General features: G+C 34.2%; 1 protein-coding gene across 1 annotated transcript; it reads left to right on the top strand.

Moving 5' to 3' along the window:
• Window positions 1–53,183: 53,183 nt before the first annotated feature.
• On the top strand, window positions 53,184–69,238 carry LOC129882394 (AMP deaminase). The gene is made up of 20 exons (XM_055956667.1): window positions 53,184–53,696; window positions 59,645–59,802; window positions 60,055–60,223; window positions 61,291–61,469; window positions 61,612–61,663; window positions 61,782–61,909; window positions 61,986–62,165; window positions 62,250–62,317; window positions 62,411–62,553; window positions 62,949–63,010; window positions 63,737–63,850; window positions 64,374–64,514; window positions 64,994–65,146; window positions 66,807–66,860; window positions 66,943–67,053; window positions 67,263–67,436; window positions 67,514–67,594; window positions 68,229–68,327; window positions 68,682–68,807; window positions 68,888–69,238. Exons 1-19 carry the CDS (start codon window positions 53,315–53,317, stop codon window positions 68,748–68,750), a joined length of 2,517 nt encoding a protein of 838 aa, XP_055812642.1. The 5' UTR covers window positions 53,184–53,314; the 3' UTR covers window positions 68,751–68,807; window positions 68,888–69,238.
• The last annotated feature ends 2,851 nt before the right edge of the window (window positions 69,239–72,089 follow it).

The following is a 72,089-nucleotide window of genomic DNA, read 5'->3' as shown; positions in this document are numbered from 1 at the left end:
ATTGGATTCCGATGACTCTCTTAGATCAATTTGCACATTCCAGAGATGATGAAACTGACAGAATCTCGTTCTAAGACCCGTAGCTCTGATTGATCCTAAAAACCACTTTCCACCTCTTAACTCTATAAAACTCAAGAATTTGCCAATTCACTAATTATTAAGATTTTAACATATTCAACCACACAAATAGAACAAATAACACTTGAGCACTAATGATAGGGATAAAATGATAATTTTGTGCAATTTTTTTTAAATGATCCTCAAGGTCATTACAACATCCACCACTAAAAATGATATTCGTCCTCGAACAAAATATAAAATAAGGTACCTAGAGTCTCAAAAAGCTGAGGGTACCGGGCTTGCATATCATACTTTAACTCCCAATTTGCCTCCTCAACAGGCCAATGTCGCCACTGCACCTTGATCAAAGCGATCTCCTTAGTCCCGAGCCTACGAAGCTGCCTGTCAAGGATAGCTACCGGCTCCTCCTCATAAGTCAAATCCGGACCCAACTCTACTATATCATAAGAAATCACTTAGGACATATCCGGTATATACTTGTGAAGCATGGAGACATTAAACACCGGATGGATAACTGACAGTCTAGAGGGTAAGTCAAACTCATAAACCACCCCACCCACTCTTCTTAAAATCTCAAACGGGACAACGAAACTCAGCTAAGCTTGCCCTTCGTCCCAAACCTCATCACACCCTTCATGGGCAATATTTTAAGAGACACACAATCACTTACCACGAACTCTTAGAGACGAACCCTCCTGTTAGCATAGCTCTTCTAACAACTCTAGGCTGTCAATAGCCGACCCTGAATCAAATGTACCTATTGCATAGCAACCCTGAGTAAGCTAGTATCCAAGACATCAATCGCAACTGAATCAAACCATCCAATAGGTGATAGACATCTACGACCATACAATGCCTCAAATGGTGCCATATAAATGCTGGAGTGATAACTATTATTATAGGCAAACTCCGCTAAGGCTAAGTGTTGGTTCCATCGAGCATCAAAATTAATCATACAGGCTCTAAGCATATCCTTCAACACCTGAATAGTATGTTCGGACTGGCAATTGGTCTAGGGATGAAATGTTGAACTCATCTCTTGCCGCGTACTCAAACCATGCTAAAATGCCTCCCAAAAGTGAGAGAGAATACTAAACCCCAATCCGATACAATAGAGATAGGCAACCCATGCAATCTAATAATCTCTAATAAATATAGATCCTAGCTAATTGCTCTGCATTGTAGCTAGTCTTCTCTGGAAGTATATGGGCTGATTGGGTCAATCGGCCCACAATCACCCAAACAGAGTCATACTTACCCAATGCCATGGGTAATCCAGACACAAAGGCCATAGTAATAAGCTCCCAATTCCACTCGGGAATGGGCATCCTTTGCATAGGACCACTCAGTTTTTTATGCTCATACTTCATGAGTTGGCAATTTAGATGCATGGCCACAAAATCAATGATGTCCCTCTTCATGACACACCAATAATAGTGTTGTTTCAAGTCATGAAATATCTTTGCCACTCCTAGGTGAATCGAGTACTTGGAACAGTAAGCCTCCTCCAATATCATACGTACCCAATAATCCTCAAAACTCTCTCAAGATCAAGAGAGGCTGATTTTGCTTCACCACTCAACACTTTGTCTTGAATAGACCTTAATTTGTCATCCTCAAATTGGTGTATGCGAATCTGGTCCATCAAAGTAGACCTAGCCACAAAGGCAAAAATGTTATGATGTCTAGAAATATCAAATCAGATCAACTGCCTAGACAATGTCTGAACCTTCAATGTCAAAGGCCTCTCATTCGCCTTAAGAAAGGGCAAACTACCCATACTAGATGCTTTGCGACAAAGGCATCCGTTATCACATTAGCTTTGCCCAGATGATAAAGAATGGTGATGTCATAGTCTTTCAATAACTTTAACCATATATGTTGTCTCATGTTTAGATTTGGTTGAGAAAAGATATACTTAAGGCTACGGTGGTCAGTAAAGACCTCACAGTACACCATAAAGATAGTCCATCCACAACTTCAGAATGAATACCACCGTCGCCAGCTCCAGGTCATGGGTAGGATAGTTCTTCTTATGTACCTTCAACTGCCGAGAAGCATATGCTATAACTTTGCCCATTTGCATCAATACACTACCCAAGCAAACTCCTAAAGCATCACAAAACACAATAAAGGCCATACCTTCCTCGGGTAAGGCTAAAATAGGCGCTAAAGTCAAATGTCACTATCTTTTGAGTTAGTCTAGTCAATAGAGCTACAATAAAAAAGAAGCCCTAAACAAACCGACGATAATAGCCTGCCAACCCAATAAAGCTCTGAATCTCGGAAGCCAAAGTAGCCCTAACCCAATCACAAACCGCTGCAACCTTGGCTGGATCGACCATAATACCATTCTTTGTCACCACATGACCCAAGAATGTCATGGACTCGAGCTAAAACTCACATTTGGCCAAAATACCTAGTTCACCAACTCCATAAAAGCAGTCGGACATTAGTCAACCTGAAAAACATAACCACATACTCATAATGCCCATAACGAGTCCTGAATGAAGTCTTTGGGATATCAGGTTCCCCAACTCTCAACTGATGATAATCCAATCTCAAATCAATTTTAGAAAATAAAGATGCACCTTGAAGTTGGTAAAATAAATCATTGATGTGAGGAAAAGGGTACTTTTTCTTGCTGGTGACTTTATTCAGCTATCGATAGTTAATACATATCCTCATGGTACCATATTTCTTCTTTATAAATAAGACCAGTGCACCCCACAATGATACACTTGGCCGAATAAACCCCTTTTTCAACAAATCTTTCAATTGTTCTATCAACTCCTTCAGCTCTACCGGAGCCATCGGATAATGAGAAAAAGAGATGGGCTTGGTGCCCAGCTCAAAATCAATCACAAAATTAATATCACATTCAGGAGGAACACCCAAAAATTCTTTGGGAAATACATCCATAAACTCTATCACCACCCTTGTAGTCTCTAAAAAAGATGTCTTTGTAGTGAGATCACGTACATGAGCCAAATAAGATAAACAACCCTTATCCATCAAACGACCAGCACGAATATAAGATATCACCCCTATAGGATACGAACTCGGATTACCCTTCCATACCAAGCTAGGCAAACTGGGATAAGTTAAGATCACGGTCTACGCATAACAATCTAATATAGCATGATAAGGAGATAGTCAGTCCATACCCAATATAACATCAAAATCAAGCATATCTAATAAAACCAAGTCTACACGGGTATCTCTACCAAACAATACCACCAAATAAACTCGATATACCAAATCTACCACTAAGGACTCACACACCGAGGTAGAAATAATAATAGGCACAGTAAGAGGCTCACATAATAATCCTTACCCACGTACAAATAGGTCGACACATAAGAATAAGTAGACCCCAAATCAAATAATATTGAAGTAGGGTGCTGGCAAATCAGAATAATACATGTAATAACTACATCAGCAAATCTACCTGGTATAGCATAGCACAGCTGATAGTCACCTCTGGCCTATGAACCACCACGAGCGCCACCTCTGGATCCATCACTGGCACCCTTGGTGCCACCTCTAGTTCCCTATGTAATACCTTGAACGACTGGAGCGAGAGTAGAATGAACAACGGTGTCCTGGGCTATTTAGTAGAAGGATCACGTCTAAGGCAATCTTGGGACTTATGCCTAAACTCATCACACAAAAAGCAGTCTCGAGGTCCTGAACTCCGTGGAGGATAACCAGAAGTGTCAATAAGGCCTCTAGAGCCTGAAAAACCACTATAACTAGCCTGACATGATCTAGATCCACATGTACCATTTGAGCCCTAAATAGATGTCTGGACTGGTAAGCCCTGATAACTATGGGTACCTAAACTCGAATACTACTTTCTCCTAAAGGAATGACCACCAAACTGACCCTGCCGATGGATCCTCTTGGCCCCACCCTATATTGCATTTGAATGCTCTCTATCATCCTAATGTGGTCAATAACACTCTGAAAGGTACCACCAGATAGTACAAGGGAAGTTTTAGCCTCCTAAAGAAAACTCGTGAATGCCTTCACCAGCTCTCAGATCTGCTAAAACTCAATGAGAATATTAGACATGGCATATCGAGACAACTCATGAAGTGAACCTCATACTTGGATACAGATAGGGAGCACTGCTCTAATATGTCAAACTCATCTCTACGCTGATCACAAAATCTATAAGTCACAAACCTCTCAAGAAACACCTCTGAAAACTACTCCCAACTCATCACAGGGGAACCAATAGACCTATGAGAAATAATCGATCTCCACCACTCCTTGGCCACTAATGTAAATTGATATGAAGTGTAAGCTACTTCATATACCTCAAGAATACCCAGGTTGAATAACCTATCCTGGCACTCAGTCAGAAAATCATAAGCCTTCTCCCCAGCCATACCATCAAATTTATGGGGTGCCAACCAATAGATCTCTTAAAGCTCCTCTACTCAGCTATCGACATATCAACACTAGCAGAAACTAGCACAGCTGTAAATCTCAGGAGTATGATAGAAGGCAAAGAAGACGAACCTAGAGTCTGGAATCTAACACTAGGCCTCTAAACTAGTGGCATAGTACCAATTGCGATAGGAGATCCTGAAGTACCTAGGAGGACACCAGGATTCGTAGCACCATCCAATCTAGCCAATAGTCTAATCAATAACTCCTGAAGTATCGGAGCACTATCAAGGAACGCATGCTCCTCATAATCATCCTTGTGCTCATACACCATGTCAAGTGATGGATCTATAGCTTGACCCTGTGCAGGTGTCACTCCCCTCACTTGGCTTCTTATCCTGACTCTACCGTATCCTCTGTCTTGCCCGCGAACTAGGGCTCGAGCAGTAGGTACAGCCTCACCCTCGAAAACTCCGACTCTAGTTCTTACAATCTATGCAGAATAAATAGATTAGCTTTATACAATACTTGATATGAACAACTCGCACAAAAGGAATTAAAAGAAGGATTTATCCTAACAAGTAGGGGTGTACATAGATCGGGTTGGTTTGGATTTTTTATAAATCAAACCAAACCATTTGTGTCGGGTTATTAAATCTATAAACCAAACCAAACCAATAAAAGTCGGGTTTTTCAATATCAATTTTTCTCGGGTTTTTCGGGTTTTTTCGGGTTTCTCGGGTTTTTTCGGGTTTTTTGGATTTTTCATAGTATCTAATAAAAAGCATAGAGCAATGCTTCTTAAAAAGAGTTTTAGTACAAAATATCAACATATAAGATGGACGCAGAACACTGTTTGAAATTTTAACTTTATAAGATGGGCTTTTTTGTATATTATTTAGATGAGCTTCTCAAGTCCAAATATAAATGTAAGAAAGAAAACAAAAATTATAAAAAAAAATTAAAAAACATTTATAAATTACATTTTAATAAATATTTTTATGTATAACATAATTTAAAAGTAGTATATCTATAATCGGGTCGGTTTGGGTTCGGTTTGACTTTTTTTAGTTAAAACCAAACCAACCCTATAATGGTCGGATTTTTTTTTCAAACACCAAACCAAGTCAAACCAAACCACTAGTCGGGTTTTTTTTCGGTTTGGTTCGGTTTGTCGGTTTGGTGCGGTTTATCGGTTTGCCCTGTACAGCCCTACTAACAAGTATCTTATAGCCTATCGAAGATAAGTCTGAACGTCAACATACCGATCCACAAGACTCTACTAGACACTCTAATCTTTAACTTATGGACCGATGAACCTAGCACTCTGATACTAATTTGTCACAACCCAAAAACCGAGGTCATGATGTCACACATCTCAAAACTCATCCTGATGTGTAAATCGAAAAGTAAAACTAAATGAGACTCCCAAAGAGAAGTCAGGCCACAAATAATATAAAATAAAGGACAACAACAAAATTATCCCAAAACTTGTTGTCATAAGTTTTAAGAGCATCTAAATACAAAGCTGAGTCTGAGTATATAGCTTAACAATGCAATGCAATGCATTATAATGATGCAATAATATGATGGTGTGGTGGGATCAAGGCTGTCAGACAACCTGTCGTATATACTTGTCGAGTTGTGCTACCAAGCAGGACCAATGGGGTCTCGCAGACCATATAACTCGTCACAACCTTAACGTATCAACTACCTATCCACCCATCTCATGGATAAGGACTCATGATACTAATATCTTATCTACTTGCCACCTATTCGTGGTTAAGGACACAAAAGATGTCACATTTTCTTTCTCAAAAGAATTTCCACAGTTCTCAACTTCCCAATGATTAATGATGATATGAATCAGGATAAATGCACTCACAACATATAAGATGTGGATATAATAGTCAACTCAACATGTGGTATAAGGTTTAAATTTCTCAAAACTTTACCTAAACATGATATTCACATTTAATAGACATTAATGGGAAGGAAATGCCTCAAATTAAGTGTTCACCCACTTTCTACAATATTTTAATACTCGGGTATGCTAAAAAACCCTAACTCAACCTCTCATGCGGGCATCTTAAGTCAAATAACCATTTCACATCTCTAATTCCGATAAGTCATGGATTACACAGTCTCAATAACAGATAAAATATCATATAAGGCCCCTACATGGGTAATACAGCACATATAAGCCCCCACACGGGCATCATATTATAAATTATCAGTCTCAAACTACACTACAACCCCATCTCAAAGTCTATAACATAGAATTTGACTAATCAACCCAACTAAGCCCCAAGAGGGATAGTCAAACCTACCTCGATAACCGAGACCACACTCAAACACCTCTACGAGATGATCAACTCTCAAATTTAATGCTCATAATGATAACCCACTATCAAGAATAAAACATACGTATCATAAGGAGTCCATTGACACCCATATTAATAGGTTTTAGAACTAGGGGTAAAGAAGTCCAAAAATTGATTAGTTTCGATAAGGGGTCAAATCTAGAATTTTATTGCAGAATCACGTTCTACTAGTAATAAGAAACTCATAGTTGAAAACCCCATAAAAATAGAGTACGAAATAAGTTAGAAATCACCAATTTCCTCAAATTAGGATTAGGGAAGAAACAAGAAGTTTTGGAGTTTGAAACTAAATTTTAGAAGTTAAAATCATCAAATAATTAATGAAAAAAGGAAGGTTTTAGGTTAAAAATCACTTACCCAATGATTTTATTTGAAAACCTCTTCTCAAAATTGTCCCAATAAGCTTAAGAACTCAAAAATGGTGAAAATGGGGTTTCTTCCGAAGTTGAACACTGTTCGGCACAAATTGTGCATCTCCTCGCGAGCGATAAGAACACCAGAAAGAAAAGACCATCGTGATCACGAACCCTCCTCTCGCGATCGCGAAGACATATGGCCTGACACATCACGATCATGTGGCCAAAGGTCATGATCGCAATGAACAAGGGAGAGCTACACCAAAACAAAAAACAACAATTGAAACACAATCCAAAATGCTCTCAGTTGGACCCTCGGAAATCATTTGGAGCCCAGTAAAAAAGCCGAATATGCTACTCTACTGAATTCGACATTTCAGACTCAATAAAAATATCTGATTTTTGAAAAAAAGTTGTTTTGACCAAAATATCCTCCTGGACCACTTGTTGGCCTAAACTCAAATTTTGGCATAAAAACTCAAAACGATGATTAAGGTCTCGGGGCTCTAAGTCAATGTTCAACTAGACCAAACTCGATGTTTTAGACGCAATAGAACTGACAGAATTCTCATCGACGTTCGAATCTCAAAACATTGACCGAAGTCAAACTTAACTCATTTAAAACTAATTTTTCAACTTGACCTCAAATTCGCATATCAACCCCAACTCTGATTCTAATGACTCCCTTAGATCAATTTTCACATTCCAGAACTGATGGAATTGAGGGAATCCCATTCTGAGATCGTAGCTCAGATTGGTCCCAAAAACCACTTTTCACCTCTTAACTCTATAAAACTTAAGAATTTGCCCAATTCACTACCTATTAAGATTTTAACATATTCAACCACACAAAGGAAATAAATAACACTCGGGGGCACTAATGATAGGGGTAAAATAGTAATTTTGTGCAAATTTTTGAAAATGACCCTCAAGGTCATTACAATATGATCTGCTTGTGTTCTTGACTTGATGATTACGTCTCGACGTACACTTCAATTTCCTTGAGCATCATGTCATGAAATATAGTGGTCATAGCCCTCATGTAAGTTTCCCCAGCATTTTTAAGGCCGAATAGCATGACCCTGTATTAATAGGTCCCCTATGGAGTGGTGAAAGTAGTTTTCTCTACGTTTTCTTTGTCCATCAGAATGTGGTGATAGCTAACATAACAGACCACAAAAGATTGAATTTCGTGTTTGGCACAATTATAATCTAGAACATGAATATTGGGTAAGGGAAAGTTGTCTTTAGGACTAGCTTTGTTCAAATGCCGATAATCAACATAAACAGAGTCTTCCCATCCTCTTTCGGCATAGGAACAACACTTGCCAGCCAAGTAGTGTAACGAATGGCTTGGATTACATTTGCCCTTAAATTTTTTTCCTCCTTGATTTTTTCACTCACGTCAAGTTTAAATTTTCTCTTTTTCTGTTAAACAGGTGGAAAATCAGGGTGAGTGGTGAACTACAAAATCGGAACTCAAGCCCGGCATGTCATCATAGGACCAAGCAAACACGTCTTTGTACTCAAACAAAAGTTGAATTAGAACATCCCTAATTTCCTGCTCGGCATGAACACTTATCTTTGTTTCTTTGACTTCTTCAATAGTTCCCAAATTGATTGCCTCGGTTTTACTAAGATTAGGCTTAGGTTTGTTTTCAAACTATTCCAGTTTCTTATTAATTTTCCGGAAAGTCTCATCTTCATCATATTCAACCTTTTGACTCACTCAATTGAGAATAAACAACTCTTTGAGATCTAGGAGTAAATTCCACATGCTATCATGTTATCAAAGCCAGCATTAACAAAACTGGAAAAAAAATGGAAAATAAAAATTAAAAGAGGAGAAAATACAAAAACATGAAATTGGAATTTCATTTCATTAAAACTGAAAGGGATAGAAGGGTTAACACTAATACACAACATTTTTCAAAACATTTGGATCACAACCCTGGCAATAATCCAAATACAAAAAGAGTAGCAAAACAAACTACCAAGACTCTTTTCTTATGGGGAGAGGAATGGATTCCTAATTGTTCAACTCAACACCTGATCCCACGAGATGCACATCTCCACCACTGGTTCCTTCATCAACCTGGACCATGTTTACTTCACAAAACAACCGACTAAGATCCTGACAAACTGCTTAAATGTCCTCCTGAGTTGAGGAAGATTGAATTTCTCCCCTGAGTTCTGATGAAGGAATGAGAACTATGGGGAATCGATTGTGGAAGTGCCCAATCACTCCCTTTGTGGTTCTTAGCCTTATCTCTATCATTCTTGGTTGATTTGTATCCGAGGCCAGAAGTGCCTTGGTTTTCCAAAGGAGCAATCGGGTCCACGATCCCTTGTAATTGTACTCCACGATCCCTTGCGAATGTGCTCCCAAACCTTAACCAGGTCGATAACCTTTTGAACATTGATATTGCTACCATTGCAGAGACAAAAGAGAGTTATGGTTGCATAATGGGGTCTCCTTCTTTGAATCTATCCGCTAAGATCACCTCAAAGAACTGGAAAACAACAAACTCAGATTCTTATTTGGCTTCAATGCATGGGATAGATGGATCTCTGTAAATAAATAAATCATCTTCTCTGTGAACGATGATTTCCTGGTGGTTGTATTCAAACTTAAAAACCTGATGCAGAGTTAATGGGACTGCTCGAGCCATGTGGATCCATGGTCTTCCAAAAATAAAATTATAAGATGTGTCTATTTCCATCACTTGGAATAGAATCACAAAGTCCGCCGGTCCAATTGTCATGGTTAACTCAATTTCACCAATAGTATCCCACCTTGAGCCGTCATAAGCTTGAACACACACATTGCTAGGGCAAATTCTATTGGTGTTAATTTTCAGGCTTTGCAGCATATAGAGAGGGCATATGTCCGCCCCTGATCCTCCATCTATCATGACACTTTTTACGTATTGCCCATCATATTTCATTGTAAGATTCAAGGCTCTGTTGTGTCCATCTCCTTCGGCAGGCAACTTGTCATCAGTGAAAGTGATTGTATTTTCCTCAAAGATGCGGTTGGCCATTTTCTCTAACTAATTTGCCATGGTCTCCTTTGACACATGTGCTTCATTTAGAATCTCAGTCAAACACGACGATGTTCCTCTGAGTGTAAAAGTAAAGACAACAATGAAATATGTGCAGGAGTTTTCTTCAATTGTTCCACAACAGAGTAATCTGGAAGCTTTATAAAATCTTCTGCTTCTTCCTCAGTGACTACTTTTTTCACTGGTACTTGACTATTTTGGGTCATCTTCTCTTTCCTTAACACCTCTGGAGAACAACATCTTCCAGAGTGTGTCAGCCCTCTTGCTTCATCAGCATCTTCAACAATCTTTTTTCCTTGGTAAAGCACAACAACCTTATTATAGTTCCAAGGAACAATGTTTGGATCAATCACATGGAGTTGCTGGACCTCTTGCTTCATCAGCATCTTCAATAATCTTTTTTCCTTGGTAAAGCACAATAACCTTATTATAGTTCCAAGGAACAATGTTTGGATCAATCACGTGGAGTTGCTGGACAGGTTTAATCAAGATAGGTTCTGTCAACTTTGTCAAGCAACTTAAGTCCTGTTGAATTGATGGAAAACCTTTTGAGACATACAACTTTGGCATTCCTAGTCAGACTTCGACCCTCTTTGGAACTTCAAGGAAAGACAAACCTTTGGTATCAAGATTAACACCTTCTACACTCAATGATGCTACTGGTTCCAAATTCGTTATTGACTTATCTACCTCTCTAATCTTTCTAAATAGCTTTCCTACTTTACCAAGGAGTTTGTACTCTTGATCACCACAGATCATACCAACCAAATGAACATTGTCTTGAGTCAACAGTGGGTTATTAGTTACATTTGGAGTGTTTTGATCATCTATCACAACGATCACTCCGAGATCGATTAGCTTCTCTAACGATCACTTCGAGATCAATTAGCTTCTCTATCGCCCCTTTTAAGGTCCAACAATTATTAGTGCTGTGTCTAGGGGCCCCTGAATGATACTCACATCTTTAAGTAGCCTGAAAACCTGGAGCATTTGAATTTACACGATGTGATAGGATAAGCTCAATCACTCATATCTTCCTTAATTTTTGAAACAAGCTAGAGTACGACTCTCCTAATGAAGTGAATTTCTTTTTTCCCCCTGTTCTTGAGTATAATTTTGCACAGGAGGATGATTGTAAGGGACTTGATAGGACGGTCGTTGTGAGCAAAGGTTTCCCTGAGTTGAAGCCCGAAAATATGAGCGACTGGGAGGAGGCACATGCGGCTAAGCATTAAAGACTGTGTATGGAGGTGGAGGTGCTGAGTACTGAGGAACATAAGGGTAGTAATGTTGAAAGTAGCTAGATTGTCCTTGAAATGGTGCATAGGGACGATCTGACTTCCTTTAATCCCCTCTTGACCCTGTTGCTGTCGATGAGACTTTTTTTGTGATTTCCAAAACCGCCTGAACCGCTCTAAATGGCCTATATGGTTACTTTGAATGTTGTCTGACTCAGAATTCTTCCGCACTTGAGGCCACTCTCGACCATCTCTCCTATTTTAATTACTGTGGGTAAGGGTCTTCCCATTGCGGTTGTTAAGTGATGAAAATAGTCGGGATCTTGAGCCTCTATAAATATGTCAACCAACTTTCCAATAGTGGTTTGATCCTGGTTGCTTGCTCTCTCCACTTGATAGCATATTCTTTGAAGCTTTTGTTTGGCTTCTTTCTCATGTTGGAGAGTGTGTTGCGGTCTGGCATAATATCGATATTGTATTGGAATTGTCTAACAAAGTCCTGAGCCATATCATCCTAGATGTGCCAGCACGAGATATCCTGGTCTATGAACCATTCTGAGGCGACGTTTGTCAAATTTTCACCAAAGTAAGCCATGAGTTGTTCCTCTTTACCCCCTACACCCCTAAGTTGATTGCAATATCGCTTGAGGTGAACTATGGGATCATCATGCCCATCATATTTATCAAATTTAAGGATTTTGAAACTAGGTGGTAGGTGGACATTTGGGAACATACACAAGTCTTTGAATGCAACACTCTTGTGTCCTCCTATCCCTTGTATACTTTTCATGTGTTGCTCGATGGTTTTCAGTTTTTTGAGCATTTCCTCTAGTTCTGAGCTTTGAGTGGGCCTTTCAAAAATGATAGGGGAACCAAAGTGGATAGAGTTAGGTCCCCTAAATTCTATCCCACAAGTATAATACTTGCTTTGGTTGGGTGGTGCACTGTCCCTCTTGAGTAGCTTTTTGCGTCACAGTTGGTTGTGGGAGTATAGACGGGTGTAGCTGTAGTGATAGAGGGATTATTTCTGGATGGCATGGCTTAAGGTCGTGTCGCTGATGGTCTAACCCCGTAATTATTGAAGGGACCATAACCTGAGGGGAAGAATGGATCGAATACTTGAGATCTAAGGAAAACCGGGAATGGATGCTGGTGGTTCTTGGCCATTGGCCCAGGCTTTTCATAATTGTGCCATAACATATCTCAATGTCCGATTTTCCGCTACAGCTGACTCTCTTATTGTTAATTCTGCTGGAGTTTCTACATGATTCATCACAATTTCAATATTGGTTGCCATTGGCGCTCTTACCTTTGACCCTGTAAGTATGGGTGCTCTGCCAGTTTACCACAAACCAACCACCTAAAGCTTACTAAGGATGTGAAACGACAAACTTGTTAGGGGTTAGGCACTTTACAAAAATTAATCACACATTTTATGTCAAGCACCTAATATCGTGAGTTCAAAAGGTCTTTTGTCTCATCCCAGCTGCACTTTATCTATCATCTTTATTTTAATTATTTTTCCTTTTGTAAAAATGTTTGATTGAATCTGTTGGAGGTGGCATTGATACCTTTGAATGGAAGATAATTAAAATTAAGAGTTTGTCTTAGATAATACCACTTATTCAAGGGAGAACACTTAAGAAAAGAAAAAAAATCAAAATTTTCTGAATAAAAGCAAAACACTCTTTTTGGAACATCGAATCCAAGAAGGATGCCTATATATCTCATTTTGGTGAGAATCAGGTGTGCATAGTTCATAAAAAAAATGACTTACTTTTGAAAGACGCTTTTGGATATCATACCAGCAAACAACGTTTTATTTTTGAAAGGAAATCATCTTTTTTTTGAAATTGAAAGACAAGTCATCCTAAATCTAGTCAACATTGTAAACCCTTTTGAACAAATTATTTTTCAAATAGCACATATGATGAACATGTTGATCTAAAGTGGGAACCTGTCTTAGACGGACCCGACCCCTATGCTGAGTCTCTCTAGATCATATGATCATAATGCAAAAAAACGAATCCTACTAGGGATATTATTTTTGGATTGTTTTGCCAGGTTTATCACCCTATACGGAAAAAGTGTCTAGACGGGCTTACTTGAGCGGACAACTCAAGCCGGGGAGGGTCAGTTTTTTAGTAGCAGAGCTACTCAAGCTTAACTAGTGGTCCAACCCCGCCTAACATATGTGACTAAAATCCTTAACTAGGAGCGCAACCGCACACTGGCACATCTCAATAGAAGTCCTGTGGAGCGTATCCGCTCACACAGTGTATAATCAATATTCCAAGAGACTCAAAGGGGTGCGAGAGAAGATAATTTATATATATATAATCACACAATATCAAAGCGTTAAGCAACAAGAGCATATTAACAAACAGCATAAGTTGTATCCGATCAATAAATAAAGCCAAACAAAATCAATGTACAAAACTTGAATTCTTAAAGGGTCCTCAATGGAGTCGCTACATCTGTCACACATAATTTTGAAGGAAAGTGACGGTTTTGAAAAATAAAAAACAAAAGGAGTAAAATAATTATTTTTTTCGAATCGTCACTTGAAATTGAGTTTTTGGTATTCCAAGTCACCTTATAAATTCCTAATAAAAATGACTATTTATTACTTTCTTTTTAGTCTACGAAATAAGAGATCTAATATGAAATTCTATTGATCGGGGGATGGCATGAGGCACCCCCCGAGGCCCGTGGTTTAAGCACAACCGCTTCATTGAATCATGTTTGGCTAAAATAATTTTTTGGATAAAATAAATTTGCGTTGGTCACTAATTTTACAAAGAAAAAAAAACTTTATTTTTGTGATATCATAGCCTAGGAGCATAAACGCACACAAGACCTCCCTTTTTAAAAAATTAATTCACGCCGAGGAGCGTAACCGAACACATGGCGGTACTTAATAAATCTTATTTATCACAAAATAATAACTAATGACAAAAATAAAAGAAATTAATAAATCAACTACTTATTATAACACACAAAACATAACGAGATTATTTCTTTTTTATTAGCAACAATGACAATTGTCAATTTCACAAGATTAGGGGAAAAAAATTTAAAAAGGGTAAGTGGAATGTTTCTTTTTTAAAAAAAATAAAAATAAATATGTAAATAAATATACAACTACTTAGCTTAAGTAGTTTGCTCTCTTTTTTTTAGAAAAATTGCAAAAAATAATCAAATTTATTCAATGGTTACAATGTAAAATCAAAATTATAGCCGGATTTGCAATTTTGCTTGAATAACCCTTATTATATATTTATTTAGGAGAGAAGTAAACTTTTTTTTCAAAAAAAAAAATAAAATAAAACAAAATTTGCAAAATGGCCAAATCTGATTTCTTTTGCAAAAATGGCTGGATTTGTGTTTATGTTATATGGGGCGTAGTGTTGGCCAGTTAAAGTCTCTCATGTTCAAAAAATGAAAGTTGCCGAGATGAGAATATTGAGATGGATGTTTGGGCATACCAGGAGTGACAGGATTAGAAATGAGGCTATTCGGGACAAGGTAAGAGTGGTCTCGGTGGAAGACAAGATGCGGGAAATGCGACTGAGATGATTTGGGCATGTGAAGAGGAGAGACACAGATGCCCCAGTGCGGAGGTGTGAGAGGTTGGCCATGGATGGTTTCAGAAGAGGTAGGGGCAGGGCGAAGAAATATTGGGGAGAGGTGATTAGACAGGACATGGCGCAGTTACAGCTTACCTAGGACATGACCTTAGATAGGAGGGTGTGGAGGACCCATATTAGGGTAGAAGGCTAGTATATAGTCTCGTTATTCTTCCGTATTAGTAGGTGCATTAGCGCACTATAATTTCTTGTGCTCTGAATTTTTTTATTATCTATTACTTTCTGTACTTTGATTGCTCTATTTTATCTGTGTCGCTTTCGTTATTTGTTTTTTCATATCGCTTTGAACTTCTTAGCCTTATCTAACCTCTTTTTATGCTTCTATTGAGCCGAGGATCTCTCGAAAATAGCCGTCCTACCTTGGTAGGAGTAAGGTCTGCGTACACTTTATCCTCCCCAGACCCACGTTGTGGATTTTACTGGATTGTTGTTGTTGTGTTTTTTGCGACAATGGCCAATTCTTTTTTACAAAAATCGACCAGAATTTATTATGCAAAAAATAGCTTCCGGATCTTTCTCTTTTTTTGAAAAAAGTTACTCTTTTTAGCAAGGCATGTATCTATGTGTTAGTTCCAAAATAAAAATAAAAATAAACTAACATTTAATCAGTAATACAACATAAATGTACTTAATAAGAAAAGATAATCATATCAAACATCATAACATACTTAACTAATTCAAACAAGCTTAACATAATAGTTGATCAAAACATAAAAGAAAATGCTTCACTATTTATAAAATTACATTTCAAATGTAAAAAGAAATATCTAAGGAAGTGATGATAAGCAACAATTTAAGCAATCTTTCTTGAATCCACAAACCAAACAAGATGAAAATCTTTTCTTTTTTCTAAAATAATCTCTTCTCTTTTTTTCTAAGAAGCTAGTTTTTATGTGTGTGTTCTTCCTTTCTGATTTTTCTTTCTTCTTCTTTCTAATCTTTTTTTAAAAATGAAAGAAGGGGAGGATTTAAATAGATTGGGAACCTCCTCTTCTTAAAAATTTAACAATCAATGCATGCATAAGGCTCTTTGCCTTTTCAATGTGCCAACGAAGATGACCAATGAAATTTTCTCTTTTTCTTTTTTCAAGAGAAAAAAAAATTAAATGACTTCATTTCCCTTTAGAGAGCCCCATTTCTTTTATTCATTAATTGAATAAAAGATATATGGGTCATCTGAAAATTCAAAAATATTCCCATTAAATATAAATCATTAGATTCTAGTTAGAAAAAATTATTTGGGTGAATAATTTTTAATAAATAATTATTGATTTTAGCGATACTTTTTATTTGTTATCATCTATAGCAATACATAGCAATACTATGATAAATCTGCTATATATTAAAAGTGAATTATGCATGCAATATAAATGTATTATAAGTGTTTTAAAATATATTATACTTGTTTGGTAAGAAATTAACACAATGCATTATAAGTGTATTAAAGTGTGTGATAAATGTATTATCCATGAATAAAACTTGTATTATATGTATATTATAAATTATTCTCGGCAATATATAATAAAATTGTATTAAAACTGTATTTTAAATGTATTATAAGTGTCCAGTAAAAAAAATATTATTGTTATAAATGGTAAATATTTTCTTAATATACTATATCTATTTACCCCACGTTGTGGGATTTCACTGGGTTGTTGTTGTTGTTGTTGTTGTTGTAGTATATCTATGTAAGTTTCTCTTCTTGTTATCAAGGCTCAAACTCAAAAGACAAATCGGCGTACTAACACAAAATTCAAACATCTAATTTATTTTGAAGATCAAACGCTACTAAATAAAATAAAAGATAAAATAAAAAATGTTAAAAATATGATAAATAATTTTATTATATATATTTTGTAGGAGTAATTAAATGCGTCAAAAATTAGGTATTCACGAGAATTATGAATCTTCTTTCCAACTCCACCAAATTAACCTCATTTAGAGTTTAGAGTGAAAAGTTATGTACATCTTACTAAGCACTGTCCGTGCTGAGCCGTAAGAGCGGGATTTGGCCGCTAGAGCTGAATTCGACGGGCCAAAAGTTTAAAAGGGCATATTTTTATTATTTCATTCTTCCCCTGAGTACCAAAATAGATGGGGGTGCTCTAGGCTTGGAGAAAAGGGAAGAAGAGATTCATAGCACAAAGAAGGCTAAAACCCACAGATTTCAGGCCCGTTTTCATAGTTTCTCCTTCCGAAAGTCATGGATCATGCTATAATCCTTCTACAATTTCTTGGCGCCTATGTCTAAGTTTTCTCAATTTAGTAGTTATAAATTCTTTCCATCGCTTAATATAATGTAGATTGATGGAAGATTTCATGTCTAGGCCTTCGGGCACAGAGTATGAATGGTTAAATGATTGTCAATTGTTGTTTAGAGTGGGAATGTATGTTGTGGGTCATGATTACTATGTGACTAGATATAAAGGTCCAATCTTTGAATGTTAACTTGGTGAAACTGTTTAGAAATTCATTAACTCTTGTGAGATTAAGTGTATACAATAGCTGGGTCATAACCAAATCATGAAACTTGGGGATTATGGGCTATTGATGTATATAGAGGGATGTATTTATACAAATAATTATGTGTATTCATGCTAATAATTCCCTGTGAATTATTTGAGTAATATTGTGATATTTGTCATGCATTTAATTATTGTGGTTGGTGATTGATATGTTGTTGTAATTGATCTACAATCTCAAGATGGTGAAATCCATAATATTGAACTTACTATACGAAAAGTGATGCCTTGAATAAAGAAGGGTTGATGAAATATTGTTAATAAAGGGAAAGATAGAATGAAACCAATGAAATGACTATTTGTGAACAATTGCATACAATGAATTTGCTACTTGATTGTGCAAGTATGTGAGCTATTCGCTGTGGACTGTGATTGTGTTTGTGATTGTGATATTGGATCGAGTGTCACGTTTTGACACATATATTGGATCGAGTGTCATATTTTGACACATATATTAGATCAAGTGTCCCATTCCGACACATATATAAAATTGAGTGTTACGTTCTGACACATATATTAGATTGGGTGATGCATTCTGACACATATATAATTTAGATATGGATTCCGTGAGAGAACCATTGTGTGGCTATTATTCGTAAATTGATCTTGACTATATGAGCGATGATAGAGAAACTGATCCAATTATAATTGAGCATGCCTATCCTGTGTAATAATTAATATGAATGGACCAAAGGTTCAAGTGTTACCATGTTGATTGTTGTAATTGAGATTTATACTGTGAAACTGTATATTACTCTTAAAATGGTAAATTGGTAATATGATTCTATATATATATGTTCGAAGTATATTATGGTGGCTAAATGCATTCGTATCGTAGGTATGAGGTCGTGGGTAAACAAGTGGAGAGTATTTGATATGTGGTTTAGTAAGATCTGGACTTAGAATCAGATCCTGTCTCCTAGCAGACCACCCTGGCGGTTAGAATCCCGCTGTGGCGAGGCCGCTAGAGCGGTTTAGGCCCCGCCTCAGCAGGCCAGTATATTTAGAAGATGATTTTTAGTCCACCTTAGTATTGCGCTATTGCATGTGAGACGTTAATTATTATAGGGCCAGGTGTTGATGCGAAAGCTTAAGGCAAGTAGATTGGTTACACAAAATTAATGAACCCGTAGTCCAGAAACTCATCTATGTGATAAAAGGGCTAAGCCTTGATCTGATTTAGAGTTGGCATCGGACCAACTAGAAGAGATGAGAGTTAGGCTTGAACGACTTTAATGAGGTTAATAGGAATGATAAAAGTTTGTGCATAAAAAAATTTAGAGTGTATTTCCTTAAGAGTGTGCTTTCTTCTTGTCGATTTCTTTATAGGGAAAATTGCGCGGATAAGCAAACATATACTAGTTAATTAGCTAACATAGCTATATTTGAATTAATTATGGCTCGTGGAAAGCATCTAGTTGTAATTACAGTTTGAGTTTTATATAATTCGCGTGATTTATACAAAAGTTATGCGCGAATCGAATTGTATAGCAAAATATAGAAACACTACAAATTGTATAGCAAATTATACAAACGTTATGCATGAATTATACAAACGTTATATAAAAAATGTGAATTTTATAGTGAATTATACAAACGTATACAAATTCTGCACGAATTATACAAACGTTGTTATAACTATAGTTATTAATTGTAATTAGCAAACTATAGTTATGGAGCATAATTAAGGTATTTTTGAGTGGCTATGCGCAAAAATTCCCCTTCTTTATATTATGCAGTGGGTATCGGGTTGATCGATGATGTCTACCAGTACGTATTGTTTGTATTGATGCTACTCTTGCTATGTCACTTGGCATAATTTTGTTGCAGGGTTAGTGATGTTTCATAGGTAAAGACGAAGATGAGTCTCCAACAACTTCTACTCTTCCTTCCTTATGGTGAGAGTTGTGCCTTATTTTTTATTTATAAACTGTATTCTTAGATGTTTTTGTACCTATTTAGACTAGTATTTTTGAGAGTGTTAAATATTCCTTGTAATAAACCTTAAAATTCAATTATGGTGTATTTTTGACTTTCCAGGCCTACTATTTTGGTATTTGTTAGATTTCCGCATGATGTTTCTGGAAGGGTTCTCCTATCTAGGTGTTAAATTAGATGTTCGCATGGCCCATTGAATTGGATCGTGACAAAAATATAGTCATAGCAAATATTATTTGACTCTTCAATAAATAACATGTCACATAAAATAAAATGGAGAGAGTATATGATAAGTGCAATAACTGTTTCCCATATATATGGGAAATTATCATTTTTTATATTTAATTGCTCCCCTTTTGGAAATTCGTACGAAGTTAATATAATTATGTGATTTAAGTAACTTTTGATTATATATATATATATATATATACATATACTGTTGAAACCAAAAATAATGGCAGTATTGTTCTTTTATGTCTCTTCTTTTATTATTATTCTTTAGCACGAATAAGGATGAAATGGGAAATCCCCGTTTAAAAATTTAGATACCAAAAGAAAGAATAAACCAGGAATATATTATACATCTTGAAAATCCTCCTTATGAATATGAGCATTGTGCATATTGTTGCAGCATCATTCTAAAGAAAATTAGTATTTCAAGAAAACTTTTAACACTTTTTTGGCCTAAGAATAATATGTTCTTTTTTCCAATTTGTCATCCATCACATTCATTCCTTTTTCATCTTTTAAATTTATACTAAATTGAGAATATTTGATCAAATTAATGTGAATGTATTGGCAATCAAATCTTATCTTTATTTTATCATGGCTCTGACACACATGAGGCATAAGCTAAATATTATTAATTATTATGACGTACCGTACTTTTAACGTAGTTTCAAATATATAAATTTTATTTTTAAAAACTTATAGATTCTATGTCCGAATTTATTGTTAAAATTAAATTATTTGACTCTCAAAAATTAAACAATGTCATATAAATCGAGACACAGTAAATAAGATATTTCGTACCATAAAAAAAAAGTAAATTTGGACCTTTGATTCCCCCTTTTAAGTAAAAAAAAAAAGGTCAAGTAATACTGCTAGCTTTGCATATATTGGTAGTGTTTACCTTACATAAAAATTACAATGAGAATGTTTGGTCAAAATTAATGTGAATGTCCCCTTATGTGTGGTAACCGTCAAGATTATTTATAATATTTATTGTAAATTCAATTATAATTATATATTAATTGAATATTATTAGAAAAATTGATAAATTTTAAATTTATGTGGTTAAAATTAAAATGGATTGGGAGAGGCTTGCTAGTGATGAGATTACAACTGTAGCCACTTCACTTTTTCTCTTTTCTTTGGACACTGTTGTTTGGATTATGCTTCTGATTCTTTAATTATAATTTGTAACATAGGAGTAATAATTAAAATAATATAATTATCAGATACATTATCTTTTCCTCAAAAAGCTGAAAAGTGAATGAACCCAATTAACGGCTTGATTAGTGAGTAATATATATATTGTAAAAGGTCATTAATTGTTAATCGTGTGTGCTTAAAGGAAAAAAATATTCCTCAGTAGGTAACAAAGAAACATTCTGATCGGTAACGTCACCCGATAGTAAAAAAAATGGATTATAAAACCTTTAAAATGTTATTGTTAAGAGATAGTAGTAAATTATTAAATATATTTAAAAAGTTTCCTTCTAATGAATTTTAATTTTTAAATGAGATCATTTATATAATTCAACATGTGATGATCCAATCCATCGGGTCGTACGAACATCCATTCTAAGACCTAAGAAGGAGAACCCTTAATCATTTATACGAAATAAGCATATTGCGGAAGTTACAGAAAATCTAAATAGCAAGTCAAGAATTTCCATTAAGCCTGTAATAATTCAAGAACTCAAGTTTTATACAAAATACTATCTAAACCCTCAAGGATATTAGTCTAAACAGGTACAAGAGCTCTATGAAATAGGATATAAGATAAATGAAAAGACACAGCTCCAATCACAAAGGGAGGAAAAATAGAAGTTGTTGGAGGATCGTCTTCGCTTTCGCCTAAGGATTCCACTGCCCTTGCAACCAGACAATGTCAAGTGGCATAGCAAGAGTAGTATCAATACAAACAACACGTACTGATAGGCATTATCGTTCAATCTGATACATACCGTATAATATACGTACAGGAAAAATAAGAGAGATGACTTAGTCATTGCCCACTTACAAGGCAACATAACTAGCCCTAGCCTTAAACTGTTTACCTTATCAGACATGACTTAGTCATCCCACGAACATACCTTTTAACTAGCTCTCGCCCTCACGTACCAAGTACAACAACTACAACAATCTGATAGAACCTCAATGAAAACAACTCCCTGCTAACCAGGAATCTCCACTCTTAAAACTCGAAGGTATAGAATATCATAAATACTACATTCTGACCTCACAAGGGTCTACAGTCTTACCCACAATGAGTCTATGCTGACTCTCAGTCCTCTACTAATAAAAACCACCTACTCGGAGGGATTCCTTTATAAGAGTCTTACTTGTTAACCCTTAACGTACACTCGCTATCTCGTAACACAACATATATCATTAGGTCCTCTCATAAAACTACCCGCATACAATTGACCCTCTTATGGGGCCCCAGACTCAAACCATGTGTTTGTCAGAATATGACACTCGATCCACATATATGATGTGTGTCGAGATGTGATACCCGATTAAATGATGTGTCAGAACGTGACATCCAATTCACAGATGTGTTGGAACGTAACACCCGATTTCCACAACCTCAAACAATCCACAATTATAGTGACAATAAGCAAATATAATCAATACATATGTAATTACTCAGGTTCTTGCACAAATTTAAAATAATTTACTAACCCATAGGGTTTATCATAATCTTCCCATTTTCCAGCATATATGTACAATTAAGGCAGTTACGATCACACACCGATATCAATACGGGAGTACAATTACCAATACTTCAAATTTGTCACATAATTTTCTTACCCAGGTCCCATCAAGCTTGACCACTAAGAACACCCATATTTCTGTTCATGACCCATGTTCAAGAGCCCAATTACGAAACCTCTTCAGTAAATCCCCTCAAACTATGAAACAAGTATAGATTTTAACTACTCAAATAAGAGAAAGCCTAGCCTACTTGGGTGATAAGTAGATACTTAGCGTAGCTCCCACTTCTAGTTCCAGATGTCTGACGGGCAAGATAGGCCTGAATTTTGCCTGTTAGAACCCTTTTCCGTGATGAGATTCCTTCTTTTTCTCTTTCCAAGTCAAGAGCAGTCTTTGAAGGGTTTTCGCAGTAACCCTCGCCTTTAACTTACCCCTTGAAAGAAGTGGAAAAATAAGAAAAAAGTGACTTAATTTTTGTCCCACTATTTCCCACTCTGGTGGTAGGAATCCCGCTGGAGTGGTGTCGTTCTGGTGAGAGTGTGGGGCCCATTTAACTTATTCCTCTTGCAATTTCTCCCTCTCTTAATTAACGACAGTTTGGGTCATTACAATAACTACCAATTTACCCTTCGTTCGTCCACAAACGATATATGGATAAAGGGCACGAACTTGTAAGGGTACGGTTGGAACAACAACTCTTGATCAAGGCATACGGAAAGTCTGCGTACTCCATACTAAGGCATGAAACTACCTTGGATGAACACTCGACGAGGATTATGAAAAACAATTGACCCACACTACCTAGTACCACTGTCTGTATCATCCCGCTATGGAGGGATCCTTCCCGCTAGAGCGGCGCCGAAGGGGCGGGACACCTGCCACTCTAGCGGGATACTGCGAATAGAAAGTGTGGGGAGAAGAATGGTTTCTCCCCATTCTTTCTACACTCACTCTCCAACTTCCCAAAACTCTCTCAATCCCCTTGCTCCGATCCGATTTATGGTAAGAATCTAACTCAAACTTTAGATTACATTACTATTTGCATTCTAACGATTGCATGTTGAGAATCAATAGAGTAGAAAGGTGCCCTTGGGTAATTTTTCAACCTTTTGAAATAACTTGCCTGCATTGGTAGATTAACGTAGCATGGACCCTTTCCTTACGTTCACAACGTCTTGGGCGTAAGGTTGACAGCGGATTTCACCCGAATTGGTTTTGAAAAAGAGGTGTGGAAGTTGAAATGTTTTCTTGGCCAAAACTTCGATTAGGCCATTTTTTGGAGTTTTCAAGCAAAATTCTATGTATAAAAGAGTATTAGGGTACTTTAGGAGCACTGATTCGTAAGAATTTTTAAGAAAATACGTGATTTGGGTGGGGAGGCTCCATGAACACACCTGGGTGTTCGACCTAGATGAAAACCACTAGAGCGGCCTTCATCCCGCTCTGGCGGGGTCCTGCCACTCTGGTGGGATTTCGCCAAGCAGAACCTTGCCTACAGAAGTCTTAGTCCCCCATTTTCATACTTACTCAATCGGGTTCTAACTGTATTTTTGTGACAAACTTGTAGAGTCACAATACTAATGTTGACACTCAATTTTGGCTCTCCAATTTTAATTAATTAAGCTTCCGTATAATAATAAAAAAATTATAATGGTATGAAAATATTTTTTTTGATTAAAAAATAATTTCATTAGGCAAATTCATTTCATAAATATTGTTTCTTATAAAAAATTAATTTATAAATATATGTAAATATTTACTACTTGTTTTATCATTTTGAGAAATTTATACCGAGTAAATATCATTCTTAAGGATTAAATTGATTTTCGATCAAATACATTTTCTATTGTTAAAATAAGTGTTTTCATATATTATTCAAAATTAAGAAGTTTAATTAATTAATCAGTTACTAATTCATACCAATTTTATTTTTAAAAATGACTAATTTTGTCATATAATTTAGTCTTGCAAAGTAATTATTTTTAATTAAAATAATTATGACTATTTAACAAAGAAGTAGTTTATAATAAGCTAATTTGAGCAAAACTTTATAATCCAAGACCCCTAAAATCAGCCAATCCGTATATGCCACATAGGATGCACATGGATTGTGTGTTTCTTCAGTTTAATCTCGACCCTCTAATTTAATCTAATGGTCCTAGTTAATTCATCATTTTTATCTTTTATATATATATATATATATATATATATATATTTTATCGCAACTAATAATGCACTATGTCAATACTTCTCGGATAAAAGTAGAGAAAATAAGTTTAAATACTATGTAGTTATACACGGTAAGATAAATGGTGTTTCTCAAACTTGGATAGAAATTGTAGACTCAATAAACGGGGTTAAAACCCCTCTTTTCAAAGGTTTTAATAATTTTACTAAAGCTTTAGACTATGCCAGAGGGATGCTTGGGCCAAACTATTATATTTCACCAACCCTCAGATAAAGCCCAACCCAAACTCCTCAATACAATATTCAGAAAGACACAGATAAGATAATTTTCTGTGATTATTGTTCTACCATGACTGAGGCCTTCAAAAGACTCAATGCAAAAAATGAGGCCCTCATTCAAGAAAACATGAGACTTATGAAGCAACTCGGGATTTTTCAAGGTAAGCTTGTTCCTAAGACAGATACAAGTAATCAGACCCCAGAAATGAGTTCTCCATCTCAATCAAAAATGGATGAGAAGGGTGTGCGACCCTTTGAATGCTAAGAAATCTACTGTATCAGATCAAGATACAGTTAGTCCGGTTCAAATGGTAGCCGGTAAAGACATGTCAAATCCGTTAATGGTTGTCACTTTGCCAAAAATTAAAGACGAGGGATCTTCTTCCTCACGAAGAAGATTACCAAAATCTTCTTAAAAAGACAATTTCAGAAAGACTGTGGCTCAAAAAAAGAAAAAAATGACAAAATCGGAGCCATAATTAAGCAGACTTTGAAACAATTCTTTAGAGATCAAGGACAAGATAAGCATGTTGTTAGCAAAAATAGTCCAAATAAAAATAATGATAGACTAGTTCCGAACTATTCAGACTAAAGATTACGAAGAAATGAACAATGACAATAATTTATTAATGTGTGTAGGTTTTATAGGAAAAATGACCCTAAGTAGTAATACCAAGTTTAAATTGCAAGAATATAATGTAGTAGAGATAATGGGTAACAAAGGAATCAAATTAATAAAACAAGTAAACCAAAAGTATTTGTATCAGAAAATTATTTAATGTACACTAGTTCTAAAGGAGAAACATCAATAAGATTCACCAACTATAATTACACTAGCCAAAAAGAACTAGATGATACAGAAATAGAAAGTACCATAGAAACAAAACAAGAAGAATTTATGAATATTGAACGGATATAAGAAGGCTATGAAGTAGACAATGCTATAGAAGAAGCAAAAATACTATACAAAAAAAATAATAAGATAGTTTTTAAATGTAAAGGATGCAAAAAAGGTAAAATGGATATAATAGAAACAATCGAACACTTTAGAATATGTAAAAAAGAGATGATAATCTAGCATACATAACGGAAGAAACAGAATGTCTAGAAACAACCTCTGACCAAGACGAAGACGACATAATATCACTAGTAAGTCATAAAGAATTAATGAACGAAGCAAGTAGTGCTCATAGTGCTAGCCCCTTTCAAAGGACAAGTGAAGCACCGACTATTGGTTATAGTACAGGCAATCTATCGAGAAAAGCTTGGTCTACACCAGTCAAATAAATAAAAGAAAACATTAAACCGGCAGGACGGCGAATGCCAATAGAAGAGTCTATTAGACTACAAGAAGGAGGTAATAAAGGAAAAATACTTAACATAGCCTCTCATGATCCACAAATGTGGAATACTGTTATAGATGTATGGAAAGAAATACTAGTAGCAAACTTCATAAAAAGCTACCCTGACACAGATGCATAAACAATGTATGAATATTTAGAAATTTTTTTGGGAGAATCATGTAAAGCAGTATGGGAAGCCTATAAATAGACATATCCCCAAGAATTTCAAGGTTTAATAAACTTAGTACCAAATCAATATAATTTCGCAAATAAAATACATATTTTATTAACAGGTGAAGACCCAAATAGCAGTTTAGTAACACTACAAAGAAATGTTGTTATAAAATTAGAACAATTAAGTATTTCAAATTGGATGCATATAAAAGACTTTCTCAACAACTATTTTTATTATTGTACTATTAGTGATAATACTTTTGACGAAGAACTAGGAAAAAAGCTATTTCATAAACTACCTGGAGCTTTAGGGAGAGAAATAGAAGAAAGATGGTATAAAAGAGAAGGTGTAATACAAGCTCCTACAGTCTTATGGTCTATAGGACAAAAAATCCAACATGTAATGGAAATACTACAAGAAAAATACACTAATATACAAATACAGAAATAACTCAAATAGAATGAAATGAATTTCTGTAAGGCAATGATATATACAACTCAGAGTTATGATAAAGAACCTCGTAAGCAAAAGAAATACAAAAGATGATCCACTTAAAATCAAAAGCCACACAGACGTAAAAAATACTACTTAAGAAAATCCTCAGCCAAAAAGCCAGTGTCTTTTTTATTATATGCTATTCATAAATTATCTACTACACATTTTTGGATTTTGTCTAAAGTACATTCTGGTATTATTCTAAAAGATTGTAATGACCCTCAAGGTCATTTTTTGGAATTTTTGTAAAGTAACCATTTTACCCATCCCTTTAGATGCCCCGAGTTATTTCTAATTATTATCGGGTGTTGATTTTTAGAAAATTCTATGAAAAGTTAAGTCCTTGGGAATTTTGAGTTTCATAAGCTTTAACTATTAAAAAGTGGTATTTGGGTTCAATTGGAGCTACGGGTCTCGGAATGGAATTCCGTCGATTCCAGCAGCTCCAAAATGTCGAAATAGGCTTAGGAGACTTTACGGAATTAGATTTGGAGTTGTAACGAAGATTTGAGGCCTTGAGTTGAGAATTTGAGGAACTTTAAGCCAAGGTTTGACTTTGGTCAACTTTTGGAGTTCCGATGCTCGGAATGGAATTTCGACGACTCCGTTGAATTCGGCAGATGGTTTTTGGTCTAGAAGAAGTATTGGTTGAATTTTTAGAGGTCCCGATTCCGTTTTGGTATTTTGAAGGCCTAAGTTGATTTAGTTGCGACTTTTCGAGTTTTGGGCCAATGAAATTTCGAATTCAAATTCTGATGGTTTCATCAGCTCCGTAATGACCAAATTAGGCTGGTAGCACTGTTGGAATGACTATCGAGTCAATCGATACGAGTTTGGGGCCATTCGACGCTTTTGACTTTGAAACTTAGCCTATAGTTGACTTTGGTCAACATTCTTGGAAAAAGCACTCGAATAAAAATTCTGACAGCGAGGTTAGTTCCGGAATGTTGATTTTGGTCTAGAACGACCCTTCGTTCACTTTTCAAGGCTTCCGGACTAATATCGAGGCCCGTTGTGGAATATGACTTAAAATGGCTCTTGGGTGTGGGACCTACTTTTTAATAAAATGATCTCGTATGAGAATTCTGAATGCGCCATCGAGTCCGGAATGCCGAATTTAATGGGGTAGCATATTTGGTTTATTTTTATCGGATTCCGAACGAATTCCGAGCACCCCGTCGGAGATTTTGGAAAAATTGCAAAATCAACAGCAGCATAACAGCAGTAGCAAGGCATTTTTGGGGTTTTTCTCCAACTTTAAAACCCCATAACTTGAGTTATATAACTCCAAATTGGGTGATTCAAAAGGCAAAATTGTGAGGTTTTTCATGGAAAACGCATTGGAGAGATTGAAAACTGATTTGGAGCATTCGATTCAGGTAAAAATCGCGATTTTAATTGCAGCTGTGTCCATTTTCGGATTTAGTTTTTGAAGAAATTTAAGTAATTGGTTCTTGACCTATATAAACCCAATTTTGGTGATTCAAGGGTCTAAATTCAAGAGAATTTCGTGAGGAATCTCTTGGTAATCTCAAAAACGCTAGAAGAAGCTTTGTTTGAGGTAAAAATGCGTTTTAAGTTACTGATTTAGTCATTTTCAGAATGAAATTTTGTGGAATTTTGGAAGAGTGTATCTTGGTCAATATAACTCCGTTTTGAGTGATTTTTGAGGCTAGATTATGGTATTTTTCACAAGGAACGTTATGGTGTAATTTTTTTTGATTAGCAGATTTTCATTTTTGAGAAATCGACGTGTAAAGAGGCTGCCTTATATCGTTTTCTTAGTTTGAAAATGTGGGAATTGATTTTTGATCGTCTTACGTAATTTTCCACCCCGAATTATGTTATAAATCTGATTTGTGAGCTTGGGGTGACGTTTAGAACCTATTTTGGGGGTCAAATCCAGAATTTCGTATGTGGGTCCCACAATTCCCATTTTCGACCCTAAAATTGGTCCGTCTCCAAAAATTATGAAATTAGTGTCTAAATGACCGTATTGACGTCGTGGTTCTATTTTTGACAGCTTGGAAACATTTTGAGATAGTTCGGAAGGAAAAAGCTCTGACACAGTGATTTGGAGCTTGCGTGTTTAGCCTACAGGTAGGCTATGGTTTTACCTTTCTTTAGATTGAGATGGAATGGGTGAAAGCATGTTGAAATAGTTGGAATTTGGATTGGGTAGTTTGATTGTATATCTTAGGTGTTAGAAATCATGCTTTAGGCTAATTATTGGGTTTTCGGATATTTAGAAGCATGAGTATCTTGTCGTTATTTATTAGTATTATAAGTAGAGTTGAATGAGCATGTTGTTGATACGGCGGGGTATGTTGGCCTTAGTATAGGATGTAAACTTGCTTTAGATGTCCCGGCGTCGCTCCGGTAGACTTAGATCCTTATAGAATGGTGTAGCGGGCTAGTGCCTAACAGTTTGACCTTAGCTAGGCGTTACTCTTGCTCTTAAAAATACCATCATCCATAACTCGGTATAATCGTGACTTTTATGATGCGTCGGCAATACTAAATTTCGTGATCGTTGACTTTGGCTCCGATTTTAGTTTTGGCGGCATATTGGTTGATTCATTGGGAAGGAAATTCTCGGTACTATTATTGTTTAGTTGGAAAGGATAATATTCGGCACCATAGGATAAAATATCTGTGAGCATCCGAGTACCCAGTCCCGACCTCCATTCTGAATTATCGGGGAGCATCCGGGTACCCAGCCCCGGCCTCCGCCGACTTGCTAGTATGACAAGCATCTGGGTATCCAGTCCTGGCCTCGATCATATCGATGTGTTACGGCGAGCATCTGGGTACCCAGTCCCGGCCTCGACCGCACTTATGTATTATGGCAAGCATCTGGGTACCCAGTCCCGGCCTTGGCCACTTTGAATATTCGGGTGAGCATCTGGGTCCCAGTCCCAGCCTCGACCCCTAAGTCACCACTAGATCGATTGACTCTTAGAGATTCTGAGTTTGGAAATGATATAGTACTTCGACTTCTAACATCGCAGATTCTTGGTTCCTACCCTTGGTAGTTGTAGCTATTCTGTTTACTCGGCGGGCTTATGGGAGTTCGTCCGAGTTTTTATTTAACTTGCGCACGAGTGTCCCGACTGAGATTATGGGGGCCCAGTTGGGTATAGTTAGCTGTAGTTCTCATAGGTAGTACTCTTTTCCCCTTTTATGCTTATGTTGACTCCTATTTAGGCTATTCCTCTGTTTCATACTGTTTTTACCTTTTCTGCTCAGTCGGCCTATGATGCCTACTGGGTACCTGTTGTCTTGGTACTCATACTACACTCTGCATCTACTTTTGTGATGCAGGACCGAGCACCAGCTATCGCCGTGGATAAATCGAGCCTGTTGCAGTCAACTTCGAAGACTAGGGTGAGTACTTGGCATTTTTAGATCATTCTTGTCTCCTTCAGCATGGATGGCCCGTCTTTTGCCTTCTGAGACTAGCCAATTATTTTATATCTTTTCGATCTATTTTTGGGACTTGTACTCGTATTTTATTTTGTAGCAGCTCTGTACTTATGACTTTCAGGTTCTGGGAGGGATCTTTAGTTGTTTAAAACATGTTTTGGTTTACTTCCGCTTATTCATTCTGTTTACTTTTATAATTCGATGCTCTTATATAGTTTCTGCCCTCAAACACATTACTTGAAGTTCCGGGTTGACGGGTTGGCTTACCTACTAGAGGGTTATAGTAGGTGACATCATGACCTAAGAAATTGGGTCGTAACTTACACTGAGGGTAGGAAATTAAATTAAATTTACCGAAGTAAATTCTTTCCATCTGTCTACCGTACTTTGAGGTCTGAAATTAATCTTACCTAATAAAGTCTGTGCGTATGAGTTTGGTTGGGCTATGCCCTTGCCTTTGTCTGTTGGTTGTTGACCAATTGGTCTCATGTTGAAAGAACATTGTATCCGTTAGTTTTAAGTTGTAGTCTACTTAATTTATCAGCTAAATTGTTGTTTTTTCCTTTAACATATTCAAAAACTATATTACTATAGATGGATATAACATCCATAAAGTTTAGTCATCTTCTTTTACTACTAGCTTTACTATTTATTGTCTGATAAAATTTAACTATTGCTTCGCAATTTGTTCTTACTAATACTTCATCTTTGTTTAGAATATATAACTTAAAGCTATTTAACCCTTATATTATTGCTAATACTTCAATGTCTATGCTACTAATATTTCTTTTTTCTTTATATTTACCACTTTGGTATGCACATATACTTTCTTCAGTTTTACTACTATATTTATTAGGTCTGGCTTTTAAAATGTCTTCCCACCCTAACTGACTTCCATCAGTTTGGACTATTAAGTAATCGGATTCTAAGGGGATTTTTAAGCTGGTATATTTTTAAATTTTTCTTTTATTTATTTTACCAATTTAATATCTTCCACATTAAAATGTTTTTGACCCTTGCTTCTTGTCTTTGCATATAAAGTTCCTGTTATTTTAACTAATTCTTGAATGAAATTTCTAGCATAATTTACAAGGCCTAAAATTTTTTGTAAATCTTTTGTATTGTCTAATTTATCTGGCATATCTAATACCTTTTCAACTATATGTGGTTGGAGCTTTATTTTTCTATCTCCTTAGGTTAAAAAAAAAGGGCAGCCCGATGCACTAAAGCTACTCATAAGAAATTAATATATGTCTTACATAATTTAATTTTCTTTTTACTAATTATTATTCTGTACTTTACAAATAGTCTAAAAACTGTTTGTCCTAAGTGTTCTTGGATGTCTTTACTAAATACTAAAATGTCATCTACATAAACTAATACAAGATTTTTATAGTCACCAAATATATCATTGGGCAGTGCTGTTTTTAAACCAAAAGGCATGGCGAGCCAATCAAAATGTCCTTCTGAACAAGTGAATACTGTCCATTCTATGCTTTATGAGTGCATTTTTACTTGCCAATATCTAGATTAACAATCGAATTTACTGAATAATTTTTTACCTTGTATTCTATTAATTAATTTATTTTTGTCTGGTAGCTTGTATGCATCTGTTCTTGTATTATCATTTAATCTTTTATAATTTATTATCATTCTAGCTTTTCCTCTTACATCTTCATTGTGGTTCCTTACCAGAAATGCAGTTGATCTATGTTTTGAGGTAGATCGTCTTATCATTTCTAATTTTAATAGTTCTTTAATTTGTTTACTAAATTCTTCTGTGTCTTCATTATTAACTTCTATAGAGGCTATTTTTATGGTATATTCCAGATTGATTGTGTCTAGTTTACACATGATTTTATTACAACCCCAATGTATTAATGATTTTTCACCAATTATTTCTATTTCATCTAATATTGCTATTATGCTATCTAAATCTTTAGAATTTTTTATCATTCCTATCGTATTTATTCCTTTCTGAAAATTATAGAATTCAGTCTTTACATTTATTAAGGTATAATCTTTTTCTAGGTATGATTGTTCTAAATAATCTTCATGTTCTTCATATAGGTTTTGTGAAGAGGAACAAATAATTGTGTCTCCCCAGTCGTCACAATATGGAGTTGGATCTTTTTTAGGAGGTGTTACGTCTTTAATTTGGGATCTTCCTTTTGTAGGAGGTTATATAGTTTGTACCGGAGTATAAGTTGTATTTTTAAATAACATTATTTCATCTCTAGAAAATAAACAACTTCCATTATTTTGTATAAAGAAATGTAATCCTATTACTAAATCGGTTTTGATATCTAAAGTTTTTGCTAGTATTTTGTACATGTTGTAGGTTGGTTTGTAAAATTTATTACATGTATTAATAAAACTTATTTGAGGTCTTTCTATGTAATGATTATAAAGGTTATATGTTCTGTCCATTTGGATTGCTGATACAAGCTCTTTAAATATTTTTAATACTTTTGTTGGTAGTATCTTTTTATTTATTAAGACAACTAGTGCATCATGTATCTACAAGTGCTAAGGTTTCTATTTTTATGTCTTTAATCCTAACTCTAGCTAATACTTTTATTATTCCAAATTTTTTGTCTTCATTACATATAAGACTAGTATTAGTTTCTTCAATATTCATAAGTTCAGTTTCTATGTTGTCTAAATATATTGTTCCTTGTGTAGAGGTTTCGTCTAAATTCACCTTTTGTTTTCCTCTTTCTAGGGTAATTTTGTTTATATATTTTTAAACTTCTGATTAATATTGACCGTCTGATTAAACGATCGGATGGCCCAAAATAAATTAGATATCTTTTCATGAAAAAAAAAAGAACCCCACGCTCCTTTCTTTCTCTTTTTCCACACCCACTGCCCATGTTTCTTTCTTCCTCCCCCATACCTCTGTTTTCTACTTTCATATTTTCAAAAAAGAAGATTACAGACCATGCCTTCATTTTTTTCTCCTTTCACTTCACACAAGATCCGCCTACCATCATCACCGGAAATTTCGCTCAAACAGTTGGTCAAAGATAAAGAAAAGATAAGATTTATGAAATCTTTTCTCACCTTCTCTCTAATTTGCCTGATAAATGCCTTCGATTTAAGTTCAAATTTGGATTTTCAAGTCTGAATTTGCCTATAAATAACAAGTTTTTCACCTCCAAAAGAACCCAGATTTCACACTTCAAAAAGACCTTAAAAACTCACCGGAGAACTGATTCAAAAATTCTTTTCTCTCTTACTTTGTTTTTTTTTCCGATTCTCGAGTTTGAGTTGAGTTTGGACCTTGAAGACAAAGCTCTTAGTTTGCTGCTCCACACAAGGTCTGTAATCACCCTCCTCTTCACATTTTGTCTTCAATTTCTATAAATAAAAAAGATAATTGTTAAATAGTTTCTTGTCATTTATCTTGACTCTGCCTATTCAAACTTGTTTGGTTATTCTATCTTCTGTAAGTTCATGCACACAAAAAAAAGGTTAGTAAGAATTAGTGTTATTTAAAGGAATTATTGATAGACTCATGTAATATATAAGATGTCATTTCGTGATTAGAGTTTATTTAATACTCTTGCTTGAGTCATTCCCTATTATTCAATTACTTCATACTTATCACTATACGAATTTATTGATTTAGGTGTTGAGCTGTAGTTAAACCAACTCTTTAGATTCATGTCTTGTTATATTATAATTAGATGTAGTGTCTCGTGATCTCATTTTATTTTATTATTTTTTTCCATGCATTATACTCAAAACATGCCTTCAGTGATATTGGAGAGACCAAATAACTATCGATGAAAGTATGTTTTTTGTGAATAGCTTGTTACCTTCCACTGTAGCTTTTTTTTTAAAAAAAGGGAATGTTGCTTGCAAAGGAGATGCCACTTTAGTTGAATTTTTGAGCTTGTTGTTGCTTTAAAAAAGTGACTGGAGTATTTAAACATAAGTGGTATCTATCTAATATAAGCACTTTGTCCTTTTCTGTTAGTTTTTTTTTCTTGGGTTAACAGAGATATTACTTTAACAAAACATTCTCACATGACATAGTTATTGTGGGATGCCATCATGACAGCACTAGTAGACACTCCCATCTTTTCTTCTAGTTATGCGTTGCTAATGAAATTTTAAGTTTCCAGCTTTGACAATTTATTTCTTTATTTGGTTTTGAAGAACTTAGCTTGCTTATGTTATGATTTCTAAACTAGATCATTCAGTGTATTAATATTCTCAAATTCTCTTCCCAAGCATGTTTACACAATTTTGATTGAGTGTATATAGGTCAAGTGGTCAAGCACAATTAGTTCACTAAGTTCACTGTAACTAATTTGGTGCATCTCGTATTGTGTTAAAAAATATAAAGTAAGCAAACTTTTAGTCACCCTTGAAGGGTCTGCAAAAACCATATAATATACTTCATTTTCCTGGTAATAATTAAATTCATGGTGTTGACACCCAATTTTGACCCTCCACAACACAAATTAGCTATCGTGTTTCTTTAAATTTTGAACATTTTTGAAATAATTAGCTTTTAAAAAAAACAAAGATATTTTCATGTTATTCTTAACTATTTTTTATTTTTTTTATAAATTTTAGTATAATATACATATTTTTATATATAACTATATCTTTAATTACTATTTATGTGGTTATTTGAAAATCATCTCAATTTTTTTTTATCTAAATACAATGTTAGTTAGGTTAGTTTAATTATAGTTTATATTTTTAAAATTTTTAGTTTTTTCTATAAAAAAAATTCAAATCTTCCACATCGAAAAATGATGAAAAATTTAGAGTTTTTGGAGCCTATATAAAGGTTCATATTCTTATTAAGAAAGAAGAAGTTTTTTAGCCACCCCAAAGTTAGAAATTTTCTTAACTTGGCTAGGATTTTGGAGTCTTGTCCCCAACCTAAAAGTTGTGAAAATTTGTAGCTTTCAATCTATATTTTTCTTCAAGGAAAATAGGAGATTGAAGTCAAAATTTAGACTAAGAACAGTATTCTTGTAACATCGAACCCATGAAAGTTCGAGTCTAAATTTTCAATTTTTTTCTTTTTGTGGATTGGAGTTCCGTCAAGCTCTTGGGTGGTGGTGAAATCGTCTTTCGCTCGTCATCTTCATCTTGCTTCTCGAAAAGAGGTAAAATCTTTTTTCAGCTTTAATTTATTTGATTATTTCATGTTTTATATTTAGTTGATTCGTAGTTTTTTTTATTTTTATTTCTTTTTTTAGCATGTATTAAGAATAGTTAGATTAATGATAAAAATTTCTTATAGTTAGCATGTGTTATGATTAATTAGCCAGCATATGTTAACATTATTTCATGAAAGCACTTAGTTTTGTTCACTATTTTTCCAAGTAATTTTTCATGACAATATAGATTTTCATATTTTCAACTTCTTCTTTTAACATGATTTAGATAATAAAATATGCTTAAGTTATTATTTAGTTAGAACTTTCATGGCCAAATTAATTTAATTCTTTCTTTAAAATTTGAGTTAGTATAGCGTATATATTAATTTCGTGTCCTTTAGTTACTTGAATATATTTCTTCTTTCCTTTTTTTGTTTACATATAATATATATTGTAAGTCATCTGTAGGATATCCATCAATTTGATATATTAACATATCATGATATATTCCTTTGTTTAGTTTAAAATGAGTATATGTTTCTGTAATTTTATTTTGGTGTATGTGATATCAATTCAAGTCCATCTTTGGACTCCATCCTTGCATCTCGTCATCATCTTGCTCAAATGGCTGGAAAGTTGATACATGGAAAAAAAGGTAATATTCATAATTTGAATATTGATATTGGACTGTATACACGGAATACAGGTGGAAAACAGTGTCGTATATACTGATATACAGTATCTATACAGTCTAATATGCAAGAAAAAATGTTGTATATATTATATAGTAATATACAGCAGATACAGGAAACAAACAGGTGGTATACACTGTGTATACAGTTTGATATACAGAAATAATGTTATATACACTGTATACAGTGTATATACAACTGCAATATACATTGGAATTGTGCTTTGGTTTGTGCCCTCGTTAGTATGCATTCTTATATTGTCACGTCATTTATTAGTTGCTAATTTTTTTTTCTCTTCTTATGTTTCATGTACAATCGGAGGGCTAGAGTTCTACTTTAGAACTCATTTTTGGCCCAAAATATTGTCTCACCAGCTATTAGGATTGTCAGAGCTCGAAATCCTATAAATTAGGAGTCAACATTTCTTGGCCTTTCTCATTACTATTTTGATTATGTTTCTTTTGATATATTAATTTATCTTTACATACATGTTTGCATATATGTGAATGCTAATACTAATCTCTCTTCTTTATTTGAGACCTTTTTTGTATATGGGCTATATCATTTGTTAATGATTTTCAAATGTGTTAGAAACTAGTTTAAAGGCTATGAAAAAAATAGATTTTTGTTTCTTTTATCAAAAACAAATATGGCCTCATACCATATTCTCCAAAAATTAATATATTTATAGAATGAATCACAATAGTTAGACCATCTTAGATTCATTTGATTAATTTCTTTATAAAAATAATATGTTATTATTATTTTAGGCCATTTAGATTATTTTTTTCTTAAAATAAAAAATGAAAAAAATAAAAATTATGATTTATCATTATTTTTCTTCAAACCAAATATATGGTCGAGGTATTTTACTAGTTTCCCTAATGTATCATTTTAGGATTTCAGATTTATTAACAGGTTCAAAATGCAAGTACATACATATATATGTCATACACACAAGGTATATATTTTATTTTATACTAACTTTTACTGTACTTGATGTATTATTTTGTTATATATAACTTATTATTTTTCCATATCTACTATCCCTTTATCAATTTTATTTCCCTTTTTGTAAATTCCTACACTTTAATACACACATTATTTTACTACATATATATCTATTTTCATTTTGTCCCTGTATGTAAATAAAATAACAAGCTGTTATATGTTTCCAGCAAATACATGTACATATTTTACTTTAGCATAAATACATATAAGGTCACAATTCTATATAATATTTAAATATTTTGATACAATTAGTTTTTCTTTTATTCAGTTATTTTCATCAAATCCCATTTTTTAATGATTTTTGCTCAAATTACATTTACTATATATCACATATATTACTATATATTTACACTCCATCTATTATTTTGTTTATTTTCACATCTTCATTCTATAAATGAAATAACAATTTCTCATGCCCTTTAAACTCAACATTTATATACGATAGATTTACATGAGCTCTTTATTTTATATAAATTTAACACACATCTATATTTTAATATATAAAATTTCATACATTTCAAGCATATTTATTTATTTATTTATTACCGTACGATATATTACTATTAAATTTACTCCATTCATATTATAGACTCATATATGGCGTGCCTTGTATTTTTTCTCTTTCTTTCTCAAATTAACGAATATTTTCTTATCATCATTTTCTAAAGCAAATAAATGAACAAAAATATCCCTAATCATTTTCTAAACTAAATTTAAGGACTTTCTTCGAATAGACTCTGAGGGGTGCTTAACACCTTCCACTCGAGTAACCAAAACCCTTACCTAGAATCTTACCTGTTTCGCAAATCAAAATAGAGTTTACACACAATTTTTAAAAAATGATTTTCTTAATATTTTCCTTAAAATTAGGTGGCGACTTTAAACGATTTTCAAAACCAGAGGTAGAGCCGCTTTATGTTGTGAACTATTTCGACTAGTAGGGTACAACAGCTATGACTTACAATGATGACACTAGTAGGGTACGACAGCTATGACTTACAATGTTGTGAACTATTTCGACTAGTAGGGTACGGCAATCTGGGTGGACCACGACCAATTAAATTCAAGGTCGTCGAGTCTTCATTCCAATGCCATCAAGAATGTAAATTTTAAAGTTTGGAGTCAAAAGATATGACGATCCTAAGACGAACTAGCACGACAGGAATTTCAAGCCTGGGTTGCAATTGCTGGAAAACTGGGCTTGGCGCCACAGTGGCGCGATGCGCCACTATCGCGCTAGAAATATGCCTCAGTAGTTTGGTCTCGGGCGCGGCGTGCCACTACGAGATGTGCAGGGTTTTTCCAGCCAAATTTCTAGAACCCAAAAAATGTGGTCTTGGTGCTGTAAGGGCGCGACGCGCCACTATCGCGCCAGGAACATGCCTCAGTAGTTTGGTCCTTGGCGCGGCGCCACTAACAAGTGTGCAGGTTTTTAGGCAAAATCGACCTGGAGCTGCAATGGCGCGAGCGCCACTATCGCGCCAGTGGCGTTTTAGCCTATTTTTCAGAACTTTTGAGAAGGGGCAATTTGGGAATTGTCCCAAATTATATATGTATCATCCTTGAGCATTTTGGGAGCATATTTTTCAGCCTCTCTCTCTTTCTAGAAAAGCCCTAGAAATCTCTCTCTCTCTCTTCTTCATCTTCTTCTTCTTCTTCTTCTTCTTCTCCAAGTTCTTCCTCAACAAGATTTGCCTCCAAGAGCTTCAAGACTTCAAGTTGCCATTGAAGACCCAACAACAAGGTTTCTTCAAGAATCTATTTTTAAGGTATGTAAGGCTACCCAAAGCATGAGTTGAGTTCACCCATGTGCCCTACTCTTTTCTTGAGGTTAGATATCCATAAAAATGGAGTTTCTTGATAGGTTTATGCTTGAATGAGTCTTGTCTCCTATTAATTTATTTCTTATTGTGTTGAAGTTGTTGAGCTAAGAATTTCTAAAACTTTCTTGTTAGCATGAGTTGATGGAGATGGTTTGGTAATATACTTGGTTGATTTCCTTCACCATGTGATTATGTTGAATGTGTCAATTTCCTTAATTATGTTATTCCTCTTGACTTGTTGGTTTAAAACCTTAGAGTGTGATGAGTCATATGGGTGTGATAAATGAGGAGAGGAATGGTTTGTTGTGTTTGTGGGAGGTTATAAATGCTTATCTAATTTAGGCTTGATTGAGTTGATTGGAGGATAGAATTGACGAGTGGACAAGGTCCTAAATGAGACTTGCCATTATGATTCGATTGAGTTGAATTGAGGATAGAGTTGATGAGTTGGCAAAGTTCTAAATGAAACTAGTCGTGAGGGCTTGTTTGAGATGATGGATGGAGTCTTATGAGCATAGAGTCATGGAAGGAGTATCGAGCACCGAAGTGGGTGAGAGTATAGTCCATACTCGAACCCCAGAAACTACGCCGCCAACGTAGATAGGGATGGAACCGTTAAAGTCGGATGCTTCCCATGGGATCGAACCGTTAAAGTCAGATATTTCTCATTTTAATGTCCTGAAATGATAGGACTTGACTAATCGATGGAATCCATGATTAGAGAGGCGTTCATGCCCTGGCAAGGTATGGACGGACGTGGCAACAACGTCTGATTGTTGTACTATCACTGGCTCATAAGTGATGGTTTTCGAATAAGAGAAACTTCTATTTAGGTCTTGATAGTACTCCGAGTCAGTTGAGTTGAGTGGCATGTGATTTGGTCCGGTCTAAACCACTTTTTGTTAGACTTAGGACACTTGAGTGAGTTGTTATTTATTTATGAGTTGAGATTTAAGAGTTGGTTGACCCTTATCTGATGACTGTTTTATTCGGCCATTTTACATACTCGTACATTCCACGTACTGACGCCATTTGGCCTGCATCGTTTCATGATGCAGAGACAGATACTAGAGATCATCAACCGGCGCACCATTGAAGATCTACACACTTCCAGCTACTTGGTGAGTCCTCCTAGTTTCCGGAGGATGTTGAGCTCCCTATTTAGTTTTATGTTGTTTCCTTTATTTCGATTATTGGTAGCCATGGGCTTGTCATTGGCACCTCCTAGACTTTGATAGAGGATTCATAGACTAGAGTGTGGGAAGGTTGGACTGTTATTTTGAGTAGTTATATCATATTGCTTTGATGAGTTGATAGTGATTGGCCTTCGGCCCTTATATTATGATTAAGTGTGGTTATGATTGAGTCCTCTGCTGAGTATTATGGATGAATGATAGTGTGATTGAATCAGGTGGTTCGCTTGAAGGCCAAAAATGGCTTTCGAGTGCCGATCGCGCCTAGAGTACCCTCCCGGGGCGTGACAGCTACACCTGGTGGCCAAGAGTATCCGCCCCTCTGACAACCGCACCAACGTGACCTTCCCACGGGCTCTAGTGGTGGCTTACGCCATACAGGGGATAGGCCTGAATGTGGGGGCCCAGATTGTGTCCGAATGGAAGATGTTCTACAGGGACAATAAGAAGGGTTTTTTTCCTACCGGGACTGATCACTGCCAAGTGTAAGATGGAAGAGGTGCCACTTCTAGACTTTGATGAGGTACTCCCCATGATTCCCCCCTTTCACCCCTTATTGATCAGGAGGACTTCTTCTCAAGGGCAAAAGAAGCAAAGGACGGACAGTGTCGAGAGCAGCCGGGAAGCGACAGGGGTGGAGGATGAAAGAGAGGAGGAGAGGGTCCCTCCCACTCAGTCGTAGCCACCTATTTCAGTTTCCCGCATAAAGAACTTAGCCACGGTCAGGAGTCGTCTAGGAGGATCCTTTGTTGGACCCTCAGCTCCATTGCTACCTTCTACTGCCTTGAAGGTCGAGATGCTCCGCCACCTGCTGAGATGGGAGAGGAGAAAGAACACGGAGAGAGACCGCCTAATGGCCCGGATGTGGAAAACAGTTAAGGTGATCTTCTCCTGCGTCGCTCCTTAGAGAGAGCTCATCAGGCTTGACCATGTAGATTTCCTCGAGTTCCCCTTCCTGAACGAGGCCTAGACAAGAGAGCTCCCACCAAAGACCTAGAATCAGATTTTGACACTCCTCCTCTCCCTAGTTAGGACTTGTAATATTTTAGTTTTCCCCGTTTGGGCATGTAACAAACAATTTAATTCTTTCCTTACTACACTCCGTATTTTTGTAAGCACTTGGATGCTATTTCTTTACTAACGCAGTCAATACATGTATATATATAATTCAGTTTATAACTTTTCATGCTTGCTGGGTACTGCATTGACAACAGAGATGAGTTAAATCGCGCCTTAGAGCTCATTACAAATATAGGAGGGAAATAAGGGAATTCTTGTTGGGGATTCTGTCTCGCCCCATCCCCGTTCTGGCGGGATTTGCTGAGGCAGAATCTCAGAAGAACTTCTCCCAGTGTATTTCCTGTCCCATATCCCCCTATGACCCTCAGGGTTATGACTTAGCCCAACTTGACTCCATCTAACAGAATTTTGGCGTAGTCCATCCAGAGTCGAACCTAACACTACATGCTCGAAACCCTCTCCCCCAATATATTAGCACAACAACTAGCGTACATCACCCCCAAAATGTCAGTGCTCACTAAGAAGGAATCAATCACATTTATATCTACATGATTCATTTATAACGGCAGTCTAGTAGGTACGATTCCACCCTATTTCTCGTAACCTCCCAACCGGTCCTGACTATCCCGAATCTAAAGTTCTTTAGGATTGCTTATCATTTCCGTCCCTCCACCTTATTCGTGATAGGTAATCTATAACAATGGGAATAATATTTCCTCAAATAACTGCATCATTAATCATATGATCGTTTATCATTAGGCTATTGCATATAACCCAATCATGATTTCCCCTTTCTGACCACAATTTACAGAAGTCCACGCAATTATGTCCCACATAATTTCAAGTATTTGGCACGTATACTTCATAGTCTGCTAAGCAATTTTGGCAACACTATGCACACGTTCTCATTATATCACTCAAGCAAGTACACCATGCATTTAATCACATCATATGATTCAGGCAAGTACTATATGCATAAATTTAAGTTACTCTACACATTGTCAATCAGGTAGACGACACTACATACATAGTCACAAATTTGGAACCACATCATACAAGAAAGTCAATTTCTTTACTTAATTCATTTCATGGATGATCATCAGTTGATCATATGTGCATTTACTCAGCCTGTAAGACCAGATATCAATTGGAACCTTCTTGGTTAAAATTTATCTTGCTTGTGTCCCTTCAGTTGCAACACTGCCATCAAGTTTACTTCGTTGAGATACCAATTGAAATCCGCAGATATCAATTAGACTCAACCCATACTATAAGCAACAGACAACACAAAAGAGGTGAAGAAATAGAACTACTTCCTATAATGTTTAGTCTATTCCACACTTGCTCTTGTACTGGAAGACCGGTAACTCGGGCTCTGATATCAATTTATCACGACCCAATCCACCGGGCCGTGCGGACACTCACTCTAAAATCTAAGTAGGAGAACCCTTAACCCCTTAAATGAAATAAGCATTGCAGAAGTTACAGAAAATCTAAATAGTAAGCTAAAATTTTCCATTAAGGCTGTAATAATTCAAGAACTCAAGTTTTATACAAGATACTATCTGAACTCCCAAGGATACTAGTCTAAAACAGGTACAAGAGCTCTATGAAATAAGACATAAGATAAATGAAAAGACACAGCTCCAACATCAAAGGGAGGAAAAGTAGAAGTTGTCGGAGGATCGTCTTCGCCTTCACCTAAGGAACTCCATTGACCCTGCAACCAGATTATGTCAAGTGACATAACAAGAGTACTATCTGTACAAACAACACGTATTGATAAGCAACATCGATCAATCTGATACTCACCGCATAATATACGTACAAGAAAAATAAGAGAGATCATAAACAGTTAAGCTTTATATGCCTGCCCACATTAACTTACCAATAACTCCTTAATCTCATATTTATAGTGTTGCACCAACCTACGAACCACGGGTTTACTACTAACTCTGATTTCTGAGGTTGAGACCTGTGGGTCATACCCCACAGGGTCCTCAAAGAACACCTTAACATCAAGCCAAAAGGCTTCATTACCCACTCACAAGGCAACACAACTGCCCCTAGCCTTAAACCATTTAACTTACCAAACATGACTTAGTCATCCCACAAACACACATTTTAACTAGATCTGGCCTTCACGTGCCAAGTACAACGACCACCACCATCTAATCGAACCTCAATGAAAATAATAACCCCAATGAAAACAACTCCCTGCTAACCAAGAATCTCCACTCTTAAAATGCAAAGGTATAAAATATCATAAATACCATATTCTGACCTCACAAGAGTCCGCAGTCTTACCCACGAATAAGTTTATGCTGACTCTCAGTCCTCTACTAATAACAACCACCGACTCGACGGGATTCCTTTATAAGAGTCCTACTTGTCAACCCTTAACATACACTCATTATTCCGTAACACCACATATATCATTGGGTCCTCTCATGGGACTACCCACATACAATTGACCCTCTCATGGGGCCCAGACTCAAACTATGTGTGTGTTGGAATGGGACACTCGATTCATATATGTGATGTTTGTCAGAATGTGATACCTGATTCAGTGATGTATCGAAACATGACACCCGATCCACATATGTGTCGGAACGTGACACTTGATCCCCACAACAACAAACAATCTATAATAATATTGACAATAAACAAATATAATCAATACATATACAATTACTCAGGTTCTTGCACAAATTTTAGATAATTTACTAACCCATAGGATTTATCACAATCTTCCCATTTTTCCAGCATATACGTACAATTAAGGCAATTACGATCACACGGTGATATCAATACGAGAGTATAACTACCAATACTTCAAATTTATCACGTAACTTTCTTACCCAGGTTCCATCAAGCTTGTCCACTGAGAACACCCATATTTTTGTTCATGACCCATATTCAAGAGCCCAATTACGAAACCTATTCACTAAACCCCCTCAAACTATGAAACAGGTATAGATTTAACTACTCAAATAAGAGAAAGCCTAGCCCACCTAGGCGCCAAGCAACTGTGGAGACGTAGCGTAGCTCCAACCCCTACTTCCAGATGTCTGACAGGCAAGATAGACCTGAATTCTGTCGATTGGACCCCTTTCCGTGCTAAGATTTCTTCCCCTTCTCTTTCCAAGCCAAGAGCAACCTTTGGAGGGTTTTTGCAGTAACCCTCGCCTCTAACTTTCCGTGCTGAGATTCCGTTCCAAATTATATGGACACGTTATTTTAATATTACTTTATTCTATATCATAAAAGAGAATAGACCAGTTAGTCGGTCAATTGATCGATTTGTTCTTCTATTTCATATTTCTCTATTTATATTTAATAATATTTTTTTCATTTTAATTTAGATATCTTATTTTTCTTTTTTATGTATGTTATGCATTTTTAAAATAATGAAAAATGGTACTATAAATCACAATAATTAATAATTTAAAATATTTATTGAAAATTTGGTTAACTATCGAAAGTTTACCTATGCCACATAAATTAGGACAGACAGATAACATACATTATTTGAAAATTATGTAAAAAGTATTATAAATCACAATAATTAACAACCTAAAATATTTTTTGAAAAATATATTAAAAATTTTGGTTGACTCTCAAATTTTGATCTTTGGCACAAATTGACACATGAAGAGTATCATATATTATTTGAAAATTATGATTAAAGTACAATAAATCTCAATAATTAACAACTTTTAAAATATTTAAAAATCATACAAAAATTTGATTGACTCTCCTAATTTCATCCAAGCCACATAAAGAGCAACTTAGGATCAGTCTGTCAATTGACTGATTTGCCCGTCTGCTTCAATTTCCTCTAGTGTTTTCTCTATTTTAAATTATTTGTCTGACTTTTCTTCTCAATATGTTGTGTATTTTAAAAATTATGAGTAAAGTAGTACTATAAATCTCAATAACTGACAACTTAAAATATTTATAAAAAATTTAATTAACTATCAAAATTTCACCTATGCCACATAAATCGAGATAGATTGATAATATATATTATTTAAAAATTACGTAAAAAGTACTATAAGTGTCTATTTGACTTAGCTTATCTAAAACAATTTATAAGCTGAAAGCAACTTATAAGCTGCTTTAGATAAGCTAAGTTAAACATGTTTAATAATTTTTTTGGGCTTATTTTAAGCACAAATTGGCCAGTCAAAACATAAGTTAGAAATTTTAACTTATGGCTTTTAGCTTATTTTTACCATGTAAGCTTAAAGTCAAATACTTAAAAAAAAATTAAAAAAAATTACCTAAATACTTCAAAAATAATTAAATATTATTTTAATTTAAAAACACTTAAAATAAGCCAATACAAATGTGTGGACGAAGGAAAAAAATAATTACGAAAAGGTCCTACACAGTTTGATGAAAGTTTAATGGTGCTATTTTATGGTGTGGAGTGTGAGGTCCCTTTCGTTATCCATTTAAATGACAAATATCCCAAAGAAAACGAGGCACGTGTTTAAAATGATGATATATGTCTAATTCAACTATAGACGAACAAGTTAAAATAAAGAGAATAATTTTAAATGTGTAGTATAGATTTTTTTTAGTTTATTTAAAAGAAAATAATTTTTTTTGACAATTCTTTAATCTCAAATTTTTATATAACATATTTAAAATAATAAAATTAAATTACATTTTAATATTAGACTATATGATTCAAAATTATCTATATTTTTTAAAATTCAGTGTCAAGTTAAAATCTAATAAACAAATTAAAATGAATGAAAGGAATTTACCGTTTTAAAATGATCACCAATCATGTAACTATAAGAACATGTCATTAAATGTAAAATTAATTTTTTTAAAAGTTTTGAAATACAAAGTGGTGTCATTGTTTTAAGACAAATATAAAAGAAAAAAGTATCATATAAAATATAATATAAAGGGAATACTATTTTTTGTAATAAAATGATATAATTGATTATTTGTATTTTTTTAATTTTTTTTTAGTGTGATGCAAAACGAAATCCAAATATTAGGAAATTTAGGACTAAACTAAAATTAATCCAAGAACCTACACTTGGAGAATTTTCCTAATTAGACAAAATCATTTCATACTTTAGGCAACACAAATTAATAAATTATCCTATCCTACATTAAGTAGGCTATTAGATTATGGGATTTTGATAAGCTTGACACCTAATCTTACCACTTTAGTCGATCGTAGGTAGAGGCGTATGTTTTATTTGAATTCATAATACTTAATAGTAGATTCATAATATCCTAATGCAAAAATTTATTAAAATTGTAATCAATAGTAGATTGAATTCATATCTATAAAAATATAATGACTTTAATGCTAGTAATCTTAAAATTAAATTTATAAAATTTAAATTTTGATTTAGTCTATAGTTATAAGTGTCCTTTGATTGATTGTATTGGAATCAATCACCTTCGGTATAAATTTTTGAGTAAAGCCCACTTTATCCTCTTAAATATTTTGGATTTGAAAAATGGAGCCCCTTCACATTTTGAACAAGACAATAAATGAATTGAATTATTGGATATATTTTTAAAATGACAAAAACGATCTTCAATTCACGTGAATTGAAACGACAAAAAATCTTTGCTTTTTATACAATCTCATCACATTTTTCACACTTTTAATTTATTCTTTTTGTTACTCCTAATTTTTCATTTCAACGTGTAAAATTAAATGACTAAATTCAGTGAATTTAGATGTGATAGAATCCCAATTAATTACCAATATCACTACAATATATTATTAAAGGCTAAATGGTTGGTTGTTTAGTATTGTAAAAAGGCAAAATGAAACTTGTCCTTAATGTAAAAAGGTCTTCATAAAGCAAAATTACGGATGACTCGTTTTAAAAAGTAAATTGACAATAACCATTTACTGAATATTAATTGTCTATCCTATTCTTCAATGGAAAGTGGAAGTTTGATTCATTATTCTTTCTGAAATTTTTAAAAGTACTTTTTATTTTTATAGTAAATGTAATATTTGAAAATTGAAGTTGTATTTGGTTATGAATATAAATTAAAGTTATTTTGATTTCCAACTTTGTATCCCCTACCCGTTAATCATTACTTACAAAAACGAAAAAAATCAAAATTATTCTTGAACTATGTGAAATAGATTATTTATACCCCCTGTTACATAAATACCCTCGTTGTTATCTCAAGAGACAACAAATACCGTCCAAAGTTCATAGTCTAATTTTTTTAATGATGTGACAAGTCATGTGAGATTAACAACGAGGATATTTTTTATCATAAAATGTAACGAAGAATATAAGTAATCTATTTCACATAATTTAAAAATAATTTTACAAAATAATGAAAGACATCTTTTTAAAATTTTTGATCAACCGAACATCACCGCAACCATCATCACTTTGTTAAACGCCAAAATTCCCTAGTGAGCAATTGATGTGAATGATTCATTGATTTTAACGTTATGCGTGGCTAAAAAATTCAGGTGGTTCCATTTCAAAATACAAACTCTTTTTTTATTTCTTTTGAAAAAGACAACATACAATAATCAAAATAAATAAAACCATTCTGGATCTGGATAACAAAGGATTACTGAAAGGAAACATATGATTATTATAATTAATTATTTTTTTTAATTTTCTTGTTTTGTGCTCAATATTGGTATTCGATCAACTTAGATTAAATTTAAATTCATATTGAAATGTCTCACGTTAAAAAAAACGTCCTTATAAATATAATTTCATACTTAGAATTTATATTCAAAATCTTCATTAAAAATAAAAAAATAATTATCACTAAATCGCACCCTTATTGGTTAATTAATTAAATTTTGACACGAAAGATGTCGCAGCAACCAGCAATGGTAGTGATATGGAAAGATGATAAGTAGTAGTGATAGTATATAATCAAAGTTAGGAAATTTTTCTGAAAGGGGAATCACATTTTTGAAAATATATTTTCAGAGTTCTCACAAAAGTTAAGGGTTTGGATAATATTTAGTAAAAATTTGAAAAAGAGCATCTAAAGTAAAAAGTAAAAAAAATAAAAAATTATTTAAAGCAATAGTGTTTTGATGAATTTTATTTTTAAGAAAAAAAAAGTTAAAATTTCATAAGTAAAAAAAATTCTATTATTTTACTTAAAATACTTGTTAAAATATATTTTCAAATACTAAATTGACGTTAAAATAATGAATTAAATTTTAAGACAAACGCATATCAGAAGAAAAATTTTAAAATATCTAATATAATATTAATGTTGCTTATCCATTTCGGAATATTAGTACATTTTTACTCACAAATCTATTGTTTTAATTCAAATCAGCCTATTTTTGAGAAAATAGATTTCGAACATGGGAAGAATACGATCGGTTGTTTTTTTGACTAGTTTTTAGCTTTTTGGGGAAACTTTCATATGAATCTTCTCTTTCTTTTAATATATATACTATGAAGGTTTTAAATTAGTTCCTTAACATTTAGGATGATTACATTTTTGAAAGGGTAGGGCTGTCTATCGCATAAAGTTTTATGCTTTTATTGTCAATCCTCGTGACTTTTTACTAGTTTGATCTCACTACTCGTGACTTTTTACTAGTTTGATCTCACTATTTTATTCTTAGTGATCTCTTTCAAGCTTCTTTTCATCCAAGAGAATTCTCTTCTAAGTTCGTACATTCTACTAGTTAGTGTCGCCTTCTCTCTTATTTATCTTTCCATTGTCTTTGTTAAAATAAGGATAATAATATTTTTCAAAATATAATCAAATTGTTAGAATATATATAATAAAATATATCCGACTTACAGGCACGTTAAAATGTTTCTTGAAGATAGTTAAAGTCTTTCCCATGAGTAAACGGAAAATAATAACTTTATCTTCGAAATACAACAAACCCATACAAAAAGTAGTATTCAATAATATTACTTTACTGTTTTCGGATTTGTGATTTTACCTTTGATCAATGTCTATGAAATATTTTCAAAGAAAAGTGTTTTGAACGATTTTTTTTTACAAGAATAGAAGAATTATTTATGAATTTTGTAAGATAAACGTATTTTTTAAAAAAATAATTCTAAAATGTATAAACTAAATGAAGTGAACTTATGAATTCACATCCATTTAACCTGAAAATCATAACTCTTATCCAATGTGTTGTATCAAAATTAATTAAAATAATTATTTCTGCAACCTTTATCTCTTCTACTCCACTATTTTTCTCCTTCAAGCCATGATTAATGCACGTTAAATTTGTTAGGCAATGCTATAACTGTACAGTAATCATAAAATATACTCTTTCTTCGAATAATACTTAATTCCAGATTGTATAGTTATAACAATACATACCCTTTCTTAGAATAGGACTCTAACTCTACACTTGCATAGTTATAAGCATTTTCTACTATATCATTCTTAATTAACAAAGAATATTATTCAGGAAATCTCTCGTCTCTCTAGTTAATAAGAAAACCATTCAATGATCCAACACTGTATCGACAATTGGTGGGATAACTGCTTCATCTCACCGTGACAAGGTTGAACATCTCATATGCAGTACACGTTCTAAGTCAGCTTGTGGCTAATTCTTATCGTATATATTATACTACATTACTTCGTGTCGTTCCATATGTTTGTGGTTCTATAAGTCAAGATGTTCTCTTTCGTTTGGGTTCTCATATACATCTCAAAGCATATACTAATATAGATTGGGCTAGTTGTTTCACTTTTTACTGCTTCATTACTGATTTGATGCATGTTTCTTAGCACATTTTTGATATCTTAGAAATATAAGAAACAATCTCATATGTCTAAATTATTTACGGAGCCTGATCTTATGACCCGCCACTTGATCATGAAGACGGGGGAAAGATCTAGAGTCTTGGAAAGGTTAATAGAAGGTTCTGGAATGTCCAAGAGAATTCTTGAAAAGACTTAAAGAAATCTAGAGCCTTGTAGATTAGTCTTGGAAGACCTAGATTTCTCTAGAGTGTGTAGATATTTCTAGAGAGTGACTTCTTTGTAAATATGGGAAGACTTGTATAGTAATTTTTTTTTATACTCAAGCCCAAATAGAGGGAGCATTCATTTGTAACAAACCATCCAGAAATCAATCATTCTTCCAAGTAATACAAAATCTTCTTCATAAAAGCTCTCGTCTTTCTTTAATCTAGCGTTCCCTTAGCAATCTAGTTTTAAAGGCTTACTTGAGCTTGAAAGATCGTGAAAGATTCGTGAGCAAGTTGTCAAGTGTCATACGAAAATCTTAGTTGGAGTCTAAGTCTGTGACACTGAGTATTGAATTATGTTGATGATAAGTTCAAAAATTATTTAATTATGAAGTTTATTATATGACCTAGATATTGTTGTTACATCTTTTACAGTGTCACATGATAATAACACTAGTGTATCTAAAATAGCCACAAACCCGGTGCAATATGAAAAAATAAAGCATATAAAGATGGACTAATATTACATTCGAAAATTATCGTGATCGTCTCATCACTCTACAATATATTTCTTCTCATGATCAGCGTTGATTTGCTTACAATAGCGATGAATCACATACAACATCATTATCCTATCTTTGAATTGCTATTATGTGATCCCTGATATAAATTTAAGGGGGAATGTTAGCTAACACTATAATTGTATAGTAATCACAAAATATTTTTTTAATTACAGATTATATAATTATAACAATATATACTTTTCTTAGAATAAAATCTAACCCTACAATTGTATGACTATAGGAACTTTTTTACTGTATCATTCTAAATTAATAAATAAAATTCTAACGTATGATTTTGAAAAATTATGTATCGTACGCAAAATTTTAGAAGGAGTTTGTGAGAAAATATTATATATTGCAAGATTTTGAATCCTAGATAAAAAATTGTTTTTTTTTTGTTATTAGGTTGAAGAAGTGTTAAAGGAGCTATGTTTCATCCAAAACTCTTTCCCCAACAAGAAAATAACCTTAAAATTTCAGTAAAAAAATAATACTATAGCTATATCATAAACACATTTTCAACTTTCAAAAACTCGTTTTTTTCCCACTAAAAATATAGAAAAAATTATCTAAATGCACATTTTATTTTATCATAATTTCTATAATTTACTAGCCTTTAAAATTTAAAAATCTCCTCTCAAATATATTACTGTCCTCCCGCTGATACATCCATCTCCCCATCTCGAATAAATCTCTCCCCTCTCAGATATATCCCTCCCCTATGTATCCAGATGTCTTATCTCCTCTCCGATATATCTTTATCTCCTCTCTGATACATTTCTTTCTTCTCGGATACATCCTTCTCCTATGTATCCGGACTCTGCTGATGTATTCAAAAGTCGAGTACTGTATCAATAATCCATAAATTTTAAGAATTTTTTATAATTTGAAAAAGAATAGGAAAATAATGTAATTAACTTTTAACACTATAAGATTTATGTAAATTATACAAAAATATATGTTCAAAGATTTTTTTCCTAATGTTGTCCAAAGACTTCTATGATTATCATGTAAAGATATGACAGTTAGATCTAACTCAACCTCAAAAGCTAGCTAATGAGGTAAAAGTTACCCAAATTTATAGAAGCAAAACATCAGTAAAATGGAACATCCATATACAATCTTTATGTGATATCAAAGTCAAGTCCTTCTTGTTTGGACTTTCAATCCATGTTTCAGTAAGACTTGAACGTGAAGGTGGTGTTAGAGTGGTTACTGTCCCACACATTGATTGGGGAATAAATTGGTTATTTACTTATATGGACTTGAATATTTTTTTCCTTAAAAACTAGTTTTTGCAGTTGAGTTAGGTCTGATATATCATGTCTTTACAAATCAACATTTAGGTGTCATTTGTCCACAAATATATTCGGGAAAAAATTGATTTTTTTTGATAAGTAGTATTTGACCACATTACTTGATAAATATATTTAGCAAACATCTCAAGTTTTTAAGTTCTAGAAAAAATTAGAACTTGGACCGAATTCTAGTATTTGGGATTTTTTCAACCCATCATCTATTAATCCCAATTAATATCTATCTACAACCAACTCCATTAAAAAGAATAACTTATTTTTAATGAGTTATAATTTATTCTGAATCAGTGACAAGTTTGAGTGTGTAATTATTATCCTGCTCTTGCCCATATTATTGTTTTTGTTGCTGATGATTGTCGTCAATTATGTTATAAGGTTACTTTTAACGAAATATGTTCATTATAAAATGATACTCCCTCTATTTCAAAAAGAATGACATACTTTCTTTTTAGTTTGTTTTAAAAAAATGACCTCTTTCCTTTTCTGCACTTTAATTTTAACTTTTCACGTGACATATTTAAGACCACAAGATTAAAGGACATTTTAGTACATTTGACAATAACTTTAATTTAAGACCACAAAATTGAAAAATCTTCTTTATTTTCTTAAACTCCGTTCCAAATCAAATCAGACCATTCTTTTTAAAATGGAGGGAGTAATACAAACTTATTGATAATTTTAATAAATTTTATAACTTATGGGTATAAAATATATTCTTTTAAAAACTAATTTTTTTTCTCAAAATTTATGACCAAACGCATGGTGAATGACTTGCCAAAAATACTTGAAAATTTGTGGTCAAACGCATGCTTAAAAAATCTGAAATGTTAACTCCTCAACTTTATTTTCAATACTTTTCATTCCCATTTTAGTAGTTTAATGAAAAACAATTAAGCATTCGCATAAGAGATTAGAATACTCCATTAATGTGCCGTAGCCCCCTCCCCACCCCCACTAGCTCAGCTCCTATCTCATTCCACTCAACTCATTTTCTCCCCTATAAATATACCGCTTCAGTTTCATTCTTCACTTCCAATAAAAAAAAACAAACACATTTCTCTCTTATAATCACTCGATTCTCTCGCTCTACTATTCAGTAGGGTTTATCATTTTCAATAGCTGTTGTTTGCTTTACCTGAACAAAAATGGATGCATATACGGTTCATCTAGCGATGGCGGCACTAGTTGGAGCATCGGTGGTAGCGGTATCGGCCTACTATATGCACCGAAAAACCCTAAATCAGTTACTAGAGTTTGCAAAAACCATAGATAAGGATAGGGACCCTGATGACGTGGAAACGGAGGACGGCGGCGGTGGTTACTGGCCTCATCATTTGAGGAAGTACGCTGATAAGAGGCGGAACCGTAGCCGGAGTAAAGGGAGAAACGGATATTACCGTCGTTCTTCTGCTTCATTTCCGGATGTGACGGCGTCGAATTCAGGCGAGGTTGAGGAAGGGAGGAATGGTCCGATACATGTGGATTCTATTCCAGCAGGTTTGCCGAGGCTTCATACTCTTCCTGAAGGTATGTGATGAAGATTATACTTATTTAATCTACTGATACATGTTTGCTGTGGTATTTCTAGGTCAGTGTAGGAACTTTTGTTTATTTTTGGAAATTGATCATTTTGGATTATGATACAGTGGAGGAAAAAATTTTCTGGCTAATACTCAAATGAGAATTTCATGCTTGAAACAGACTTGTCATTGCAGTTATAATAATTTGTGCCAATCGGTCTATTATAAATTTCGTGAGTTTTTTAAATAATAGGTGGAATTAACAAGTTGGTGTCTTTATTGTCCTGATGTTTGATGTTTGGTGCTGGATATTTTATACTTGGTTCTTTAAAAAGGACAAGACATCTTTTAGTTTCCTTTTGAATTCCTGAGATACTTCAGTTTTCAAATAAATCTGAACTTTGTATTTTCATTTGCATAGAACAAACAACATACCTAGTGTAATCCCACTATTGGGGTTTGGAAAGGGTAGTGTGTATGCAGCCTTACCCCTACCTTCACACAAGGTAGAGAGATTGTTTCCAATAGGCCCTCAACTCAAGTATAGCACATCAAAATTAGTAAGATAAAGAAACACAATAGTGAAGAAATCATGTAGAAAGAAAATAATGGAGAAAAGAACGGCAACAACAACAAATAGTACGATAACCAAAGTATAGGAATCAACACGTAACAATATAATCTAAGAATAAGGTAGTAGGAAAGTGTCAATAATAATACTGATAAGGGAAAGTCAAATTTTGATATGGCTGCTCGGATACGAGGCCAGGTTTCCTGGGTCACCACGTGGAATTCTTACCACTAAACTACAACCACATGTTTCATTTGCATAGAATGATGGTGCATTGTTATGTCAGGGATAAAGGAAACTATCTTTTTACATTTTTTTGTTTGTTTTAATAACAAATAAATATAATAGGGTGGAATGGATGTAGATATGTAGCTGAGCTAAACTGGTATGCGTGAACTTAAACGCAATTAATTGGTTAATGGTAACTTTCCTCTTTAATAACATTTAGCACATAAATGTGCTGATTACGTATAGAGCTGTACAAGAAGTTACCAAAGAAGTTACCTTCTCTGTTGACAAGAGAGGATAGCTCAAGAGGAAGTTTCCTCCACCTCTAACTGCGAAGTTGCGGATTTGAGGTGCTAAGTTAATAACACAATCGATTCATGTGAAGATTTCGGGTGGAGCTGATCTAGGTTACTATAGCATAAAATAATTAGTTGTGGAGAAACTCAAGGAAATTATACATGTTATGTACAACATTTAGTTTATACCAAATAGAGAAGAATCAAACAAACATATTTAGACAATGCAAAGATATCCTACTCCTTCCGTCGCAGAGAGGATGACACTATTTACTTATTAGTCACTTAAAAAACTAACGGAACTTTTAAGATTTGAAAATAATTTCAGTTGAAATTCCCATTTAAACCTTAATGAAAAGCTTTAATAGCCAAACAAATGTTATGCATATTTAAGATCACTCTATTGCATAGGATCAGGGTTTTTACCCTGTGCACACCCAAAAGGGTAGCTGCTGTGGGTTTCCCTTTTCATAAAAAAAACATATTTAAGATCAAAAGTTTTGGAAGTCTTTCTGTCTTTTTTCAGTATATACTCAGTCAAACTGTCATATAAATAGAAATAGAAGGATCACATCCTTATAAGTAGCAATTGTTTTTACCCTTCGGGGTGGCCCAGTGGTTTGGGCTTGGGAATTCCATGTTGGAGGTCTCAAATTCGTTAGCAAGGGGTTTGCCTTCTGGGTCGAGCTCGTCCCATTGAGCTTTCCTAGTGCGGGTTACCTCTCTTGTGTGATCTGCGAGCTATTGCATAAGAATGGAGTTTTTATCCTGTGCGCGCCCAAAATGGTAGCGACTGTGGGTTTTCCTTGTCATAAAAAAAGGTAGCAAGTGTTTATTCTTTTCTGCACAGAAGACTAATGTACAAAGGAATAATATTTGAAGTTTTTCTGCTATCCGGAATTTGCTTCCCTTTCGGTTGCAAAAAAGTTCCCTTGCGGCACTAGGGCTTGAGTTGTTTTAATTAAAATTTAGACGTCTAAATCTAAATATATATTTGAATAATATTAAGATATTATATTTCTGGCCATTGAATAATTAAAATTGTTTGTTTTGTTGCTTTTGAATGTGGATTAAAAAGGGCAGTCCGGTGCACTTAAGCTCCCGCTATGCGCATGGTCCGAGGAAGGGCCCGACCACAAGGGTTTATTGTACGCAGCCTTACCTTGCATTTCTGAATGTGGATTAAATATCTTTATTTAAACATAATAAATATAGAGTTCAAATTTTACAAAATATTACTATATTCATAAAATTTTTAGTGTAAAATGTTAAAATGGTGTTAAACTAATTGTTTCTTTGATGAATCATATTTTAAATGCTATTGGCGGTTGTGAGTGGTGGTAGTAGCCGACGATGATTGTTGTAAAAGCGGGGTGGTGTGGTGCCCGTGATTGTATCAAGGTGGTTGAGCAATGATGGCCTATGGTGTTTATGTGATGGACGTGCAAAGATGGTAATCCTGGTGTCTAGTGGAGGTGGTGGTGGTTGTGCGGTAGTGACGAGTGGTGATTGTGCGTTTGAGGTTGGTAGTAAATGCAGTTGGTGGTAGTTACTTGTGGTGAAGGTATTGTAACTAATGATAATAGTGGTTGGTGGTGGAGATGGTTAGTAGTGGTTGATGGTGTTAGAAATGGTTGTTGGTGGCAGGTTGTAAAGGTGGCTGACAATGGAGGTGGTGATTGTAATTAATAGAGTAGTGAAAAATGTTACATTTAGTGCCTGTTTGGAAAGCCACCCTGGTAATTGAATTTGGTGTAATTACACTGTCTGATATGTTTGGTTGACATGTAATTACTTGGTCAGCAGGTAATTGAGTGTAATTGACAAGGAGTAATTGCACTCTCCAATTCTCAGGGGGAGACTGCGAATTACTGTAATTACGCTGATTATTTTTTAATTTCTTCCTAATATTTCTATTTGTATTTCTTTCATTTTAATTTATTTTTTATTACTATTTTTAAATTCTTATTATTTTTATTATTCTAATATTTTCTAAAAATATATATATATATATATTTATATTATTTATATTTCATTTTCTTTTCATTTTCAATCTTTAGTTCATGTGATTTCAAGCAATTTTTCGTATTACCTTTTTTTTAATTCTATGTTTATCTTTTCATTAGCATAATTTTGTTAGTATTCTAATTTTTAAATTAAAGTAGAAGTCATTGTTGAACAAAGTTGTAGACTTACGTTTTTCTTTTCTTTTAAATTATATGTATGTACTTTGAAATTTGACATAAAAGTAGTATTATGTTAAAAAAATTATTTTGAAATTTAGAACTTATGTTATATTTTTAGTTTTATTTATTTTTGTATTATTGACTTGATATTTCATATTGCAAGCCATTTATTTTTTGGTTAGACTTGATAAATTATCTTTTTATCAAATTTTTTAATAATTTTATGAAATTATATTTATAATATTAATATTTTTGTCAAATATGCATTTCATAATGTTCAAAGAAAATTTGTATTTTAAATTTTTATAATAATTTAATTAAAACATACTAATTTTTAAAAAATAAATCAATTATTTTTATAATATTAATAAGAATGTATTATTAATTAATATATTTTCAAAAGACTATATATGTCTTAAATATTTAATTTAATATCATTTATAAATGCTCTTATTTGTCTAATATAAACTTTAAGTTTAGATAATTAACTTTAATTTTTTAAATGTAATATAACCTTGTAATTATACTTGTACAACCAAACAGTACATTTGTAATTACGTTGTGGCTAACAAACAGGTCATTGTAATTACTAAGTTTTGTAATTACTAGTCTGGTAATTACTACCCTAGTAATTACACCAATTTCAATTATCAGGTGACTTTTCAAATAGACCCTTACTGTAGATTTTAAGCAAATGTCTTATGTTATTAAGACTTTGTACAAGATTCAAATAGTTCAGATCTATTAAGAGCTAATAAATGGTTGTGAAAAGAAAACATAAATGCACATAATATACTCAACATCTATATAATTCATATGCATGCCTCTATTAAGTGCAAACAGTTGGGGTTTAGGTGCCATCTGCTTAACTTCAAAGTGTTTCAAGCATACGCCATAGTGCTGTTGCCACAAGATAATACAGAAACAAATTGTTGATGTTCACAACATTTTTTTCACGCAAAGCATTGACTATTTGATTTGAATCCCCTTGTCTACAAATTAACTTGGGTAAAACAGGCTTCATATAAAGCAATTAAGCAAAAACATTTAACTCTTCGAGAGCCTTGATTTTTTAAAACATTTGTCATAGACAAACCTTCCTGTTATTGGACCGAGTTGTGTATCCTGGTTTTACTATGCGGAGCCCTCTATTAGCCCTTGACCATTATCTAGTTTACTAAATACCAAGATTAGCATAATTCTTTTTAAACTTCGGACTTCTTTCCTAAGGTTAAGTGACAAAATGAGAGCTATTCATGTAATTGTGACCTGGGTATTGTGCAACGTCTCAAATACTCGGTGTTCCAGAGGGATTGATATGGAATGATTTTGTTGTTAAGATCGGTAATGCCTTCTAACATATTCAGGCTGTGGCATGTAAAAAGCATTGCCATCCTAGGGTGTGGCCTAACTGTTAATAATGGTGAAATGGACCATGACCAATGTTCAAATTCCAGTAGAGCCAGAGTTAAAGGTGATTTCTTCTCATCGATCTAAGTGTTGGAGGATAGAGTACCCCATACCTGTGTTGGTGGGAGATAATAAGTACTTGGTGGGTTTGTCAAGGTGCTCAAAAACTAACCAAGACACCACCGTTATAAAAATAATGTAAAATCAATGCCCAGGCACTTATCCAAAAAAGAAAAATTAGAACAATGAATTTTCCTTTTGATCTAGCTGAATAATCCATTTATGATCCAGCTATAAAAGGCATTATGCTCAAATAGTGTTTGATTTTCAAACATCTTTCTACCTGTTCTTTGTAAAAAAGGATTCTTCGGACATCTTTTTTTTGGATGCGGTTGCACTTGGTAGCTATTTGGATTTTGACATGCTCTACGTTCTTTCAAAGTTAGAATGCAACTTTTCCGAGCTGAGGTGTCATATACTGTTGGTAAAGAAGAGATTGAAAAAACCAAACAAGTTGCTAGCGACAATTTCTGTGGAGTGTGCTATCTGCAATGACAAGGAGATTATCTTTCTTTACTATGGAAGATCTTCAGTAGCACAACCATCTTATGGTCAAGTGAAACGTCAATAGCCTAACTTCTTATTCAAGTGCAGTAGTAGTTTCTGTTTACATGGATACAATTGCCAGATGTATGAAAAATGCTCAGGTACATCGTGTTGTCCGTAGTATTTCCATGTTGCAGTACTTTTGAATACTGTAACTACAGTAGTGCTAATAATGTCTTGCCATGTGCTTACTCCATTATATTACTTCCTAGATTCTTGAGTAGGAAGTTGTGATAAACAAATGAGGCCATTGATTATCCCTGATTTGAATTCAGTCAAGCATTTTTTAAATAATTTGTTTTGCCTTATAAGACAGTGTCTCAACGCCCATATAGTCATGATCTGAAGTTAGACATTACTGGAATCAGTTTTCAAATGGAATCCGAGGAAGGGAGAAATTTGCCTTGAAGTTCTGTGCCCTGGTTATCATTCCCTAGATGCTCTGCTATTCTTTATAGTGATCCTATGACACGTGGAAGAGGCATGAAAGATCTTGTTCCACTATAATTGCATGTATTTGACTCTTCCCATATGTTTTGATTCAGAACCTTTCAAGATTTGTTGCTTATTTGACTCTCTTCTTTGATTAGAACTGATCTATATACTTGTTAAAGTCTTCCACTATGTCATGTTCTTTTTTTTTAAATTTTTTTTGAAGGGAAATCAAGATCTGCTCATTCTCTTAGACCTACTTCTCCGAAGTCTCCAGTTGTAAGTGCAAGTGCATTTGAAAGTATAGAAGGATCAGATGAGGAAGACAATATTACGGACACTACTAAACTTGACACTACATATCTACACACTAATGGGAATGCGGTACTGGTGGACCTCCTCTTCCTCCATTTTTTCCCCCTTACCAATTCATCCCCTCCCCGCGCACATGCATACAAATAAAAACAAGAGCGGAAAAACCCATCATACATGGTGCTTTTTGAATCCAAGTATATTACTTACCATGGAAAAATATATTTTAAGGTTTCATATGACTGCAAGGACAATTTTGCTCTTTTCTTCATGAACATATCATTATTTTGATTACTTCTTACTATTTGCTAAATTTTTAAACAGGGACCAGATGCTGATGGGGAACAAATAGGTATGGCTGCAGCAAGTATGATTCGCTCACACAGTGTATCTGGTGACTTGCACGGTGTTCAACCTGATCCAATAGCTGCAGATATTCTACGGAAAGAGCCAGAGCAAGAAACATTTGTGCGACTGAAGATATCTCCTAGTGGTAATTTTCCCTTTTGTATTCCAGTCCTTGGCATGCTGTCGAATGTTCTTAAATCACTATTCTTTTTAAATCTCGGAGATTCAGTATAGGATTTTCGTATTCAGAGAAAGCAAAATAACACTGAGTTAATACCTAAATGTGCATCATTTCATCTTGTTCTTCTGTAGCCTAAAGTATGTCAAGGTCACTTGAAGCATTGTTCAAAGAAAGTCTTATTTGTATTTCCTCTATGTTAGCTTGAAATAAGAGTGAAAATAACTCAGAGAGGTAAAGAAATGAGTTCTGTAGAAACCTGTGGCCCAATTCCGCATATACCAGGTGACCCAGTGATCATAACTGAATGTGGGAAAAAACAGGAGGAGAGGGAACTAACTTTTATTGAACATGAGAGGCTTTCCTATAAAAACATAAAAAGCTTCCTTGTCAAGCATCATCGCAGTACAATATATCAAAGGGCAAGATGAACATTCTTTGACTAGTATCTTTTCTCTCCTCTCTATAGTAGCTGATCTGTATTGGCTCTTTATTTTCCTTTCTTGGTGCTCAAATTATGTCCTTGCATAATCTGAAGAAACTGGAACTTCATCTACTTTGTCATTTCTTTTTTGTTCTCTTTGTGTTGGATAAGTTATGTTGCTGTTGTCTTATTGAGAATGAGCATTGAATGAGTGTACACTGTGCTACCTGAAACTTAAATGACTGGTTGGCCAATTTGGAGTGTTTATGCTGGTATCAGGAGTACTATATTTGCTATAGTCTTGCTGAAAATATGTTCTCATTGTATCATTCTCCAAAATCTGCAAATCTTCAGACCATTTAGCAAGTTGCAAGAATAACATACGCCCGATATTTTTGGCTATTATAAATGAAGGTAATAGAATATATTTTGGATCTTGTTACCTAGGATGCAGAACAAAAAAAAGAATAGAAAAAGGATCTCCCTGTAAGAAGAGGAAGTATACTTTTGTACTGTAGCTGTTTCTTAGCAGTAAAAAAAGAGTAGTGCTTTCTTTTGTATGTGTTAAAGGTTCCAGCATCCTTTAACCTTTTGTTAATGCAATTTCTAGAGACACCATCTGCCGATGAAGCGGAGGTCTACCGAAACTTGCAAGTTTGTCTTGAAATGAGACAGAGTTATGTATTCAAGGAGGCTGTTGCTCCTTGGGTAAAGGAAGTAATCTCTGATCCATGCACCCCAAAGCCAAATCCAAATCCATTTGAATTCACTCCTGCAGGAAAATCTGATGTAAGTTTTTATGTGCAAGAAACACAACCATCACTATCATTAATGCCAGAGTTCTGGATATGGTACTATTTTATTTTCTAGAATAGATATATGTCCTATTACTCGTGATTTCTGTTGATTAACTTCTTGATCACTTCTACAGCATTATTTTCAGATGGAAGATGGAGTTGTTCATGTGTATGCAAATAAAGATTGTAAGCTTGGAAAGCTCTTGTACTTCCATGATTTCTTACCTTTTAAGTTCATAAGGACCATCTAATTCCTCGTCTATTCACTCTTAATGTCTGGCCCTCCCCCTTGCATTTGGACCAGCTAAGGAGAAACTTTTTCCTGTTGCCGATGCTACTACCTTTTTCACCGATTTCCATCACATCCTTAAAGTAATAGCAGCTGGGAACATCCGAACTTTATGCCATCATCGCCTAGTGCTTCTGGAACAAGTAATACCTCTCTGCTCGCGTTTCTTTCAGATAATATGACATGTTAAGTTGGTTATGATGTTCAAGTTTTATCCAGAAATTCAATCTACATTTGATGCTTAATGCGGATCGAGAGTTCCTTGCTCAGAAAAGTGCACCTCATCGTGACTTCTACAATGTGAGGAAGGTTGATACACATGTTCATCACTCAGCATGCATGAATCAGAAACATTTGTTGAGATTCATTAAGTCAAAGTTGAGGAAGGAGCCAGATGAGGTAATTTCTTGTTTGTATTTCTTTGCTGATGTATGCTTCAGTTCTCTGATTCTCTGGACATCTAAAGCCCCTGATTTTCTTCAGGTTGTGATATTTCGCGATGGAACTTATATGACCTTAAAGGAAGTCTTTGAGAGCTTAGATTTAACTGGGTAAGAAAATAGTTTCTAGGAGTTTGTGTTTGAAAGAGCATGTGATTGACCTAGCTATTAACATGATCTCATGGTTTTACTCTCTTTGAAAAGGTATGATCTCAATGTTGACCTTTTAGATGTTCATGCTGACAAGAGCACCTTTCATCGTTTTGACAAATTTAATCTGAAGTACAATCCCTGCGGTCAAAGTAGGCTGAGGGAAATTTTCCTTAAGCAGGATAATCTAATTCAAGGTATACTTGTCATATCTTTCAAATGTTCTTTCTAGTTAGCTCTATCATCACTCTGTGTTCATCTTCTATAAAATCAACCACAAGTTGTAATGCGATTTCAAAGTTATCAAGTAACTATCCTATCTTACATGAACTTGGATATAAGTAAGTATCTGAATGTGTATGGCTAAGTTTCTGGTATGGGTATGTTTAACTTTAGCAAATCCAAGTTTGTCTTGAAGGATGTGTATTAAATATGCATAGCACATACCCATGTCATACAACATTCAACTCAGGTAAGTTAAGGAAAATAAACTGTCCGCTTGATATTGGTTAACTCAGATTGTCTTACCCCAATTGAACTGACTTCCAATTTATTGAAATTATTTAATCGCGTTTTATGATTTCTGTTGCAGGTCGTTTTCTTGCTGAGCTGACTAAGCAAGTATTTTCTGATCTTTCTGCAAGCAAATATCAAGTAGGTTCATTCTTGTAACAAATTAACTGCTATCCTCTTTTCCCCTGTTTCTTCCTAACATGTTTCATTACTCTCTCCTGACTATCACAAAAAACTGGTGTCTATGATAACTTTATTATTGCCAAATGCAACCTGAAAGATCTTTGTGAGCTTGAGGTGACTATTGTTATGCTTCGGTCCAAATTGCATTGCATAATTTCACAGTACTTGCAATACAATGTTTTTCTCTATTGTTATTAAAACTTGACCAGAACGATGTTGTATCTAAAGGTACTTTTGTTTTAAAAAGAAGAATAGAAAAAGATTTCCCATGTTCGAGCCGTGTCCTGTCCATTGTTTTTTACACGCGAAAAGCGGCAAGGTCCATGGGGCTTGAAGAGAAAAATGGCAATTGAAGCGCACACTTCTTTGAAGTAAAACGGATGCAAAAATTGCGATATTAGAAAAAACTAAAAGTGTGTAGCGGTCATATTTTAGTACCCGATATACAAAAATGTTGATATTAATTCTACTCCTCAAAGGTGAGAGTCAAAGAACCGACTGCTTCTGATTGGGATCACTTTGCACCTTATTGTGTACGCACATACTTCTATGAAGTGTGTGGCCATGAAGCAATAACTCCTCATGTCACATCTCCTTAAGAAACAAAGCGATGTCTTTTAATAACACTGGTTTTGTCTGTCTTTTTCATTTGGCTTCTCTTAATCTTTAGCCATTTTGTTGTAGATGGCAGAATACAGGATATCAATATACGGCCGAAAGATGAGCGAGTGGGACCAACTTGCTAGCTGGATAGTGAACAATGAACTGTACAGTGAGAATGTTGTCTGGTTGATTCAGGTGTGATGAAATATATGCAATTGCTGGTCAGTTGTAAGCATTTTGGTTGCCACGTCTTAACACTAGTTGTGACTACGAATTAGAGTTGGCACATTTCTTATGATTTATGCCACTCTTTCTCTGGTTACTTTCTTAGGGGAATGAAAAAACATATGAGTTCCTTGTGTCTATTTCCAATTAGTTTAGGTGATATATGTACAATTACAAGGAGACATGTGATTGAGGTAAGACCATGAAAACTGTCTAAATATAATCTTAATCTGACTCTACTAAAATTCTTAAGATTGAAAATTAAGATCACAAAATAATCTTAAGTTTCAATCTTGAGAAACTTGGATTAGGCAGATTACCTTCAAAATAGCGCTTCAATTATCTTATACTAGATCGTTTTAATCCTTTTAGTGGCTTAGTTTTATTTCTGTTAATGGCGACCATTTAGCTTTCATTTGTACGAAGGAGGGGATGGGAAATATTTTGTACTTCTTTTGGTGTTGTTCTTATTCTATGCTTTCTTTGTCTCCAGCTTCCGAGACTGTATAACATATACAAAGAAATGGGGATTGTGACATCATTTCAAAATATCCTCGACAACATCTTTCTGCCCTTGTTTGAGGTCACTGTTGACCCCGATTCACATCCCCATCTGCATATCTTCTTGAAGCAGGTATGATATACTAACATTTGAATTATCTTCCTTTTATTTACTAACGGGACATGCTCGGCCCATATTCAGTTGAGGACTAAAGATTTTGGTAGTCAAGTTTGAGTCAGACTTGTGATGCGAATTTTAGAAAGTACTAAGACTGCTCCTATGCTAGTACGCGTTGGGATCAAATTGGATATGATCAGCGTTGTTGTATTTCCTATTTACTTTTCCCTTCCTTCCATTCTGTGATACCGGGGAACACATCTACATTTGGCAAATGTAAAGATCTTGGTTGAATACATGATAAAATAAAGTACATGACCTTTGAATAAAAATATTATTGAGAAGAAAAAAAGGAGAATGGTGTATTACTGTGGCAGCATGTTTCTTCAATTTCAATCTGCTGCCTTTGGATTACTTACAACAATCATCCACTTCTTTCTATCCTTTAATCACAATATGTTCTTACTTTCACGTCTTGTTATGTCATCTTAAAGGTTGTTGGATTGGATTTGGTGGATGATGAAAGCAAACCAGAAAGAAGGCCTACCAAACACATGCCTACACCTGCTCAATGGACTAACGTATTCAATCCTGCATTCTCATACTATGTCTACTATTGTTATGCTAATCTCTACACCCTGAACAAGGTTCGTAAGTTACTTCATTTGTATTTCTTCCTTTCCCCTTTCATTCCTGTCATCAATCACTTCCTTCCCTGATTGGAAGTGGGAGAATTAATTTGAATGGACCAGAATGTATTGAAGCAATATCTTGTTTGCTAAATGAACCTAGCTAAGGTATTATGAGCCCATTTGAGTTAGCTAATTAAAAGTAGCTCATAAGCACAAAGTGTTGTAAAATACTTATACGCGCTGAAGCTGATTTTATGAGTAAGCAACTATGTATTTGGATAGATTGAAACTGATAATACACAGTTAGTGTGTTTGGTAAAAAGTATTTTAAAATGACTGAAATACCCTTAAAGCTAAACAAAAAATATAAATTTCAAAGTTGTTTTTACATAAAAAGGGATTAATGATGGAAATAGAAAGAATAGAGAGTTAATTGAAAGTTATAGTTTAGGAAGAGAGTTTCAAAAGGTTTTAGGGATGAATCTGTAAAAGGTTTGGTCAAACCAAAAGTTCTTATAAGCTGTAAAACAATAAGTTAGGAGTGACCAACTTATGGATTTTGGTTTACAAGCTCTTGGCGTATAAGCACTTTTGGTGTTACCAAATGCTTAGATAAGACAAAAAGTGCTTATAAGCTAGTCTGACCAACTTATAAGCTTAACCAAACACCCTCTGTGTTTTCTGCATAAATGTGTCCTTGTTCTCATGAAATATGGTCCCTTTTTTTCGGATAAAGTAATGAGATTTCATTAATGTTTGGGCGAAACAAACACATGTATACAAGTAGTATACCAAATGGACGAAAACCTTCAAAAAGATACGGTTTTATACAACACGAACCCCAATTTCTCTACCTACAAGGGCCTCATGGGTGCTTAAAAAGGAAATAAGGATAAGAGGCTACTCCTCAACCATACAGAATTCATCTCTTATATCTTCAAAAGCTCTCCTATTTCTTTCTCCAGACAAGCCCACATAAGTGTTAGTGGAGCAACATTCCAAGCCTTGCGCTTTCTCTTCCGTTTATCACAATTTTAGCTAAACAATAGCACTTTCAGTGTCTGGCATCACTCAATGTTCCAAACCATGTCAGTATTTCTCATAAAATGCGGTCGCCACGACATTCTTGTAAGGTGCTTCTAACTAATATTGCTGATTGCTTGAGAAAGATGGCGAGAAACTCATTTTTTAAGACCATTAAAGTAAAAGGAAGGTTGTTTAGAGTCTAGAGACGGTCTCTCTCAGCTTTACTTTGAGATAACATTCTATTTCTTTGTTGGTCCTGTCTTTTTATTTTTTGGCGTATTGGGTAGGGATAGGAAAAAATCTCAATTGTTATAATTGCATTTCTATTTTATTGCCTCATTGCATTTCTATTTTATTGGTAGGGATAGGAAAAAATCTCAATTGTTATAATTGCATTTCTATTTTATTGGTTGTTAAAGGAAGTTGGGATGGTTTCATATTGCCTCATTAGCAAATCCATTTTCAGACTAGAGAGATTTGGTCCTAGTCTACTATGAATGTGTTGCAAGTTCAGGATCACAGCTGTAGGTTTGTCTACCACAATATTGATAGGGAAATGATCTCTCTACCACACAGATACCTTGTTGATATTTCTGCTCTAACCCTTTTCATATGTTGAGTTCTGACCCTTTCAAAATTTACATCTCAGTTGCGTGAGTCTAAAGGCATGACGATCATCAAATTCCGGCCACATTCTGGGGAGGTAGTCACTCAGGCATATTATTATAGTACGTGTTAATTACGAGTTGTGTTTGTTTGATGATTAGATGTTTTACTATCTACAGGCTGGAGATATTGACCACCTTGCGGCAACATTTTTAACATCCCATAATATTGCTCATGGTATCAATTTGAGGAAGTCTCCGGTTCTTCAATACTTGTATTACTTGGCCCAGGTAAATAAAGATATTGAAGTAATTTTCGTGGTCAAGTGGAAAACGTTTTTTTGAGCCAAGGGTCTATTGGAAACTACCTCTACCCCACAAAGGTAGGGGTAAGGTCTTCGTACACCCCATCCTCCCCGGACCCCACTTGTGACAATATGCTGGGTATGCTGCTGTTGTTGTGTGTTTTCTGATTATCAATAATGACCTGTTTTTGTCAGATTGGTTTGGCAATGTCTCCTCTTAGTAACAACTCCTTATTTTTGGACTACCATCGTAATCCTTTGCCCATGTTCTTCTTGAGGGGCCTGAATGTTTCTCTTTCAACGGATGATCCCTTGCAAATTCACTTAACAAAAGAAGCCCTGGTTGAAGAGTATAGTATAGCTGCGTCAGTGAGTATTCTTTGTTCTTGGCTGAAACACTTGATGATGTCACTTTGTCAAGGGGTTTAATTGTTTTTGCCATGCAGGTTTGGAAGTTGAGTGCATGTGATTTATGCGAGATTGCCCGCAATTCAGTTTACCAGTCTGGTTTCTCACATGCACTAAAGGTTTGTGTATCTCCTAAAAAAGTTAATTGCTAATAGCATGGTACTCTGATTCTAGCTCTCAATATTCAGCAAGCTCGTGCCTTTCCCAATTGCTACGTATCTCCACTTTCATCAATTTTCATTAATCAGTAGATGCACACATCCAAAGTTTGTGGATCCCCATGGATGCCTCAAAGTGCATTGCATCTAACTGAATTCTGAATCTGATTACATCTATATCTTGTATGTCTATGTTTTATGTAGATCATATTGGTAGTAGAGAGTTCCATTAGGGGTTCCCTTCTATTCTTTGACAGTCACTGTGCACATTTTTTGTTTCTTCTTGTTAGGATGAGTACATGGAACATGGAGGTTCAGTGGTAAACTTGTAATTGTTTGATTGCAATCATGTTCCGCTCTTCTTGGTTTCCTTTTTTGGGGTTTGGGTGTTTGACTGTCGAGGCCTTTCCAGATCAGTTTTGCAATGACATCCAGCTGCTTTGGCTTTGGAATTAATGGCACTTTCTGCATATTTTACTTGTTTATCTTCTATTGCTATCTTACCTAAATGAATGGTGTGTGCTAATCCCCCGGTTGGGAATTTTGATGCTTGTGTTATGTGTTTTTTCCTGACTTATTCCACTTCTATGCTTAGTCCCACTGGATTGGGAAGGAGTATTACAAGAGAGGACCAGATGGGAATGATATTCATAGGACAAATGTGCCTCATATCAGGCTTGAATTCCGCGATATGGTAAGTGCTTATTTCTGTAGTATATAATGTTCCTCAATTTAGATCCTAAGTGGAGAATTGTATTGAAATTCTACCTGTAAAAACTCCTTCCTGATTATTTGTGCTCCAGAATAACAACTCTTTGAAGATTGTGTCTCTTTGATTAGAATTTTCATCTTATGGTGTTGGAAGTAGAGTAGTGATCTTTGTTCTTGTTTCCTTTTTCAGTTGAAAATTGTAAAACAAAATTTTCATACTGCGATGTTTCTATTTATTTGATATTTGGGTTTTAAATAATACTCTCCATTGACATGAATCTTCAGTTTTTTAAGAGTCGATCCCTGTAATTAACCTATAAAACTTCATTGTTCCTAGATATGGAGGGAGGAGATGCAACAGGTTTATCTGGGCAAGGCTGTATTTCCTTCATTTGTTGACCCATGATCTGGATTGCTAATGCATTATATCACGGACAAGCGTATTGATTCAGAATATCTGGAGGTAAGGATCAATTGGAAGTCCTTGTCACCAATCATCACGGCTTTAAGTATCAAATTAATCAATTTTTTCAATTTCTGCAGGCTTGGCCATCCAGTGACTCAAGAAAGCTTCTCCACCATGAGATATCTGGAATTTTGAAGCTGAGGGGAAAATAAGGTTTGGTGAATGCTAGACCTTATTATTTGATGATGTGATAGTAACATTCGATAAGAGTAATCTATGAAGACTGGTAATTGAGGAAGCAACTGGAGCTCTAGCATATAGCAATACCTTAAAGCAATCCACTATCTGAATAAGGAATTATGTATAATATCTGAGTGTCGGTAGGTTAACAAACTTCAGATGCATCGTAAGATGAATTCTGAATGTTACATGGTTCCGTTTTGTATCATATTGACATGTTGGCTAAATAAAAAGAAGTGATTCTGCCAGTTTTATCCTCTCTTCCCTTTCGGGTGAAGAGTTGCTGGGGCTGTTGTTTGGGAATGAGGTAGAGTTGGATTGTGATCTGTTGTATGTTGTATGTTAACATGCTTTTACCATTATTGAGCTATAATTCCTTAGCTATGTATTTCAGAAATAGTGAAAGTTTGAGGCCTAATTACCAAATATAGCGATAGTTTGGATAATTATGAAATTTAGCAATAGTTTCTGAAATTCGTTTTGTGTTGGTGATGCAGTTTTTTTTTGTTTTTTTTTTTAAAATTGTTTTGTATTAATGATACTAACAGTGTTTGAAATATGCTTTGTATCAGCGACATATTAATGTATATATATAGCGGATTGTTGTATCATTGATATAGTGTGTAACTGATATAAAATCCAATTTCAGAAACTGTTGTATCATCGATATAAAATGAATTTTAAAAATTGTTGAATTACTGATGCATGACAAATTTTTAGAAACTGATGAAAAATATTTTATTTATAAACTCAAGAATTCTTGAATTTTACTTCAATATTTATTTAATTTTGTTTTTTATATTTTTATATTTTTTTGTGTATTTCTGTATATTTTTGTGTGTTTCTGTGTATGAAAATAACCTAGCAACATCTCTATTTATAATAGTAAAAAATCTAATTAAACGAGGACTAGAAAAAATCTATTTCTATATGAACTAGGATAAATAAATTTTAAGTAGACATTAATTAAATAAATAGCAAATAACAAATTCTAAACAACTTAGAATTTTTATTCCAACTTTGAATTATTTTTTCAACATTCTTCCGTAATTCAAAGTTGTATATTCTTGTTTTTTTCTTGTTGTCATTGTTGTTGTATTGGAAAGTCTTTTTCTTCTGTCGTTGTTGTTTTGGAGAACTTATCTTCAATTTTTAATTTTTTTCTGCTCATCCCATAGGTATAGTCTACCCGATCCGTAGGCTTGGTCTACCCGGCCCGAAGGCTCGGTCTATTCGGATTGTATGTCCGGTTTACTCGGCTCGAAGGCACGGTCTATCCGGCTCGAAGACTCGGTATATTCGGACTGTATGTCCGGTCTATCCAGCCGGTAGACTCGGTCTAGTGTTAGAGCATTTTGTCTCCAACGAGTTGATGCCTTCCCACGAACTCATTTTTTTTTTACTTCAACTTTTAATTAGAGAAATTGTTTTCCTCTTGTACCTGTTTGCTTGTATTTCTTTAATTCTGCAATGTTTTTGTAAGTCCTTTCTCTCAGCATGATGTTTTTATGCATATATCATTCGTCCAACACTTGTCATCATGATCATTGGTCAGACAGACGGTATATATAGGTCGTAGCCGCCCATCAGCAGTGGAAAACTCTTTGATTCTCTACCAGGATCGTAGAAGCTCTGATACCAATTTAAAGGAAAATATTTTATTTATAAACTTAAGAATTCTTGAATCTTACTTCAAGATCTATATATTTCTTTGTCTTTTGTATTTTTTATATTTTTCTGTGTATTTCTGTATATTCTTGTATGTTTTTGTATACTGAAAATAACCTATCAACATACCTATTTATAATAGTAAGAAATCTAATTAAACTAAGACTAGAAAATCTATTCCTATATGAACTAGGACAAATAAATTCTAAGTAGACATTAATTAAATAACTAGCAAATAATAACTTAGGATTTCTATTCCAAGTTTGAATTATTTTTCCAACCGAAACTATTGCTATATTTAATAATTTGTTGAAACTTTTACTAAGGTAAAATAATGTGATTTTGATGAAAAATTCTGAAGCCTGTACTACTCTATATGCGCCATTTCGAGAGCACTACGATAACAATGCATCCTAAGTTTTAACGAAGAAGAGTGGTGAATGAATGCATCTCGACATGACAAAGAATTATTGAAACGGACAATAAATATTTATGTAAAAAATTATACTATTTTTAAATTACTATAGGTGAAAAGGGTAATAAATATTTATGTGAAGGGTTATTCATTTTTCATCCTATTTGTTGTATATAAATGTGGGCATGATGATGAAATCACACACGAAAATAAATTGAATGTGTGGCATGCCCAATTGGTTATTCCCATTCAAATGTGATGTGAAAATAGTTGACAATTCATATTGAAGAAATAGAAAGTTTTTCACGAATTGTCTTTTATTGCTAGTTCTTATGATAAATTGAATATCATACCAGCTAAAGTTCAAATTGAATCCCTGAATTTTGAAACATAAGAAAGGAGAACAATGATTCTGTGAGATTCCACATGTTTACCCTCAAAATAAAAAAAATGATGTAAAAGTAAATAGAAGATTAAATGTTACATTAAATTTTGTTGTATTAGAATTTTTAATATAGTTCAAGAAATATAGTGTGTGCTTATTTTTAATATAGTCATGCTCTTTTTTCTATTTATTTCTTATTCATTTTCTAGAATTATTTTTCTATACATATGATTTTTCTTTTTTATCTATATCAAGTCGACTTCTAGCAAAATGTAATTCAATCAATATAACATTTTTGTATATATTTAAATGTGACGTCTTATACTATGCATGTAACGTCTTTATTTATTATTCTTTCTTTTCAGTTTGAACGTTAAATTTTTTCTTTGAATTTGATGTTACACCACCTAGACATTTTGTAATATTTTTCTTGATTCATGTATCTTTTTAATCGCCAATTTCTTTTCTTTTTTTGGCTATTAAAAAATACGTTTAATAATTAAAATATATTAATTATTTTAATGTTTCATGAAAAATTAACTTTCTATCATATCAGAGTATTTAACCTTCTATTATTTTAATATTATTTGCACTATCGAATGATGTAATCTAGTAGACTTAAAATCCATGT

The sequence above is a fragment of the Solanum dulcamara genome, chromosome 3 (assembly GCF_947179165.1).
Source record: "Solanum dulcamara chromosome 3, daSolDulc1.2, whole genome shotgun sequence".
NCBI classification, from domain to species: Eukaryota; Viridiplantae; Streptophyta; class Magnoliopsida; order Solanales; family Solanaceae; genus Solanum; species Solanum dulcamara.
Note: the sequence above shows the minus strand (reverse complement) of the source record. Positions and strands in the feature narration are given on the sequence as shown.

Bases quoted from the DNA above. Each gene is read 5' to 3' on its own strand.
- LOC129882394 (XM_055956667.1), top strand. From the start codon at position 53,315: ATGGATGCATATACGGTTCATCTAGCGATGGCGGCACTAGTTGGAGCA. The intron at 61,910-61,985 runs GTAATACCTCTC...AGTTTTATCCAG, and splicing joins GCCTAGTGCTTCTGGAACAA to AAATTCAATCTACATTTGAT. The intron at 65,147-66,806 runs GTTCGTAAGTTA...TTTACATCTCAG, and splicing joins ATCTCTACACCCTGAACAAG to TTGCGTGAGTCTAAAGGCAT.